Here is a 72,089-nt window from a genome sequence, read left to right as displayed (position 1 = left end):
TGATGAATGGGTCAAAGCTCGATTGGAACAGTTGAGCTTGATAGACGAGAAAATATTGGCAGCGGTGTGCCATGGTCAGCTGTATCAGAAGAGAATGGCAAGAACATATAATAAGAAGGTACGCCCCAGGAAGTTTGAAGTAGGGCAACAGGTATTGAAGAAGATCCTCCCACATCAGGTCGAGGCAAAAGGCAAGTTCGCCCCAAATTGGCAAGGGCCTTATATCGTGACCAGAGTATTGTCCAATGGAGCTTTGTGTTTAACGAATATCGAGGGAAGATGTGTTGACATGGCTATCAATTCGGATGCAGTCAAGAGATATTATGCGTAATTTCTTTTGATTATGGCAGTTGTTGGTTCGTTTGTTTGTACTTGGTACTTATTGGATAATGAAATGACGGAGGCAATTCTTTCTTCTATCCAAACACTTTTACCCTTGTTTTCCCCTTTTGAGCTTTAAGTTATTCTTTCATACCCCTCTTTTGGAATCACTAACGAAAAAGATATGAAAAGAGAAAGAAGAAGAAGAAGAAGAAGAAGAGAATATTTTAAGAGAAAATGAAAAAAAGAAAAAAAAAGAGAAGAAGAAAAAGAAAATAAAGAAGATAAAAACCACAAAACAGTGGGAACTACGTTTGACCTGATTCCTCAAAAAGGATACGTAGGCGCCTCACGGCTCGGTCATAGTGTGCATCATAGAGTACATAGTGTGCATAGTATACACAAGTACGCATGATAGGCACAGTGTGCGAACGCACATAATTCAACATAGAGTAAAAATAAAATCCCCCAAGCAAGAAAAACTGGGGCAGAGGTTATGTTTTACGGTTCCAACAAAGTTTTGATTCCAAAAGTTGTAGCGTATCACCCATCAAGTTATTTTATTTTGATAGCCTTTCTTTTAGCCCACACCGAAACCAACATCGACGTCCAAAAGACCTCCCGATCAATATCCAAGAGGCGCCAAGTCAGGCAAATAAAGCCGAGAGTAATACACTGATCCCCGGCAAAGAAGAGGAGCATAAAACGGGAAATGAATTGATCTCCAGAAGAGAGGGTCACATCGACAGCACTCCCATCCTCCGTTGAAAATATATAATAAAATGAGAGAGTCTTGGCGGTGAAAACCTTCGCAGGCACCACAAGGCGACGAAAAATGAGGGATATAAAACGAGAGAGTCTTATTGGTGAAAACCTTCACAGGCACCATAAGGCGCCGGGAGCTGAGAGAAAAGAGAGAGTCTCATTAGTGAAAACCCCTCGAAGGGCACTGTGAGGCGACGAGACAGATCAACAAAAGGGATCCGCGTTCGCAGAGAAATGGACGCCCATTTATTCCCAGCAAGTAAGGTCATCTGGCAAGTTGATTGATACAAATAGACTGGGTCGGGAATCTATGGTGCAATTCATGATCACAAGGACCAGTCCTGTTGTCCAGATAAGTTTTTCTCTTTTCCTTTTTTCCACCAAGTATTGGTTCAGAAAGATTTTCTTCTTTTTTCTATTTCTTTCGTTTTTCTTTCTAAGAATTCGTGTTGAAAGAGATTTTTCAAAGTTTACTACCAGTCCAAAGTGGTCAGACGCCACAAGAAAGGGAAATCAATCCAGTGCAAGATATCCCCAGGAAATGCACTTCTATGCCTCACAATTCCGGGGGAAGTGAACTCCTGAAGGGGGGTAATTTCGGGATTAAAAGCAGACTCCCACGGCATGTCCTAAAAAGAGAAGCAGAAAGGGGGTTAAATGGAAAAACCACCCCAGCAAGCGACGTCGTCCACCAACCAGTTATTGGTGCACAGAGCAAGGAAAAGAAAAGGGAGAAATCATCCCCCAACGGAAAGATCACCGTTGCCCCACCATGATTAAAACTAATTAAGTCTTTCTGTCTGCTGCAGGAAAATAAAGGTCGATAAAGGCAGAGGAACGCGATACCAGAAAGGTCACCAAAACAGGGGCAGAAAATTTTCTGCCATTGTCAAAAATTTTCTCGGAGGAACGGGAAAATAAAATCAAATCTGTCTTAGTTTAAATAGGCGCCCACCTGTATAACGAGAGGAATAATTTTCAGTCTTAGTTTAAATAGGCGCCCACCTGTATAACGAGAGGAATAATTTCCAGTCTTAGTTTAAATAGGCGCCCACCTGTATAACGAGAGGAATATTTTCATGTCTTAGTTTAAATAGGCGCCCACCTGTATAACGAGAGGAATAATTTTCATGTCTTAGTTTAAATAGGCGCCCACCTGTATAACGAGAGGAATAATTTTCATGTCTTAGTTTAAATAGGCGCCCACCTGTATAACGAGAGGAATAATTTTCAGTCTTAGTTTAAATAGGCGCCCACCTGTATAACGAGAGGAATAATTTTCATGTCTTAGTTTAAATAGGCGCCCACCTGTATAACGAGAGGAATATTTTTATGTTTTAGTTTAAATATTTCAGGTTTTGAGAGCAGTAACCCCACTGGAAGGTAGAAGGTTACAACATGAATATCCAGAGGAATAATTTTCAGTCTTAGTTTAAATAGGCGCCCACCTGTATAACGAGAGGAATAATTTTCAGTCTTAGTTTAAATAGGCGCCCACCTGTATAACGAGAGGAATAATTTTCAGTCTTAGTTTAAATAGGCGCCCACCTGTATAACGAGAGGAATAATTTTCATGTCTTAGTTTAAATAGGCGCCCACCTGTATAACGAGAGGAATATTTTTATGTTTTAGTTTAAATATTTCAGGTTTTGAGAGCAGTAACCCCACTGGAAGGTTTAAATAGGCGCCCACCTGTATAATGAGAGGAATATTTTTCAGTCTTAGTTTAAATAGGCGCCCACCTGTATAACGAGAGGAATAATTTTCATGTCTTAGTTTAAATAGGCGCCCACCTGTATAACGAGAGGAATAATTTTCAGTCGTAGTTTAAATAGGCGCCCACCTGTATAACGAGAGGAATAATTTTCAGTCTTAGTTTAAATAGGCGCCCACCTGTATAACGAGAGGAATAATTTTCATGTCTTAGTTAAATAGGCGCCCACCTGTATAACGAGAGGAATAATTTTCATGTCTTAGTTTAAATAGGCGCCCACCTGTATAACGAGAGGAATAATTTTCATGTCTTAGTTTAAATAGGCGCCCACCTGTATAACGAGAGGAATAATTTTCATGTCTTAGTTTAAATAGGCGCCCACCTGTATAACGAGAGGAATAATTTTCATGTCTTAGTTTAAATAGGCGCCCACCTGTATAACGAGAGGAATAATTTTCATGTCTTAGTTTAAATAGGCGCCCACCTGTATAACGAGAGGAATAATTTTCATGTCTTAGTTTAAATAGGCGCCCACCTGTATAACGAGAGGAATATTTTTATGTTTTAGTTTAAATATTTCAAGTTTTGAGAGCAGTAACCCCACCGGAAGGTAGAAGGTTACAACAGGAATATCCAGCAGGTAACAATAAAAATCCCCAGCGCCGAAAAGCAGAGGGCGGCAAACTCAGGCACACGAGTCAAAAGGACGCGTAAGGACGCATTTTGAAAGAAACAGCTTGTGAACATTGAGTCATGCCCAGCGTGGCAAATCTGATGAAGAGAGCCATACCGCCGAAGGAACCATTGAAAGGCTTGATGAAGAAGGCCATGTCCCCAGCGGATCAAGCAAAATGAAAACTGGTACTCAGAGGAGCAAAAGGCCCGTACCATCCCTCAAGTTCACAAAATAAAAACATCGGAGGAAAACGCAAGCCGACAAGGAAGAAATCAGGCGTCCACCTGGAGAACAAGGATAAAGAAAAGAAATAGAAATCAGGCACCCACCTGGAGAATAAGGGAATACAATTGAAGTATTGAAGCCAAAAGCCCGCTCATATGAGAAGGGAGCACACTTAGAATCAATAAAGCAGAGGAATACAACAGGAATCCCCCGCAGGAAACAATAGGAATCCCCAGCACCGGGAAGCAGAAGGCTATAGCTAAAATCACCAGCATTCAACCAAGTTATAAATAGCAGAAGCTCGCCTCAAGAAGGCGAGTCAACAGGCTGAGGTAGTCAACAAAAGCTGGACATAAAAAAGGTATCCAGGTATGCTCAAGGATATGTAGGCAGAACAAATATGGTCTGCTCAAGAACTAGCACCTACAACTAGCAAGTGGCAAGGTTCAAATCCAAAGTCTGTATGAAGCACCATTCAAGACTCAAGATCAAGTTTCAGAAGACTTAAAGATAGGAATCCTTGTAACTAGTAGCTGATAGGCTTAGTTAGTCTTTTTCAGTTTTCATTTTTGTTGTAATGACAGGACCGCGGACCGGAACCTCAACGGAACGGCACCTCGATCGGCTCTTCACCTCGGTACACTCTACCATCTCTCTCTCATTTTTCGAACTACACGTGGCCTGATTCCTGTATAACCAAGGATATGTAGGCAGCTCAGATACCAGGGCTCGGTCACATTCCCTCCCTTTCCTTAGTGTAGTCCGTCCAAGTAATGGTCGGGTCAAAAACATGTCTAGTCGTTCTTTGTCGGAAAACTCTTCGTGTTTCCAGTCAAAGAGGGCAGCTGTAGACACCGGATTTTTGACCCTCCCCGAGAATTTTCACATTTTTAGCATAAATATGTAATTTAGGTCTAATATAGCTATTTTAACTATTTTTACTTTATTTCGTTGCAAAAAGAAAAATTACAAAAAATATATATATAAATTTTAGTTTATGTATCTCTCATAAACTTGAAAAAATACAAAAATTGCACTTTATTTTTGTACTTTATATAATTTCGAAAATTACAAAAAAATATAGTTCTGTTAATGTTTTATTGTCATTTTAACTTTGAAAAATACAAAAAATATTACTTCATATTTTATCTTAATAATTAAAAAACGAAAATTACGAAAAAATAGTTTTATTAATATTTTGTAGCTATTTTAAATCTTGAAAAAATATTTAAAAAGATATAGTTTTGTTTAAATACTAGTCTTATTTTTTGGTAGTTATTTTGCTTACATAGGACTAGTTAAGCAACGTGTTCCTATTTCTCGGGTCCGGGCAAAAGAATAATATTCGGGTTCAAATCACCCGCTTTTAGGCCTAATTTCGGACCTAGCCCATAATAATCCGAGTCCACCACACATGAGGGGACACGCGTGGGGAACACGGACGAAACACGATACACGGGGAATACCACCACGCGCGGACGAAACACGATACACGGGGAACACCACCACGCGTGGGGCTCATTTGTCTTGGCAAAAACTATACAAATGCACGGACAAACAAGCCAATAGGGAGGGGACTTTGGAATTTTTTTGAGAAAAAAGGCTGCACTGTTCAACTTTCTTCTTCAGAAAGAAGAAGAAAACGAAAGCAAAGAAAAACCTAGCAACGAACAGCTCCCACCTCCATCGTCGTCACCACCCGCGCGACCACTCCTCCTCCTCCTAGCTCCATCCAACCAGTCCGGCGATCCTCCATTAAACCCGGCGATCACTGTTCATCTTCTTCCTCAAGAAAAGAAGAAGAACGAACGGAAACCACCCAAAACCACCCTCCACCCGACGGTCCAAACACCACCACCATCGTTCCACTTCAAAACCCTACTCCATAGTTGTTTCCTCCTCACATCCGAACGACCCCTTCCTGCTTCATCTTCCTCGTCGTAACCAACTCCACCCATCCCGTCCAGCTTCTCCGTCGTTACTGTCCCCGACCCACTGTCCAAACGCCATAACCATCGACAAAAACCACCTCCATCACAAACCAGGCGCACCCCCGTCGCAACGAGCTCCCTCCGTCGACCAGTAGCCTCACCATCTTCACCAAACGACCCCTCATTTCAGGTCAAGCAGCAGCAACTGCCGCTGCATTATCTAGCCACCCTCTCACGTCCAAACTCCAACCATCGCCACCACTTCACGTCCAAACACCACGTCCAAGCACTACCACCGAGCACCACCACCGGCAGTCTACCAGCTGCTGCTTCACGTTCTTCTCCATCAACAACCCACCAACCTCACGTCCAAGCACCATCACGGAACTCCGACGTTGCCAAATGACCCCCAGTCCAGCGACGCCTCCCACCATGAACCACTGCCCAAACGACCCCTCGCAAGCTTGCAACCAGTAGCCGCGTCGACCACAGCCCCAAACGACCCTCTATAGCTGTTTCCTCCTCATATCCAGACAATCCTTGGTTGTTGACAGTTGTGGGTCCGAGCTTTCTATTTCCATCAAGGTCGTCTTTAGTTCATCGAGGTCCGGTACGTCGAGGCGTTTGTCCGAGGTTCCGTTGTTGTTCAGTGAGATCCGGCTTGAGTTCCGTCGGGGGCGCTATTTGTCGTTCTAGGTTTGTCGAGGTTCGAAGGTTAGTGTTCTTCGTCCTTTGTTTCATTTCGTTCGATTCGCATATTATGGTTTAAGATGAATGTCAACAATGCAATTTTTGTCGTTTTTGTTAAAAATGTTCATCTTATGATTAGTTACTGCATATGCTTAAAGTAAATGTGAGAACATATTGTGAACTTAAGTTTTTGTACGAGAATGTCTACTTCTATGCATATATTTGTGTTTATTAAGGGAACAATTTGACATCCAGTGATTTGTTGCGAACATATGTGCTCGCATATATTATGTACTCTCGTTGTAATAGGTATGTGAACGTCTAAATGAAAAATCATGACTACTAGCGTTTAAACCTTATTTCTCATTTGTTAGTAATAGAAGTTGGGTTTAATAACAATAACAATACGTTAGCAAAGTTAGGAATAATAGGAACCCTATTAAAATTCTTAGAATTCGGGACAGGCCGCTTAGCGAATTTCACGGCCTTTCCCAAAATAACAATACGCTCGTTGCTTTAAGCGCATATTTAATAATGTTACCTTCTTAGCTCGGGTGCACATTTATGTGACCCAAATCCATGTCTCAACGGAGTCGAAATATGTTTCTAATCACGAGTACATTGATTGTGACGTGGTCTGAGATGCATTTCCATGACGTTGTAAATTCTTTTAAAAAAATAATAATAATAAGATGAGGCGAGCCTCGCCAAATAAAAGGGACAAATTGCGGGGCCCTCACAAAATATATGTATTAAATACTTAGATTCCGGGATGGGCCGTTTAGCAAATTTCACGGCCCTACCCCAAAATAATAATGCGCTAGTTGCTTTAGGCGCGACTTTAATAATGATATCTCCCTAAATTCGGGTGCACATTTATGTGACCCAAATCCAAATCTCAACCGAGTCGAGATATGTCAATAACCACGGGTGCATTGATGTAACGTGGTTCGAGATATGTTTTCACGACGTTGCAAGTCCTATAAAAATAACAGTGAATGATAAAAGCGGTTAAAAGATAAAATTGGCACATAAGTTCACATTTGTATAAAATCAGATAATCAAGCCGAATATAACAGTTGAGCGACCGTGCTAGAACCACGGAACTCGGGAATGCCTAACACCTTCTCCCGGGTTAACAGAATTCCTTATCTAGATTTCTGGTACGCAGACTGTAATATGGAGTCATTCTTTTCCTCGATTCGGGATTAAAATTGGTGACTTGGGACACCCTAAAATCTCCCAAGTGGCGACTCTGAAATAAATAAACCAATCCCGTTTCGATTGTCCTTTAATTGGAAAAAACTCCCTTGCACCCTAGCGGGTGCGGAAAAAGGAGGTGTGACAGTGTCCACTGTATTTGACTGGCGTTGAGGGTCCTGAAATATGAGGTCCATGCCGAGACTCCTTCAGGTAGGCGCACCTTATTAATTCTGGTGTAGAACTCCTCTATGCAAGTCTTTTCAGAAGATCCATGGATCAGGAACTGGGCTCGGTGACATAGGTGTTCGGTCATCCACATTTGCAATAACAAGTTACACCCTTCGAAAAAATTTCCTCCGGCTTTGCAGGCTGTGAGAGCTCGGAACATATCAGATACAATCATGGGCGCCAGCGTGTTATCCTTTTGAGTGAGCAAAGTACTGACGACCCCAACTATCTTTATGTCAATATTCCCGTCTTTTCTTGGGAACACTAAAAGCCCTAAGAAGGTTATCATGAAAGCAACCCGTCTATGTTCATCCCACTTTCGACGGTTACTTTTGCTGCACAACTTGTTTTCTGGCTTGTCAAATCCTCCTACGTGGCCGTATCTTTGGTATATGAAGCTCAGAGTGCAGAAACCTTTTGCCAAGTCAGGGTTATGGATTGTTCTGACTATCTTTAATGAGTTCAAAAACCGGTGCACCGCTACGGCTCTTGGAGCAACCAGGTATTTATGCCTCAACGGAACCTCAGCACTGCCGATGTATCCTGCTATTTCCTCTAAAGTCGGGGTGAGTTCAAAGTCCGAGAAGTGGAAGACATTGTGCGCAGGGTCCCAGTAAGGGACTAGTGCCCTTATAATATCCCCTCGAGGCTTGATACCCAACAAACTTGTGAGACCTTTCAGATGTCTATTGATTTTGTCATGCCCTTCTTTGCCTAAGTCATTCTACCATAGCCGCAACTGGAGGGGGATTTTATTCATGATTGAAAAAGGTTCAATTTGAGTCGTGCTCATTCTGCACATTTATTAATATGATTAAACAAAAGAAAATTTATTTGACTCAAAACGATTTGATCATTTTTCCTAAACAAAACTCAGATCTTCCGAACACGACCTTTCAGCACTTCAGGGACGAAGACTTTAAGGTTGTGCGAGTTAACCAATAAAAAAATGACAGAAGTGGTCGCTTTATACAAAGTTAGCCTTCCGGCGTTCCTTTTGGGAACATTCGGCTATTTTTGATAGCAACGGCATCATCCGACTCTATGACGAAACATTAAAATTTTGACATTTTTTTTGGCTATTTTTACAAAAATGGGAGGTTGGACCCGACGAGGGTTGCCTACGTATTTCACGCCCTGTGAGAATCAAACCGGCGTAGTTCGCCCATAAACTGAACTTTGTAAACAATATTCCTTTCTTTCCCAATAAATCAAATTCGAAATTTTTGCAGGGTTTTGACAACTACTTGGCCCTTGGTTTTTTTTTTTTAAAAAAAATAAGTAGTTAACTCCCTACACTGCCATATACTCCTTTTTTCTCTTTTTTCACAATTTGTTTTTTCAAAAATTCCTTATTTCAGAAGCCGGTCAACATGCAGATCTGAAGCAAATAAATGTGCAAAACAAACAAGATGCAGTAGGATGGTCTTTTTCATTTCAGGTTGCTTGTCCTAGACGGACCCAACTCCTGTGTTGAGTCCCCTAAGCCAAATGCAACATGATGCAAATAAACGTTCCTACTAGGTATGTGGCATGAAGTCAAGTTATTCTAGGTTCAGCCCGGGTATATATTCTAGACAGTGTACCCGAGCGGACAACTCGAGTTGAGGAAGGAGCTCCTTTCCGGGAACAAAAAGGCCAGCCGGCTTAGAAACTTTCCGAGCCTCTTTTATTTAGGGTATGACACTAATAGAATAGGGAGTCTCAACCAGTAAGCACATCCCCAGAGGTAAGAAGAGAAGGTTTTGGCACAGTTTATATGTACAGTTCAAATAATATCAAAGCAGTAAAAAGCATCATTTTGCACATTTTAGGCTAAAATATGTAATAAGATCAAATAATAAATAAAGCCAAATATAACAATTCATCTAGGCTTGAATTCTGAACCCTGAACCAGAGATTCTAGGTTCGGTCCCCAGCAGAGTCGCCAGTGCTGTCACACCTCCTTTTTCCAACCCCATAATAGTATAAGGGAGTTTTTCCAATTAAAGGACAATCGAAACAGGATTTGTTTATTTAATACAGAGTCGCCACTTGGGAAATCTGTGGTGTCCCAAGTCACCGGTTGAATCCCGAATCGAGGAAAAGGATAACTCTGTATTACAGTCCGCGCACCAGAAATCCGAGTAAGGAATTTTGTTAACCCGGGAGAAGGTGTTAGGCATTCCCGAATTCTGCGTTTCTATCACGGTCGCACGACTGTCATCTTTGGCGTAAATTATCTGATTTTAACAATTATGAGCCTATGTGCAAATTTTAACTTTGAACCGCGTTTATCAATTTTATTATTATTGTTATTATTTTACGGAGAATTGCAACGTTATGAAAACATATCTCGAACCATGTCACAGTCAATGTACCCGTAGTTATCGGCACATTTCGACTTCGTTGAGATTTGGATTTGGGTCACATAAATGTGCACCCAAATTTAAGAAAATAATTTATTAAAGACACGCCTAAAGTGACTAACGTATTGTTGTTTTGGGGAAAGGCCACGGAATTTTGCTAAACGACCCATCCCGAAGTCTAAGTATTCAATTAAACATTTATCGAGGGCCCCGTAATTTGTGTGTTTTATTGGTGAGGCTCATCTCATTTTTATTTTAAAGGTCAACCTATAATGACTATGTTTTCTATTTCGTTTGTCTTTATAGTAAATGAAGAAAAAGGTCCTACTTTATTTACCTACTTACGAGTTACTATAGTTGAGTTTCGAACATGATTCATTAAATCTAAAATGAACGTAGTAAGATCAATCTAATTGACAGTTATGGGCCCAGGTCCGACATATAAGGGCTAAAACCGGACCTGGGCCATACTACTTCAAATTGGACTTAGTTACAGGTTTCTATACATATTCATAATTTGCCAAACTAAAAATGGTGTCATTTTTGTTAACAAATTTCTACCAATTTAAAGTGATATTCTACTGGAATGAATGAACCTGAAAAAATCTGATTTTTTATCCTAGAACACTTAGATGCTGAAATTAACCAATTAAACTTGTTCTTACGAAATTAGATAAGCAATTTGTTAACTAAAATAATTTAAACTATTGAATAATCAACCTATGGCCTGATGTGTGTTTGGAATATGCTTTTAAATAAAATAGACTGAAATGACAAAACATTACTACTACATCATTAGTTTTTATTAACTAAAAAAAATATACAGAAAAAAGGAGGGGGGATTTTACAACTAAATTACTATAGAATAGGCATGTCTAGTTATACATAAATGAACACCTATATGACTCTAATAAAAGAAAGGTATTCTAATGTACATACAAACAAATAGACAACTATATTGAATTTAAAAACTTCAACTCCTCATTTCTTTGTATTCATGCTTCAAGTTTCAGCCTACAAGAACCAGGGTATCAAATTTATGTACATGGTATTTGGAAAGCAAAGAGAAGAAGAGGAAGATCAGCAGGACAACAGTAAACAATACAACAACAGCAACAGCGCAAGAATACACAAAACAGCTCCGTAACAAATAATGGTAGAAACTCAAGAGCCGGATTCAGATACCAAACAGAAAAACTTGAAAACCAAATAGAAACCCAGAAATTCAGACGAAACAATACTCCAAAACCAAAAAAAACCAGGAAAGCCAATCCAAAAATCAGAAGTATCAAACGCAAACCATGGAAGCAGTAACAGAATTTTGATTTTCAGCCGTAAAGAAGGCTTCACTTTAAGTTTTTAACTCTCAAAGAATCAATTCTTAGTTCTGAAAAATTAGTTCTTTCTTAATTTAAACTCTGAAAAATTTTCTTTTCTGTTCCAGAATCTTTTCCTCTAATTCTCTTCTTTTCTCTCAAACTTTTCTTCCTTTTCTTTTAGTTCCCTTTTTCCCTTTTTTTTCCAGAAATTTTTTCTCTCTGCAATTCTCACTCCCCTCCTTTAAAAGTCAGCCCCCAACCTCTTTTATACCAATCTGCCCCCTGTTCAAACATACTGCCCCAATTTTCTTTATTCAAATCAGATTTTATCCAACTAAAATCTGATTTTTCACTTTAAATCCCACTAAGGCAAATTTTTCCTTATTATCAACCCCTTATTCCCTTTTGTTCCCCATTAGTGTATTAATTAATACCCCACTAACAAAGCACTAACACTAAAATATAAACCTAACTGTTTCATTCCCAAATCACCCCTGAAACCACTGTGATTTACTATCCTAACCCAACTCTTTGTACTTTATCAGTTATAACCAATTTCCTAAGTCAAAATCAAACAGCAATTCAAACCTCATAGATTAGATCAAGTAGCAAACTATAACATCTATAATCAATCCATCCTACCAAATTTTAATAACTAAATGACTAAGGCTGAATTCTAACTGGAACCAACAGACTCAACTTGAACCAAAACCGTATTAACACCACACAGAACTTAACAGAACTATTAAAAACTGAACTTGAAACTGGATCAAAATCAATCACAAATGCAGAGATTCTAAGTCCAACCTAACAAAAATGCAGGATCAATGACAATGCCTTGAAGCTAAGTGTCTACAGATCAGAATACATAACACGACATTAAATCATTTGATGGATTTACTGGTTTACAAACAGGAATGGACTAATCGACGAAACTATTTATAACCTATGTTATTAATTGACAGAACATAAACTAACGGAGAATGGAGAAAATAACAGACAAAAAACGAATTACAATGAACCTAATTTAGGTAAATGAAGAATTGATCCAACTACTTAAACAAACATTGAATTATTTAATCCAACCAAAATCCAAAAAGAAACAGAATATATATATTGGATTAACTTAAACTAAAAACCCTAAAAAATGACTAATCACACAGACAAACAAACACATAGAAAAGAAAAAGGAAAAAGAAGAAGTTGAAAAGAACTCACTATTTTTCTTGGATTTCAACTATATGCCCTTTCGAACTTGAGTTCCAGTTAGTATTATACGTCTATTTCATCAGAAATAGACTTATAATACTAAACAGAAACCGTTCGACCCTGACAGCTTTGCAACAATCTCGAACTGTTGAGTCCAAGATCCACCATTTGATGAGTTTTACCCGGATTTGAGCCAATCTGGTTAGGATTAGCAACGAGGAGGTCAAGGTGATTATTGGGTGTGAGTTTGAGACTGATTGGGGTAGGTTTCAAGTTTGCTCGAATCTTCGATTGAAGATTCGAGAAGCTTCATCCTGATTCGAGCAAAACGGTTAAAGGATTCGTGAAGAGGGAGGTTAGGTGCTCTAGTGGTGTGAATTTCACGGCCATCAGAGCCGGCGCCGCCGGGTTTACGGTGAGGGGACGGGGTGGCGGCTATTAGGGTTCCTCATCTCTGAAAGAGACGAGGTTTGTGAGAGAATGAGAAAGGTGGGGCTTGGTTTGGGGGCGGGGTTCATTTGGACCCCTTTTATACGTACGTGGGGATTGGATCGAAGCCGTTCGATCTGATAAGATCAACGGCCTGGATTGATCAAGTAAGCGAAACGGTGTCGCTTCGTTTAACCTTGAGACCGGATCGGTCTTGGATGGAAATGGGTCAGGTATGGAAGAGTTGATCTGGACCGTTGATCACGTGAGATCAACGACTCAGATTGAGACGATGAAACGACGTCGTTTGAATTAGTTGTAGGTGGACTAGATCTGGGGCGGGTATAGGCTGATTTTTGGACGGGTTTGGGGTGTATTTTGTTTGGGCTTTGAAGCTTTTGGCCCAAATCCATGTTTTCTTCATTTTTGAACTCTTTTCCTTTTCCTTCTTTAATTTCTAATTTAAACACAATTCCTAATTAAATTGTAAAATCAAAAATGAAACTACATAAATTTTAATTAACACTTATAACAATTAACACACAAATTAAAACCTTAAAATAAAATCACACAATGACGAAAAATAGAATAGAATTCATATATATTATTTTTTGTGATTTTCCTTTTAGAGCCAAATGATGGCTTAATTAATTCCTAAATGCATAATTAAATCCTAAATATGCATGCAACAAGTATTTGTTTTATTTTTTAATTAATCACAACAAGGGTAAACATTTACGGACAAAATAATTACCAAAATGTCCTGCAAATTCTCAAAATTGTACACAGATGAAATTTGTTTTATTTTGATTTCTTTTGGAGTAGTTTTCATGAAGCAAAAATCACGTGCTCACAGTCATCGGGTGGTTATTCTGGAGCAGTTTTTGCTGGACAGATTGCTGATGAAAGAGCTTGCCTTGATTTAAACTTGTCACCACTGGCGAATGAAAAGCCACAAAATAATTTTTCGACTTTATATAATCAACAAGACGACTGGTAAACTTCAATTCCGTGGGTGTTTTAGCGATGCTTATTTTATGTTTTAATTGGATTTGTATTAACACTCATATTTTTCATAGGGGGTACCGTACGGATACCAATTTTACAAGTTATGACCCTGCCCCTAGTTGGAATATGTGTAGTTCTGGAGTATTGGACCACAGTGGTCCATCCGGGAGTCATCACCAACAAGAAAATATCCATCATGAAACATCAAGATAGTACGACTTGTAAGTAAAGTGATATAGCTATATCTAAAGTATTTATCTAGTTGGGTATATTATCATTTTGTTACTTTTGTGCAGTGAAAACGAGATTCTTGAAGCTCCTGACCTCACACAGTTGCCCATAGACGACGTATTTACTCGTGATTTAGCAGATGTACAGAGTCAGGAAGATGATAGTGATTATGACAACAATACGGATGAGTCTGGGGATGACACACCCTTCCATGATGAGGGTGATGATGAGGAGGAAGTGAATGTTGAACCTGAGTTGATGAGGGAGCATGTTCCTCCACCTCCCGCTAGACCAAGAGTGTACGAGTCCCACATGCCATTTCATGAGCGGAATATTCCCTACCTTGATAATTTTCCAAGCATGTCGAATGTGGATGCCCTCACAAGGGATGATGATGAATTTCGGTCAGCAATGTGGGATGAGTCTAGACCAGCTTTTCTGACAAAGGGCATGTATTTCCCTTATAAAGCTCGCTTAATTAGGGCTGTAAAAATCTAAAATATAAGAGAGTGTCGTGAGATGACGGTAAGTGAGTCAACTACGGAGAAATGCAAGGTTGTATGTCGTAGAGACTTTATGGGTTGTCACTGGATATAGCGTGCCACCAAGAAGAAATCAGGTTTGTGGAAAGTGGGTAAATTTATTAGCGAGCACAAATGTGAAATGGACACATACAATGAGAATCACTTCAACTTGGATGTGGACTTGATTTCTCTTGTCTTGATTCCATATTTGGAAGTGTCCATTAGGTTCAAGATTAAAGAGTGTATTACAGCCGTCCACCAGGAGTATGGTTGTACTATAACCAAAAGAAAGGCATATCTCGATCGCAAACGTGCCTTTGAACTTATTTATGGCGACTGGGATAAGTCGTTTTCAAATCTGCCCAGGTACATGGCCGCACTGCAATACTTTAATCCCGGGACTGTTGTTGAATGGAGGCGTGAGCGGAGTCCGGACAGACCCGAATATATTTTCAACTATGTGTTCTGGTCATTTAAACCAGCAATTGATGGTTTTGTGCATTGTCGTCCTGTTATTTCCATAGACGGTACTCATGTCTATGGAAAGTATGATATTAAGCTTTTGATTGCAGTTATAGTAGATGCCAACGAGCAAATATTTCCACTAGCTTTTGCCATATGTGCCAACGAAAGTGAAGAGACATGGACGCTTTTTTTGAACCACTTGAAGCAGCACATTGTCAAACAGCGTTCAGGTATTTGTCTAATATCTGATCGGCATGGTGGTATTTTAAGTTTTGTACGTCACTTTCCTGAATGACAGGAACCATATGCATACCACCGTTACTGTGTACGTCACCTGAAGGCCAATTTCCAGAAGAAATATCCTGACAAGGCATTGCATGACTTAATGTGGATGGCTGCAACTGAGCACCAGCAGTGCAAATTCACGAGGCGCATGGAAGCGATCCAGCAGTTAGAACCACGAGCCTATACTTGGTTGATGGGGCATGAGCTTCACATATGGACATTGCATGCTGATGGCAGAAGACGATGGGGAGCCCTCACTACAAACGTGTCGGAGTCATTCAACGGCTTGTTGAAGTCTGCCTGTGGACTGCCTGTCACTACCATGGTCCGCATGACATTCAAACAGAGTACGGAGAGGTTTATTGAAAGGCATGCAACTGCATCAGCATTGATGGACATGGGTGTTCAATTTATGCCAATATCCATGAGATGATTTGAAAGGTCCAGAAGGCGAGCACAATGGCATTCATTTCTTCAGTACGATCATGAACGGGGTGTTTTTGAAGTTAAGATTGCTATCCGCGGACACCGTGGGAATAATCTACAGACGGTGAATGAAAATAGAAGGTTATGTTCATGTGGGAAATGGACCATCTACCACATGTCGTGCGTACATGCGTTGAAATGCTTTCAACAAGTTAGATATGGGGCAACAAACTATATTGATAGGCAATACAGTGTTGTTGCATACGTAGACACGTATAGTGGGAAGTTGCAACCATTAGGTGCTGAGCATTATTGGCCGGCAGAACCTTTTAAGATGGTATGTAACAAGGACTATTTGCGCAAGCTGCAAGTGCAAAAGAGAACGCGTATACGGAACCAAATGGATGTTGGTGACACCGTTTATGCGCGTAAATGTGGCATATGCTCGCAAACAGGACACGACCGTCGTAAATGTCCTTCAGGTGGTGTGCGTGGCGGTGGTAATCCGGCTCCTGGTGCAAGTTCGTCGAATGTACCCAACTATCAAGGATACCCCTAGTCTTTTATTTTGGTATTGTTTTTTGTAATACGTGTTTGTACTTGTGTATGTTGCAATATATATCAAATAAAATTATGTTCCATAATTTGGAATGAGTGAAGAAAAAGCTGTTTAATTGTAGGAAAATGTAAATAAAACATTACTACAGCACAAACACAAACATAACAGGCCAACATAACAAAAATACATGAAATATGAAAAATACACTAAACACATACATGCCAATGTTTAGTCCTGGTTGCCATTTATTCTCCGCTCCAACCACTTAAATCGTTCTTCCATTCGTTCTTTTTCTTCTTCTACCTTTTTCAGTTTCGCCTTTACCTCCGCAAGTTCCCGTTTATATTTTTCTTTTCGTTCCTTTTGTGCTTCACAATTCCATTGTGCTTTCCATTTTTCTTCTCCCACCTCCTTCAGTTTCGCCCTCATTTCTACAATAATTCTATCGCTTTCTTTTTGTGTTTCCCGTTGGCATAAACACATATTATGAAGAAACTGCATTTGTTCTCTGTAGCATTCCTAATAATATGGTTCATCAACCCATTCCTCAAAATCACAAATAGGTTCGTCGGGAACCTTGTATAACTGGTTCATACAACACCAGTAGCGGCGTCCAACTTTACCACTATCCCAACAATTTTGCATCAATCATTCTTTTCCACGGTTGCACTTTGGTGGACGAAGAGGTTGAGCCATTTAATGAAATATTTGCTTTTAGTAAAAAAAACCTTACTTTTAATGAAATATTTGATTTTACTAATTTTTGAGCACACAAAATAACTACAATGATGCCGTTATTTATAGGCGAGACAAAATACATAAAGCGTGGTATAGTACTGCATTTTATGGAGTTGTCTTGTCGTTCTGAAAAAGATGAAAACCATGTGAAAAAAACTGGTTTATTGCAGAAAAATTTATTACATAAAGCGTGGTATAGTACTGTGTTTTATGGAGTTGTCTTGTCGTTCTGAAAAAGATGAAAACCATGTGAAAAAAGCTGGTTTTAGTTATCCTTTGTGCAGTGATGGTTTTAATTCTACTGTTTGTTTTTGTGTTACGTTTGCAATGTTTGTGTTTCTTGTGTACTGTTTAAGTAAAACTACTGTTCAAACGCAATTAAAATAAAAATGTTGTTAAAAAGATAATTATTATCATTATTTACATAATGCACTATTTACACAAACTAAAAACCTAAGTAAATCAGTGAGTCCCGCAGTTTGTGTGCTTCAGTGTTGCTGCTGGCCTGAGTCGCATCCCCTGTCTCCTGGGTACACTATCTGGATCATCATCATCAAGACGCCTCTTTATGTGAGGATGTGCAGCAGCATCGACACCACAGCTGGCAGGATCGGAAAAATAGGCCGTCAGGCCGTCAGCAACCTACAAAACAAGTACTAAACTTAGCATGTGACAAAGTATATTTGTATTGTACGTGTTAAGTCAAAAAATATCTTCCCACCGTGGTCTCGTCGGCCTCCTGAATATATGCATCCGTGGTGTCCTCATCAAAGCATGTAGTGGCCTCAAAGATGGGCTGGGACGAAGCCTTCATAAGAAAGTTAAAAATTAATTAATGGCAGTTCATTAAGGAAAAGAAAACAAATTGAAATTTTAAAGTAATACAAACATACCTGCGCCTGTGGTAGATCCGCATCAACCGCCGGGGATGAGGCATAACTCAACCTGCGCCCGCCATCCACGTCCTGGGTGGGCCGATCCTCAGTTGCGGTATATGGGCATGCAAAGTACTGGTATACATCCCCATCGAATGTACCTGTGATCGACAATGCTCCTGACGGGGTGACCTGCGATGCTGGCAGAGATAGCTGAAGGTTGTACGAAGGCATGCTGCTGGAAGGCTCATCTTCCCGAGGTATATAACTCGGCTGATCATCTCCAAGCGCCTCAACTCCAAAGTCCTCATCATGTCCTTCAACAGGTGGGTCGACAGGTGCCTCAACGCCCCCTTGCTGGGGACCACCTCCTCGCCGTCCCCCGCGATCCCCACGACCCTATGGGGCACCCCTACCTCGTGGGGAACCCCTCCCTCGTGCTCTACCCCTGCCTCGTGGGACACCCCTACCCCGATGGTAGTCCTTTAGCGTCGCATACTGAGCCTCGTGGTCCAACCTCGCGGCATCTCTCACCTGAAACAGGATCCGACGAGCCAATTGTGCCACCCGCCGGCCATAGTCAACGACTGCAGGGATGTCGGTATGCTGCTGCATCTCCTGTCCCAACTGGTAGAGGTGATGATGCCCAATAGCCTGTGAAATATTTAAAATATTAATTAAATAACGCTATATCACAATTATACGATATTAATAAGCCAAAAAACATACCAGTGCCTCGTGTCTCCCGGCGTATGGTCTGTAGCGCTCGCCAAGTACATGAATGGGGTTCCCGATAATCAGTCGGGTATGACGGCGGTACCATGACACATACATATGAATAGTGGCCTCCTGGGTAAATGTAGGTGCTGGAGAAATACGGTCAGTTCGTTGTTCCTCCCAAATAAGGACCTGATGCTCTAGCCATCCCATATATATATCATCCAGCCTGGCACTGTCATCCCGCTAATAGTGTATAGCCACCCATCTAGGCTCCCTCGGTATAGGCTGGGGACGGTGAAACTGGCGAAGCACATGCTCTGTGGCATGATACTCAACCATATAGAAGAAGATCATCGGGACGGAAGTGCTCCAAAGCAATCGATCGACTGAGCAATAAAAGGGCAGCTGAGCTACCAACTCGTCGATGTGTGGCGTCCAGATGAACTACCAAATAATAACATAAAAGTGAGTACGCGCAACACAACTCAAATTAAAACAAGTAAGTGTATGTACATATTTACCTATCCGTCCACTAGCATATCTAGCACATCTCTGATAAGGGGGAGATTATGATGAACATCAGTCCCTCGGTAGTTCCCACGCCGGAGAATCCACCTAGAAGCTAGAGGGAGAAACGGATAAGCCTCACCAGGCGCAAGTGGTGGTAGAGGTGGCTACAACGGCATGATCCGCTGTCAGGCCCAAACCTAAGATAAAAGGTTGATGTAAAATTTATGAGTCATTTCGACCATATAGAATTTGGAGAAATGAATAGAGTATTCGAAAATGTTGTTACGTGTAGGAGGGGCAGAAAACCACATATGTCCACCGCTGGGCCCATGCTCGCCTGACACATGTTTCTATACAGGTATGCGAGAACAACAACACCCCAACTGTACTGGGATAAACCATCCAGCTGTTGAAGATGATGGAGAAAGCGCAAACTCACTTTACTCCCCGAAGTGTTCGGGAACAAAACACACCCGAAAAGCAGGAGCAACGCCAACCGCGTGTACCTCTCAATATGGAGATCCTCCGTCTTGACGGTAATGTCTGGGTGCAAAAGCGCCATATGATCTCTGATGGCTGACAAAGCAACGCGACTGCCCCCAGTGTCACCCTGAGGTCTATAACCAGTAAAATGCATCATCATATCCAAAAATTGTGCACGCGTCATGGATCTAATGTACTGGGGCAGTGCTACGGCCCGTCCATCTACGCGCAGCCCGTACAAAACCTGAACATCCTCCAGCGTGATGGTGGCCTCTCCAGTGGGCAAGTGAAAAAGTGTGCGTCTCCGGTCGCCACCGCTCTACCAAGGCCGTGATGAGAGACCAATCAAGCTGCATCCGTCCAAGCTCAAAAATCGTATAGAAGCCCGTAGCCTGTAGGCGCGCGACTACGCGGGCATGGAAAGGATGCTCCCCGATGAACTCCCATAAATCGTCAGGTCTCCTGGGGCGGAGAGGCTGCATCGATAGCTGTACTGTATAATTATGTATGGGTTCCAGGCTCGATATTTGAGGCCAGATAGCACCGAGTTATCCTTAGTTATTATGCGTGTTAATTTCAACATTTTTAGAATTGTGTGCGTTAGCTTAATAAATTAAATAATTAATTATGTTTAAAATTGGGCTGAATAATTATGTATGGGTTCCAAGCTCGATATTTTGAGGCCCGGTGGCACCGAGTTATCCTTAATTATTATGCGTGTCAATTTTAACATTTTTAGAATTGTGTGTGTTAGCTTAATAAATTAAATAATTAATTATGTTTAAAATTGGACTGAATAATTATGTATGGGTTCCAAGCTCGATTTTTGAGGCCCGGTGGAACCGAGTTATCCTTAATTATTATGCGTGTCAATTTCAACATTTTTAGAATTTTGTATGTTAGATTAATAAATTAAATAATTAATTATGTTTAAAATTGGACTGAATAATTATGTATGGGTTCCAAGCTCGTTTTTTGAGGCCCGGTGGCACCGAGTTATCCTTAATTATTATGCGTGTTCATTTCAACATTTTTAGAATTTTGTGTGTTAGCTTAATAAATTAAATAATTAATTATGTTTAAAATTGGACTGAATAATTATGTATGGGTTCCAGGCTCGATATTTGAGGCCCGGTAGCACCGAGTTATCTTTAATTATTATGCGTATCAATTTCAACATTTTTAGATTGTGTGTGTTTGCTTAATAAATTAAATAATTAATTATGTTTAAAATTGGACTGAATAATTATGTATGGGTTCCAAACTCGATTTTTGAGGCCAGGTAGCACCGAGTTATCCTTAATTATTATGCGTGTCAATTTCAATATTTTTAGAATTTTCTTAGCTTAATAAATTAAATAATTAATTATGTTTAAAATTGGACTGAATAATTATGTATGGGTTCCAGGCTCGATATTTGAGTTAATTTTACAACATATATTAATTTGTTACTTTTGTAAGTTTATTGTTATAAATTAAATAATTAATTTTGTAAAGTGTAATTGGATAGAGTTTGCAGTTACTACATACTTAAACTGCATAGACTCTACGCTAAAAGGCTCTACATTTTACTACGCTAAAAGGCTCTATATTTTACAACACTAAAAGGCTCTATATTTTACTACACTAAAAGGCTCTATATTTTACTACGCTAAAAGGCTATTTATTTTACTACGCTAAAAGGTCACTATTACATATAAAAACAACTAACATAAAATACAAATATGAACAACAAACAAAATAAATAATATTAATTTTTTAACAATATAAATAATTTATCAAATTTTAACAATTTTTTGTACCAAAGCTAATAAATCAATCCGGGTATAAATAAGATACAAATTTAAACACAAACATAACACAAATTAACATGCAAACACATTAAACAATACAAATATGCATGTACTATACGAGTTTCGACATAAACAAAATCGAAATACCTCGATTTAAGTTTTTTGAATTTGATTGAAATCGAATTTTTGCACCCGAAAAAAGGAATCCAAAGCTTGTCTTGTATGTGGGACCTACACTCCTTGCTCTTTAGGTGACGGGTGGGGCCCAAACAGCTTTAATAAAATATAGTTGAGCCCAGATTTTAAGTAAAATGCAGTATAGTACTGCGAATTACAAAAAAAATTAAAGTAAAACGCAGTATAGTACTGCATTTTACTTTAACGGCTAAATTTCCGTTAAAGTAATTCGTAGCATAGTACTGCGTTTTACTCATTTATGTAATTTTTTTAAATAGTAGAAAAGTGTTTTTTGTCCAAAAAATCATCAAAAAAGTTTCGGACTCATTGAGAATTTACAGTTGAAGGAGATGGTGGAGATGAGGCAGCAGAGGGGGTGTTCTTGGAGGTAGCTGCAGTGGGGGAGGGGGGAGGGGAGTGGATCAGAGTAGAAAGTAGAATCCAGACAAATTTTTTAAAATTACTAGTAAAATTATTTTTTAAAAGGTGTGGGACAGCAAATTACATGTGTCAAATAATAAAAAAGCTAAGCCTCTGACATATTATCAAAGTCAATGCATTGAGGTACACACTCAATCCAAAGTGTTTATTAGTATTTAATTTGTTAAGTTGAAGTATTAAAATGAAAAATCCAAAAATATATATACCGACTTGACAAATGTATGCAAATTTAGGTGACCAGTCGACCATTTTTCCTTATATCATAACAATTGACGGTAGTTATAATCCCGTGATGCTGATCAATAGAGAAACATCACTTTAAAGTTCAAAGGTAAATAGTTATGAAATTGAATTTTCCAAATTTATGACAATTAACCTAGAATAGAATTATTAGTAGAATTATTTTAAACATTCTAGACCCTAACATAATTTAATATAAATTGGACAAAATACATAAAGATTCTATTAAACTTGTCCAGAAAATAGGTTTGAACACTTAAACTAAACGACTATTTTTTTACCCCTTAAACATATAGTGAGTAATTTTTTTTCCATCCTCCATGAGACCAGACCAGTTAAAGAGTAACGAGTGTGATCTACGCTCTTTCTGGTGATGCCGTATCATTAATGAGGTTTGCCATTTTAATGACCCGATCCATTACTAATAAACTCACGCGATTAAAATACCCGACCCACTTTGTTTAAATTTTTACCCTAGTTTTCTAACCCCGACCTCATTTAATTCTAAACACAACAAGAAATGGTCTGATGAACTCAAAACTCAGTGTAGATTTTTCCCCAAATCTCACCGGTTAAAGCGTAGATATTGAATATTGTTGGCTTCTCTTGTAGGTAATTTTTTTGTCGTCAATTTCTTGTCAAGCTTGACATGGTTGCAGCGCACTTCTTCATTTCAACCCAGGTTCATTATCTTCCATGCAAAGCCTAGCCAAATTAGTTGACCTCATTATGTGTAAAACAAAAAATAAGAGAAAATCCATCAAATAAGAAGACATTCGAACCACTCAAAACAAGTCCTAAAATCATATGCCAAAAGATTATAGAGAAGAATAAGGCTTTGATTCACATAAAAGGGTTTGATTTTGTTCGAAATTTCATATGTTAGGCTAGAAATTGTGACTAATTGAAAGAGAGGGAGATTTAGGGTTATTGAAAAAGAGAAAAATAATTGGATAGGATAATTCAATTTTACCGTTGGGGTTCTATTTATAAAGTAAATGTAATTTTAAAATAATTTTTCTTTTTTAATTCATTTTATCCGTTAAATTTAGTGTAAAACGTGCTCATAAATGATATAATTCCATGCGCCAGATCTGGTGTCATGGAGGGTGGAATAAAATTCACTCACAATATGTTTAAGAGGGTAAAAACCCCATTTAATTTAAGTGTTCAAACCTGTTTTCTAAACAAGTTTAACGGGGCCTTTATGAATTTTGCCTATAAATTGAGATGAATAGAGTACTTTTTGTTGGTTAGGGTTGAGCTGTCAAGAATTTTTCTCATGAGCTAACCAACCAGCCTGAGTATCTGCTGCTTTAAACAGTAGTCACATCAAATGGTTTTTTATGTCCCCTTTAAAATGACAATACTCCTTCACCTTAATTGAATTTTTGACTTTTTTCGTGTGGTCTGTAATATTTAATTTTTCAGATATAAAAAAACTTAACTTTTGTTTTCCAAAGTTGTCTTTGGAATAAAGAGTTTAGAAGTATTTATTATATCTTAATGAACAAAGTAAGACTAATATAGTTAATTTTATTGTGAATTAATGCTAAAATATGGATTCCATAATGTGTAAAAATAGCCAAAAAATCAATTAAACTGGACCAGAGGGAGTAATACTTTCATCTATTTTATCAGTCTCTAAAGTTTTTGTATTCTTTAAGAAAGATATTGTTTACCCATAAAACGGTACAGTTGAATATATATACGTGGTTTCTAGACAAGTAAATTAATTCGATCCTAAAATAATAAGATGATTGAAGAAATATATAATACTTAGCCTTAATGTAAAGATAAAATAGCAGAAATAGCGTTTTCGGGCGCAACAATAATAAGAACAAAAAAATAAGAAGATAAAGTTGTATAGAGCTTAGTATAGATTAGAGTATCAGTTTTGCCAGCAAAAATTGTGTCTTTTATAATGGTAACATAGCTCACTATTTATAGTTACACCTGGGGAATAATAACCTAGGATTAAGTCTCTCTTCAGTGCCAATTACGAAGGCCATTGAAGAGTGTGTAATGGCAGGCATAAATGACAAACTCTTTATAACGGGCAGTGCACTCAATGTTGTGGAATATTCTTCACTAATGCCACCAGGCGGAGGGTATTTATTGCATCTTTATGAGTGTCATTCCTTTCGGTACCAAACGAGATATTTGCCTTTCGTTCCACGTGTCATTCTTTTAAGCGGCCACCTGTCAAAGCATATTTTGCCTTATACAGATAGTCCCCCTGCTTTCCGGTGACAAAACTTTGTGTTACCGAAAAGTTGGTAGAAACATTCTTTTTGGCGGGAATTTCTCTGATCTCCTCTAAAAGGCCCCTGACAGTTGATTAGACGCACGTATCTCCATATTTAATGCCCCAAACATGCGTCATCTCATGATTTAACATAATTTTTACCGGATATCAAGGCAATTATGGCCACTAATTTAGTCGCTTATACCTTCACTTATACGCATCAACTTCCTTCATTGTATTTGATAATTCTCCAAACTCTCTTCATTCAACTTGTATTTTGTTCTTCAACCTTCTCTTAACTCTCTTCAAACAAGAAAGTTTTCCCTTATTGCATAACATACAATGGCCTCTTCTTCAAAAAAATACCATTTATTCAAAGAGCAAGAGCAAAGTCGAGGACGCTGCTCCTCCAACAATGTTTTCCATCATCCCTCGAAGTCTTGTTACAACAAAGGACGTCGAAGAGAAACATCCTTCTATTAGCTCTTGCACATGGGCCATTAGTAGATATCCTTATTCTATCCGTCCTTCCAGTATTCCTGTTGTGAAGGAATATTGTCGTTGCGAGGATTTAAACATTATCGCTCCTGACTTGGCGGAGCGGGTAACATTACCCAAGAAGGGTTTTATGTACTTCTATATGTATGTATCCCTTTACTTTGGGAGAATTTTCTCTGAGTAGAGAGCTTGACTGCATCATTGAGGAGTTTTTCCTCTGCTACCAAGTGTGTTTGGCACAGGCTAATCCCTCTGTGTGGAGGACGATTGCTTGCCTTCAGCGTCTGTGCCAAGAAATGGGAGAGGAGCTAACCTTAGCTCACGTGATAAACCTTTATTCCCCTAAAATCTTCTATGGGGGGGGTGATCAACTTCAGCAAGCGGGGCCACCATGAATTTCTATCAAGCATGGACGATGATAACGATCATGGGTGGATGAAGCGATTTGTTTCCGTTGTCACTAGTGACATATCCCGGCCTCGGTGCCTTCCTTTCCGGAATTGTGGAACTGCACTCATAAGTATACAATTTGCATCTACTCTTTCTAAAGATCCTTTTTCTCATCATTATTAACTTTTTTTCCTCTTCATGCCTCAGCGACTCGGTAAGGATGAGAAAAAGGATCTTTAGCAAGAGTACCGTGAGCTGAGTACCGGGCCCTTGCCGTCTTCGGTTGATGAGCAACCAACAACTAGTACTACGTTCGCAATAGGTGCTTCATCCTTTAACGCCATCAGCTTCATCTTCTTCTTCACCAGCTCTTCCACTAGCAATTTCTACATCATCTACATCGGTCGTACCTATTCAATAAGAGGATGTTCCTCTTCCCGAGTCCCTAGTTCATGGGAATTTGGGACAAAATTATGCTGCCCCCTCGGAAGATCCGCAAAGGAGGAGGAGCATTACTCTCTCAGTCTCCAATGAATGCAACTTGTTGTCCCGACCGATGGAACTTGCTAACTATCAGAAGCCTTTGTCTTCAGAAAAAGATTGGGAAAAGATATCGGCTCTCTCGAGAGAATTTTTGTTGAATAATGCCATGCATAAGCTTCAGCGGTATACTCTCTTTTTCATTTGTCATTTCTTTTATCTTAGTATTATTTTTGAATTTGCCTTTCTTATTTCATATGGCAATTTCCTTGCTTTCAAGGGTCTTTAGAGGTGATTCGGAAAAAGAAGGAATTTACCTCCGAGCGGGATCAACTTTTGGTTTAGCAGAATCAAGTTGTTATTCACTTTCGGAACTAGAAACCAAAACTGTTGAGGCTGCTATGTTGGAGGCTCATTTGCAGTAGATCGAGCAAGAAGTAGAGACCCTTAGGTAAGAGATCGCTCCACTGAGGGTTCAATTTGAAGAAGCTAAGGCCAAATGGGTCGAAGTTAATAATGTCATTATTACCGCATCCAATCCTGGAAACAACTTCTCTATACTCATAAGGTAGGGGTAAGGTCTGCATACATATTACTCTCCCCATACCCCACAGTGAGGGATAATATTGGATATGTTGTTGTTGTTGTTTGCCGTATCCGATCGTGAGCCTGTCTCCGCTGAAAGATTGATCAATTTAGAGGTAGCCTTAAATTCCAAGACTGAAGAACTCACTATCGCGGGGATGAAATATGCCCAGTTGGAGGAGAAGTATAAGAAGACTATCGAGCATAATAGGCTCTTTAGCTCAACTATCCGTGACCTTTATGTTAGCCTCCGGTCTGTTAGATCTGTTCGGGAAGACCTTTCTGCCAAAGTAACCCAACTCAAAGAAGAACTTAAGTGATGGGCGACTTCCGTCATTGTTGAGAAAACTTACGATATGTACAACATGATGAGAAAAACCTTGGAAGAGGACAAAACTGGTATCATTGACTTTGATGCTGAAATTACTAAGGCATGTGAGCTTGAGTTAACTGCTAAAAGTGGTCTCCTGATAGGGCCTGATGCTTCTGGTTCTTCTGGTTCTGGCTCCGAGTTCTCAGGAACTGAAGAGGAATCGAGAGATGATGTAGAACACTTCTCTTCCTCCGGGTTTTGAAGAGGCAGCAGTTTAGCTTTTCCTTTCTTTTCTCAACTTTTATACTTGTGCTATTTTGGCACGTTTATTGTAAGTAAAAACATCTTTTGTTCAAGTATTGCATGATTCTTTCTGCGTTCCTTCGTTTGAACATTCATGCAGGTTTTAACCTTTGCATTCTTTTTTGCCTAAGTATGTTGCACAAATTTCGTTGTTTGCGTCTGATTATGTAAGATCTTGAGGTGTATTTTCCTCCCAAAAGCATTTGGATTTCGGGAACAAATTCGTGCAAAATCAACCCTTTAATGTGAGGGTTTTTGTAAGTATTTGCACAAGTTCACTTTTTGCGTCTTTTTGTGTAAGGCTCCAGGTGTATTTTTCCCCGAAGGTATTTTGACTTCGGGCATAAGTTCCAACCCTTTAACGTGAGGGTTTTTATAAGTGAGGGACCTCTTATGTTTACGGTGCTCTTGAAGAGGATGTCTCTTGCTCATTACGACACTAATATTTGAAGTACTTGTTTAACTTTTAAATGATAAAGTCAATTCATCGTTCAAACAAGAAACAAGATAGAAATAAAAGGACTTCACTTTATTCCTTCCATTTTAAAAAAGTACATAAGCATTTGTTATGCTAAAAAAGAAATTGCCATTACTTGTGGCTAACTTGTACAACTTATTTTTACGGGGCTGCGCAATACCCGATCCCGATGATATAACTGTGCTTTCAATTTTCATTTCTCTTCGAAGTGGCATTCATTGTTGCGTACCCTCATATCATCCCAATAGTGTTCGAATGCAAAGAATGCGAATTGGAATACTGGAAGTCTTGCACCTTCGAAGATCCCACTAATGAATTGTTAGATAATCCTTAACTCAGTAACATACTTTGCTTCCCCTTAGGAATTTATACTATCAAGCGAAGGACTATCTAACAACTCTCTAGTGGTTTGTACTTGTGAACGGCTAGGTAACCTTTGTTAGATAGCAAACTTAACTTCCCGGTGGGAATTTTGCTATCGAGCCAAAGATTATCTAACTGTCCCGGAGTGGCTCTTTGCTTGTGTGCCTTGTTATAAAAGGTCTTATTGCTACTGTTGAAGCTTCTTCGTAGTATGCTTTTTATTGCTGCCTCGTTAAAAACCTTGCTAGAAAAACCCAATTGGGACAAAAACTGAACGAAGGGAAAAATAGTACAGCACATACTTTCAGTACATGCGATGCTCATCAGCAATAATATCTTCTAAGATGTGCCACGTTCCAGTTGCTGGGCAACTTTTCTCCAATTCATACGAACTTTTTTCGATGACAGTTGAAACCCGGTAGGGGCCTTACCATGTTGGACCTAGCTTCCCTACATTGAGCTCCAAGGTGTTTTGAGTTACTTTCTTTAAGACCAAGTCTCCTACTTTGTAATAATGAAAGTTGGCTCTTCGATTATAATATCGTTCCGTTCACTACTTCTGGGATGCCATTCTTATATGCTCCAAGCCCTTGTGCTCATCGAGTAGCTTCAAGCTGATTAACATTGCTTCATTGTTTGATTTTTCATCTGCTTGAAAATATCTCAAGGTGGGTTCCCCTACTTCTATCGGGATAAAGACTTTTACCCCATACAAAAAGGAAAAAGGAGTCTTTCCTGTGCTCGATTTGGCCGTTGTTCGGTATGCCCATAAAAATCTGGGTAATTCCTCGGGCCATTTACCTTTAGCCGCTTTCAACCTTTTCTTGAGGTTTTGTATAATCGCTTTGTTCGTTGACTCCGATTTTCCATTTGTGCTCGGATGGTAGGGTGAGGAAGTGATCCTCTTTATTTTCAAATCTTCAAGGATTTTTGTGACTTTTGAGCTGATAAATTGCGGTCCATTATTGCATGCTATCTCTTTTGGTATTTTGAACCTGCAAATTATATTTTCCCATAAGAAATCCACCACCTCACATTCACCGATCTTCTGATAAGGACCTGCTTCCACCCACTTAGAAAAATAGTCAGTCAAAATAAAAAAAACTTACCTTAACAAGGTCCGACGACAATGGTTCGACGATGTCCATCCCCCATTTCATGAACGGCCATAAAGATAGAACCGAATACAATGGTTCTACTAGTTGATGTACCAGTAGTGCATAGCGTTGGCACTTATCGCATTTTTGTATGAAGGATTTGGCGTCTTGTTCCATGCGGGGCTAATAATATCCTGCCCTTACCAGTTTTAGCACTAAAGAATCTGCGCCCTAATGGTTGCCGCATATCCCTTCATGGATTTCTCGCACGACATAGTTAGCTTCAGATGCCCCCACGTATCGGGCCAGCAGGCCTTGGAAAGATTTTCTGTACAACTTTCCTTTCTCGAGCTATATCGTGTTGCTTTGGCGCACAACACCCCGGACACTTTGGTGTCTTCGGGCAGCTTCCCGTGCTCGATATAATCGATGAATTCGTTCCTCCAGTCCCAAACCAAAGCCGTATTTACCTCATAGTGGCTATCTGTATCCATGATTGAATGCATCAGTTTCACTACCGTCTCGAACTATGATCCCTTCATTTCCATCGATAAGCCGAGGTTGGCCAATGAGTCTGCTTCTGCATTTTCTTCCCTCAAGATATGAGTAATCGACCACTCCCAAAATCGAGCCAACAGAGCTTGGACCTTTACCACGTATTGTTTCATGCACTTCTCTTTTGTTTCTAAGATCCCATAGACCTGATTTATCTCCAGCTATGAGTTGCATTTGATTTCTATGACTTCGAAATCCAGTTCTATGACCAGTTCGATCCCTACAATCAAAGCTTCATACTTTGCTTCATTGTTAGTTAAATGGACTGTTCTAATGACTTGCCTTAGGATTTCTCCCGAAGGTGTGATTAATACTATACCAAGCCCAAACCCTTTTACGTTGGAAGCTCCGTCCGTAAATAAGGTCCAAACTCTCGATATCGCTTCTGACACCATTGTTGTCTCTTTGGTTGCCAGAGGCAGCAATCCCGGACTGAAATCGGCCATAAAGTCAGCCAAGACTTGTGATTTAATTGCAATCATTGGTTTATATTCTATGTCGAACTCACTCATCTCGACGACCCATTTGAACAACCTACCCAAGAGTTCGAGTTTGTGAAGGATGTTCCGCAGGTAAATGTGGTCACACACATCATCGGGTGACATTGGAAGTAGGGGCTCAATTTCCGAGTGGTGACAACGAGAGCTAAGGCTAGCTTCTCCAAATGTGGGTAGTGAGTTTCTGCTCCCGTTAAAATTTTACTTACATAATAGATGGGAGATCGTCCTCACAGACTAAAATTGCGCTTACTACTACTTCCAAGACTGCAAGGTAGACCGACAGTGTTTTACCTTCCTGTGGTTATGATAGTAACGGAGGGCTTGGCAAATATTTTTTTCAAATCTTTCAAGGGTTGATGGCATTCCAGGGTCCATTCGAAGTTGTTTTAACTTTTTTAGCAGTGTGAAAAAACGGTGACATTTTTCTGATGACCGGGAAATAAACTGCTCAAAGCTGTCAATCTCCCCGTGAGCTTGTGGACTTCCTTCACGCTTGACAGTTGGTCCAAGATGTCTTCGATGGCCTTGATATTTTCAAGGTTAACCTCAACCCCCCTTTGTAATACCAGAAATCCTAGGAACTTGCCCGAGCTGACCGAGAACGCGCGTTTCTCGGGATTAAGCTTCATGTTATGCTTTCTTAGAATGTCAAAAGTCACTTGCATATGCTTAAGGTGATCTACGGCATTCGAAGACTTCATAAGCATATCGTCTATATAAACTTTCATAGTTTTCCTTATTTTTTTTCAAACATTTTGTTTACGAGCCGCTGATAAGTGGCCCCGGTGTTCTTCAACATGAAGGGCATCACATTATAGCAATATGTTCCAAAATTCGTTATGAAAGAAGTCTTTTCCTGATCCTCCCGATTTATCTTAATTTGGTTGAACCTGGAGTAAGCATCAAGGAACCTCATTAACTCGTGCCCGACTGTCGCATTGAACCGATATCAAGTAGACGAGTTACCTCTTCTTTGATGAATTTACTTCTAGCCTCCACAATAGGGTGTTTCTTTTGCCTTACCGGAGGTATGTTGGTAGCTAGACTTAATTTTTATACCGCTACCTCCGTCGGGATACCTATCATATCCGCATGCGACCATGCAAAACAATCGGCATTAGATTTAAGGAAATTAATAAATCCAGACTTGAGCTCGGGGTGCAGTCATGTCCCTAAGTGGAATTTCCTTTCTAAGAACTCTGCGAACAATGCAACTTGCTCAAGCTCTTCCGCTGTGGATTTTGTTGCATCCGTCTCTTCTGGAACCTGGAAATACCTCGACACTGATAAGATTCGAATGCTTCTACCCCCGGGCTAACTTTATCCGATTCAGGAGCGGATGTCGGTTCCTATAGTTGCTATGCCACGTGTTTCTTCCCTTTGCTACTGTAGATTGAAATTGCATTCATCTTTCTTACTGCCGGTTGATCTCCCCTTATCTGTTTAACTCCTAGAAACTTCAGAAATTGATGATATGTTGATGTTACTACTTTCATCTCGTGCAACCATGGTATTCTCAGAATAATATTATATCCCATATCACCATCTACCACTTCAAAAAAGAGTTGTTTTCATCACTCTTTCGGCATTCGTGGGCAACACAATCTCTCCTTTTGTTGTCACGCTCGAGAGGTTGAATCTGGCGAGGAGTTTTGTGGCCGGAATAATGCTTCCGGTGAGTTTAGCTTGCTCCAATACTCTCAATTGTATGATATTGTCCGAACTTCCTGGATCCACCAAAACACGTTTAATTTTAAAGTCTAGCTTATTTAAAGAAATTACCAGTGTGTAATTGTGCGGTAACAACAGTCTATCTTCGTCCACCTCCGTAAAGGTGATATTGTTTTCGGCGACCCCCCGGAGCCTTTTGCTATGGGTTAGTGATACTTTCGTCTTTTATGTTGCCAAGAAGGTGACCCCGTTGATCTCGTTCCTCTCCAAGATCATGTTGATCGTCTGGCGTGGGGATCTTCTCCTGCTTTTGAGGGTTGTCCTAGTTGTGGCCATAATTTCTTTTAGCCTGGTAGCTTAAGAACTCTCTAAGATGACCATTTTTCAATAACGTTTCCACCTCCTCGCGCAGATGCCGGCAGTCCCCAGTCTGGTGGTTGTTAATCTTGTGGTATTCATACCACAAGTTAGGATCACTCTGGCTGGGATCAGATCTCATCGGCTTCGAAAATCGCGCTTCTTTGATATTTCTCATAGCTGATTCTAACTCTACTACACTGAAATTGAAATTGTATTTTGAAAGCCTGGGGTAGGAAGGATCCTACATACCTGACGCTTCCTTGTCCTACAACAATCTATTATTCCAACAGCGACCAGACCTTCTGTCGGTAGAAAATATATCTACTGACCGGAAACCTCTACTGCAAACTTCGGTCCATTCGTAGGGCAAAACAGGCCTCTCAAAGACCGTCTGTCCGTGTCAGAGTCGTCTTTTGATCTTTATTTGTTCTTCTCTCGTCCCTTTGTCGATGACGGAAAACCAACCTGATCATCTTCGATCCTTATTTTTAACTTATACCTGTTGTGTACATCCGCCCAAGTAGTTTCTTGGAACAAAGAAAATTTTCCTTCAGTTTCCGGAAAGTGTCTGAACTTCTCGAATTCAGTCCCTTGGTGAATGCTTCAGCCGCCCATTCGTCTAGAATATCCGGGAGCAACATCCCCTCATTTTGGAATTGGGTAACGAACTCTCGTAGTAACTCGAATTCTCCTTGTATAATTCTGAATATGTCGGCCTCTCGGGCCTGCACCTTTCTGGACTCAGCATGAGCCTTAATAAAAGACTCCGCGAGCATCTCAAAGGAATTTATAAAATACTCGGGTAATAGTGAATACCACATCAAGGCTTCTCTCACGAGAGTTTCTCCAAACTTCTTCAGCAAAACAAATTCAATCTTATGAGGCACTAAATCATTCCCCTTCACCGTCGTTGTGTAGGTGGTAATATGATCCTAAGGGTCTGAAGTTCCATCATACTTGGGCACGTCGGGCATTTTAAACTGCTTCACAATTAATTCGGGTGCCACACTTGGTTTATATGGCAACTGAGTATACTTCTTTGAGTCCGATCCTTTCAACACTGGGGGTGCGCTCGGGATTTGGTCTATACGTGTGGTCACGTCTCTCATAAAGCGTAAGAGTTCATTCTTGAAGGGGTCATTTCGTTGTTGGGTCTGGATCCCGAGCTCCATCAGAGCCAACTTCGCCCCTCAGGGTATTGTTGTCGGTCCTCTGAGTTGTCTGATTTGTGGGAATGCTAGGAGGAACTGAATCTCGCCTATTCGCATTAATTGAAGCCCCTAATAATGTCTGTTTCAATTCCATCATAACTTTATCCCGCCGCGTAAGATGGCCCAAAATGATTGCTTGTTGCTCTTGTATGACCCTTACCGCATCAACACCATATTCCTCTTCAGCATCATCTGGAGTTGCCTCCCGAACATGTCGCGAGTATCGCATGTCGTGTAAGAACGTGGCATCATTCCCTTCATCGTGGGTGTCACTGATTGAATCCTCAAAATGAGGCTGATCCCCTTGAACCTCGGTATTGTGTGTGTTGTTAACACCATTATATGCCATTTCTTATGATTTTTTTAAGACAAAATAACTAAAACACTTTAGTAAAAAGGCAAGGATCAACTTAATTACACGGCTATCTAGGCCCCATGGTGGGCGCCAAACTGTTTATCCATAAAATGGTACAGTTGATTTTATACGTGATTTCTAGACAAGTAAATTAATTCGATCCCGAAATAATAAGATGATTAAAGAAATATGTAATACTTAGCCTTGATGTGAAGATGAAATAGCATAAATAGTGATTCTGAGCACAACAACAATAAGAACAAAAAATAAGAAAATAAAGTCGTATAGAGCTTAGTATAGATTATAGTATCAGTTTTGCCAGCAAAAATCGTGTCCTTTACAATGGTAATAAAGCTCACTATTTATAGTTACACCTAGGGAATAAGGACCTAGGATCAAGCCTCTCTTCAATGCCAATTATGAGGGCCATTGAAGAATGTGTAACGACATGCATAAATGTCAAATTCTTTATAACAGGAAGTGCACTCAATGTTGTGGAATATTCTTCATTAATGCCACCAGACGAAGGATATTTATTGCCTTTTTATGAGCACCATTCCTTCTGCTAGCAAATAGAATAATTGCCTTCGGTTCCACGTGTCATTCTTTTAAGCGGTTATCTGTCATAATATATTTTGCCCTATACAGATATTTAATAATTTAAATTATGAAGTATTTATGTTTGATATTGTTTGTCTCTCTTATAAATGTTTTAGTTGATTAATATTTTACTAATTGCATCAGTAAATGTGAAATTGAAAAAAATAAATTAAAATAAGAGTTACACTTTGTGGTTTTCTAAAACAAGATTTTGAGGTAAATTTAATTTTTTTTAGCCGAGGGTCTATCGAAAACAATCTCTAAGGCTGAGTACATCCTACCCTTCTTAAATATCATTTGTGGGACTACATTGGGCTATTGCTATTGTTATTGTTATTAAACTTAATATTCTCTTTATTCCGGTATGTTTGTCATAAACTCAATGTACATTTTGCCCAAAATCTTGCCGATTAAAGTGTAGATATTGAATATTGTTGGCTTCTCTTGTAGGTAATTTTTTTTGTCGTAAATTTCTTGTCGAGTTTGACGTGGTTGCAGCGCACTTCTTCATTCAACCCAGATTCATTAATTTCCATGCCATCCCTAGCCAAATTAGTTGACCTCATTATGTGCAAAACAAATAATTAGAGAAAACCCCTCAAATAAGAAGAAATTCGAACCACTCAAAATAAGCCCTAAAATTAGATGAACTAAAAGATTATAGAGAAGAATAAGACTTTGATTCACATAAAAGGATTTGATTTTGTTTGAAATTTCATCTGTTGTCCAGAAATTGTGACTAATTGAAAGAGAGGGAGATTTAGGGTTCTTGAAAAGGGAAAATAATTGGATTGGGTAATTCAATTTTTCCTTTGGGGTCTATTTATAAAGTAAATGTAATTTTAAAATAATTTTTTTCTTTTTTTAATTCATTTTATCCATTAAATTTAATGTAAAACACGCTCATAAATGATATGATTTCACGGGCCGGGTTTGCTGTCATGAGGGTGGAACAAAATTCACACAATGTGTTTAAGAGGGTAAAAAATTATCCGTTTAGTTTAATTGTTTAAATTTATTTTCTGAACAAGTTTAATGGGGTCTTTATATATTTTGCCTATAAATTTTGATGAATGGAGTACTTTTTGTTAGTTAGGATTGAGCTATCAAGCATTTTTCTCATGAGCTAACCAACCAACCTGAGTATCTGCTGCTTTAAACAGTAGTCATATTAAATGGTTTTTTGTGTGCCCTTAAAATGACAGTATCCTTCAGTTTAATTGATTTTTTGACTTTTTCTTGTGGTCTATAATATTTAATATTTTTAGATATCAAAAACAAATTAATTTTCTTTTTTTCAAGTTGCCTTTGGAGTAAAGAGTCTAGGAGTATTTGTTATATTTTTAATGAACAAATTAAGATTAATATAGTCAATTTTACTGTGAATTAATGCTAAAAGGTGGATTTTTTAACGTGTAAAAACAGACAAAAAATTAATTAAAGTGAAAAGGAGGGAGTGATACTCTCGTCTATATTACACTCTTTTAAAGGTTTTGTATTTTTTAAGAAAGATATTCAATAATGTTAATTTATGAAGTATTTATGTAAGATATTGTTTGTCTCTCATATAAACGCTTTAGACGATTAACATTTTACTAATTGCATCAGTGAATGTCAAAATTAGAAAAAAGAAATTAAAATAAGAGTTACACTTTTTTGTTTTCTAAAACAGGATTTTGAGATAAATCTAATTGTTTTTAGCCGATGATCTATCAGAAACAATCTTTAAGGCTGCATATATCTTATCCTCCTTAAACATCACTTGTGAAATTACACTGAACTATTGTTTTTGTTGTTGTTGTTAAACTTAATATTCTCTTTATTCCAGTATGTTTGTCATTATTTTTTTATTTAAAGAAATAATATATTTTTATATCTAAAAATACCTTAACTTTATATTTTCTATTTTATTTGTAAGGGGCATTTGCATCTATACCCGCTTTTTGTGTCACGTTTTAACTTGTGCCCGCTTTGCAAAAAAATTTGCAAACGTACCCGCTTTTTCGCATAACTTCAGCATACCGGACTGAAGTAGCAAAGACAATCACGCAAAACTTCAACATTCTAGTAGTCGGGTCTGAAGTTCAGCTCTAGAGCTGAAGTTTTTGTTTTGTAACTGTCGAACTTCAGCTCTAGAGCTAAAAATTTTGTTTGTAATTGGCGAATTTCAGTTCTAGAGGTGAAGTTTTTGTTTGTAAGCTTCAGCTCTAGAGCTGAAATTTTTGTTTGTAACTGGCTTTTTGTTTGTAAGCTTCTAGAGCTGAAGTTTTTGTTTTGTAACTGTCGAACTTTAGCTCTAGAGCTGAAGTTTTTGTTTGTAACTGGCGAACTTCAGCTCTAGAGCTGAAGTTTTTGTTTTGTAACTGTCGAACTTTAGCTCTAGAGCTGTAATTATTTGGAAGCTAGCTTTAGAATAGGATCTGCTCAAATAAGCTGGGGATCCATCCATCAAACAACTTGCTAGTTTGTTAAAATCTTTGGGGTAAAATCTCAGCACTGGGCTCAAAAAGTTTTATATGCTAACATACTCAATTTAGCTTTACAAGAAACAACATTCACCTTAATAATATTTATAAAAACAACCCAAAAAAAGAAGTAAATAAATGCAAATTAATCATCCCTGATTGCGAGAACAAATAATGAGCTTTGTAATACGATTAAAATGCAAAGATGTCGTCACTTAACAATGGTATCTTAATAGTTTCCACTCACAAAAGGAACTATGGAAAATAATTTCTTTTTTAATCATATAAAGGTACAAAAGAAAATTTTAACTTCTATGCACCAACAGTTTAAAAGAAATTTTACCTAGAAAATAATCTGCACCAACAGCAGCAGCAGAAGAAAGAAGAAGAAAACGAAGGAGGAGGAGAAAGGGGACTGAAGTTATTTAAAAAGTGAGTACAAGTTAAAAATTTTTTACAAAATAGATATAAGTTAAATGAAGATGACCAAATAAGGCGCTCCATGTAGTTTTTACTATTTGTAATAACTTGATTTTATAGCCCCGGTATATTGAGTCCGAGTGACGAGTACAAAAATGAAGTAAATAAAAATATACAAGTCAAGAACCAAAGATGTAAAAGAATACAAAACAAAAAGTACAGACATGAAGACAATTAGACAATGGTTTAAGCGGGAACAATGACCAGTAGTTCTAAAAAAATTTGTGTGGTCCGAGAATGCACGGCTGTCATTTGTCTCGATTTTTAATCATATTCCATTCGTTTCAATTTAAAAGAGATATTTTGACTAGATACAAAATTTAAAGAAAAACTAAAAAAAATTGAAATTTGTGATTTTAAAAGTTTAAGAGATACTCCCTCTATTCCAATTATGTGAACCTATTTCTTTTTTGGTCCGTTTCAAAAAGAATGACCATTTTTTAAATTTGGTAACAATTTAGCTTAAACTTATAATTCTATCCTTAATGAAAAGCTTTTATAACCACACAAATACTCTATGCCCCTTTTTTTGACTTGTTTAGGACCACAAATTCCAAAGTCTTCGTTTTTTCTTAAACTTCATGCACACTCAAATAGATTCACATAAATTGGAACGAAGGAAGTAAAAGTTTTGTGGGGCCATGACATTAGTGTCGTTATAAAAGCTTTTCTTAAAGGGTAAAATAGGTAAAATAAAGAGTTTAAAGTTGAATTATTTTTAATTGTAAAAATGTATCATTCTTTTTGACATGGACTAATAATGAAAATGTGTTGTCTAAATTGAAACAGAATACTCACTCCGTTTCAAATTAGATGAGTTACTTTCCTTTTTAGTCTGTTCCAAAATAAATGGCACATTTCCAAAATTTGAAAATAATTCAACCTTAAACTTTCATTTAACCCATTTTACCCTTAATGCGAAGCTTTTATAACTATACAAATGTAATTGCTCCGCTATCCTTAAATTTTTAATACCACAAGTTTCAATTTTTTTTTAATTCCGTGTCGAGTGAGAACGGAGGGAGTAGTATTTATCCCCATTAGCTGTGCATAGGGTTGTTCACGGTTTGACGAAAAACCGATCCAAACCGATTAAGTAAACCGATATTTTTCTTGATTTGGATTGGTTTTGGTTTTAAATTTTAAAAATCGCTAATATTTGGTTTGGTTTTGTTCAATTTTAAAAAACCGAAAAATAAACCGAACCAAAACAAAATTTAATAGTTATTTATATACAATATAATATCTTTTTGTAAATAATTTAAAATATTTTATGCATCTTAATTGTTATTTTAAATTTTGGTTTATTCTTATATATCTTAAAAGATTGCCTAAGTACAAAACAATAGGACTCGACCAATTTTCTTTTCATTAAAAGACTCTAATTCTCTAACTCTCCGCACATACTTTTGCATAACAGAAGAGTTAAAAAAAACCACCACAAGAGTAAAGAAAGCAAATTCAAATTGCAAGACAACAACAGCTAAAGCTTGGGAAAGCAAACTTTTAGTTTGTTTTTTGTTCATTCTTTTCATATAAACAGGTAAATAAACTTTCAATTTTGAAAGAAATATATAAAAAGGCATAAATTAAGCAAATTATTTTCAGATTGTTGTCTAACGTTGTTTTACTATTATTAATTTATCATTAACTTACTAAGAATCGAAAAAACCGAACTAAATCGAACTAAACCAACAACAATTAAACTGATGATTTGTATTTAATTTGATTTGATTTTGGTTTAAAATTTTAAAAACCGATTAAATTGGTTTGGTTTTGGTTTTAATTAAAAACCGACCAAACTGAACCGTCAGCCCCCCTAGCTAGCTGTGCACTTATACGTTTCCTACCACACAATTGTCGAATGATTAATACTAAAACGTTGAATCATTACAAACTCACTTTCAATACTACTGCATGTATTAAGGAACACAGTGGGCCTGAAATACTCTTCTTCTTTATTACCCACGTTCGAACACGCAACACTTCATACCAATGGCAGAAGCTTCCAATTTCCTGGCAACTCAAAGGTACTCCTTTCCATTCAATAACATTCACTCCTTTTTTTTGCTTGATTTTTTCCCTTCTCTATCAGCAATGGCGGATCGAATTTCTCTATTGTTAAGTTAGGGGTAAGTGCGTATATATTACTCCTAATTCCACTTGTGGGATTATACCGGTTTGTTATTGTTATCGGCACGCGCAATGATAGATTTGAACAGGTTCAACATAACTCACTATTGTCTAGCTAGGCCTCTACATATACCTTTGTGCATTGGGCGAAGCTACACTCCGGTATCACTTTGTCAGAAAATTATATTGCATATATAGATAAAATATTATGTTTTGAAAGTATATAACATACTATATTGAACATTCTTTGTCGGGAATTTTTTTTTACTTTTTCCAAATTTGAACATCCATGGAAAAATTTATGGCTTCACCACTATTTGTGTGAGTAAGATGGGCATTAATTTTATTTCGTATGGTTTCAAATTTGTTATCAGGATTGCAGTTGTGAGTGGAGCCAACAGAGGAATAGGACTAGAAATATGTAGACAGCTAGCTTCAAAGGGGATAGTGGTGATCTTAACAGCTAGAGATGAGAAGAAAGGAGCAGAAGCTATTGATATGCTAAAGGAGTGTGGCCTCTCAAATTATGTTATTTTTCATAAGCTTGATGTGACTGACCTTTCTAGTATTGCACAACTTAAAGATTTCATCAAGGCCAGATTTGGCAAGCTTGATATCTTGGTAATTTCCACTTCCAAGTTCCTCTTTGATTTTAGAAAATTGGTTTCACTTTTTATAAGAAAATGAACAAATGGATGTACCATTCTTTGTACCATCAGGTTAAGGTGAGCTGCAAGTACATGCACTTGTCTATACCATGTTTAATTTTGTAATATAGATGAAAGAAAAATATTTTATTATAAATGTCAGTTCTCACAAATCTCCACATATTAAAATAAGCTAGTAATATCCTTATTTATAATAGCATCAAACCTATTCCAATTAGAAACATGAAAACCTATTCTTATATAATTCTCACTATAAATCCTATTTAGACACAAATTAAATAAATTAAATCCTAAACAATTAAGGTTACTACTACAAGTTTGAATTAGTTTTCCAACGTTCTCCCATAATTCAAAGTTGTGTACATCTGACTATTTTGGTTGCGTCTTGAAGCAATTCTCTCCAACTTTTACTTGTGTTAAAGCACCAATTTTGTTGAAGCACCTGTTTTCAACTCTCGTTGACGCACTTTGTCACCAACATCCAAATTTTGTTGAAGCACATGTCTCCAACTCCCGTTGATACACTTTGTTACCAACAACCAATTTTGTTGAAGCGCCTGTCTTCAACTCCAGTTGATGCACTTTGTTGCCAACATCTAAATTTGTTGAAGCACTTATCTTCAATTCTGGTTGATGCACTTTGTCACCAACACATAACTTTGTTGAAGCACCTGTCTTCAACTCCTAAATTGTTGTTTCACTTGTAATTAGCTTTCAATTATTTTTTAACTTCTCTGCAACTTGTGGAAAAAAAATTCCTCCTCTTATGTAAAATTGCTTGCATCTCTTAAACATGCAATATTGTAATTTTTTTTAATCTACCTCTCTCAAACCTTTAGAGAAGATCTTTCTTCCTCTTATTCATATTTAGTGTCTCTTTGAACTTGAATTTTTTTTCTCAATCCTTTTCACCATAATTTTTCTCATGCATATATTATTGGCCCGTTCTTTGCCAACATATTCAATGGCTAGATGGGTGACACATATTGACGAGCGCCGCCCGTCGATAGCGAAAGCTACTTGATTCTCTCCCAAGATCATAGAAGCTTTGATACCAATTATGAAGGAAAAATATTTTATTATAAATTTTTAAAAGCTCTCGATAGTTCTCACAAATCTCCACACATTAAAATAAGCTAGTAATACCCCTATTTATAATAGTATCAAAACTATTCCAATTATAAACATAAAAACATATTCCTATATAATTCTGACTATAAATCATATTTAGACACGAATTAAATAAATTAAATTTTAAACAATTAAAGTTCCTACTACAAGTTTGAATTAGTTTTCTAACAATATAGAAGATAAAGTGAAAAACATGTTATATAATATATAGTGCTTCAAATTGAGATTTGCATTCTTAATCTCCAATTTTTTATGTTTGCTTAATTAACAGTTCATGATATGGCTTAACCTTTATGTAACATAATACTACATCATTTCTGAACAAACGTACCAGGTGAACAATGCAGCAGTTGTTGGAGTGCATATGGATAAAGATGTTACAATTAAAAGTCCAGAAGTAAGTGAATATATCAACATTAATTCTTTTTTTGCTTATAGATATACTCCATTGAGTACACATACTACTGATACCATACATACTAAAAAGCTATGTTGTGCGGATTCTCTAAAATATACTACTTTTAGAGGATTTGATACTCACTCGGCAATATTTTTAGAAAGTCCGAGCTACATAGCTAAAAAGTAATGAACTAATTAATTTCTCTTTCATCCACTCCACCAAACAAATAAAAAGTTTCTTCTACTGCAATTTTATGGTCCTGTGAATTTCTTCAGCGCATTCTTTTATCCATTTGAAATGATTAATCTTGTGTTGGTGATGCAGCAAGACCTATTCATTGAGAAGCTAAAGGTAGCAACTCAAACTTATGATGTAGCTGAAGAATGTCTAAAAACAAACTACTATGGGGCAAAACAGATGATTCAAGAATTATTACCTCTGCTTCAATTTTCTGATTCACCTCGTATTGTCAATGTCTCCTCCCTTGCTGGAAAGTTAGAGGTATTTCATCTAATTACACCAACTTTTCCTAGGTTAGAGGTATTTCATCAAATTACATACCAACATTTCTTAGGGGGGCAGATGTCTTAAGCAGTAGCAGAGGCAGGATTTTTGCTAAAGGGTTCAAAAAAAGAAAAGAAATTAAAAGAAATTATAGCTAGTGAAAATTGAACAAATGACCTCACAAAGATCTTGAAACTCTTTAACCACTGAGCTATGCTTTTGAATTGTCTCAAGTTAATTCAAAACATAATATATAGAGGTGAAAAATATATTTTGTCTTATATATACAGTGTAATTTTCGGCGAAGGGAGTGAACCCTTTCCGTCTCCCTAAATCCGCCCCCGGTAGGAATTGTGGTTTAATAGAGCTTAATCTAACAATCAATTTCGACAAGGTCTTGTATAGTTTATACAAGTAGTAGGTTTAAATCAAAATATACCTATTATATACATGAATCTTATAAACAACATCAATCACTAACTAAGAGGGGAATTGTTAGATTAGTTAGTATTTGATGGGAGTATTTGGGAAGAGGTTGTATTGTCCGTCGTTGAATAAACAAAGGAAGGAAGAAGTGTTTAAAAGCATTTCTTTGTCTTATATAGTTTGCTATGTTACGCGGACTCTCCAAAACAGTTGCCGCACCCGTGTCGGATCCAACACGCACCCATTTATATTTTCGGAGAGTCCGAGCACCATAGATAGTTTGAGTATTTTAAAGGATGTTTTGGAGGGAAATTGAAAATTTGACTATATTATTAATAGTCAAGATTGGGCTTTGGGCCTATTAAGTAGTCCAAAATTAATTTTTAGTCGCCTAATGTTTTATTAATTAATTTAAAATGTTTTTAAAATTAAATTTCAGAAAACGGTTTTAATAGTTTTCTTTTTTAAATTCAAAAAAGGGTGTTTATTATGAAAAAGATGATTCTGTTATTCCAACAGACTCCTAGAGGTATTATAAATACTCATATTATCTTCAAAACAAAATCATCTGAAAATTTTCATCTCTTTCTCTTCTACTTATTTTCTACAACTCACAAATATTATGTTCTTGTGGAAAGTTCGAGTTAATTGCCGAAATTCGAATTTCAGAGACTTTGTAAAATTCTCGAGGAATTCTGCTATTATCCCTGCAGCAACAAAGTGGGAAGTTTAATTCCTTATTGACAATGACTACACTATCGAAGCCAGATTATTTCATCCAATTATTTTTCTAACACAAATAATGTTTGTTTCAGCATATACGCAATGAATGGGCTGTAGGAGTGTTAAGTGATGCTGAGAATATAACAGAAGACAGAGTGGATGAGGTTTTGAATGCTTTTTTGCAAGATTTAAAGGAGGGTTTGATGGAAACTAAAAAGTGGTCTCTGATTTTTCCTGCATATACTCTATCAAAAGCAGCAATGAATGCTTACACAAGAATACTAGCCAAAAAATACCCAAGTTTTCTCATCAACTGTGTTTGTCCAGGCTATGTCAAAACTGATATGACTATCAATTGTGGCAAACTGAGTGTTGAAGAGGGTGCTGAAAGTCCTGTTTGGCTTGCTCTTTTACCTGAGGGAGGTCCATCAGGAAAATACTTCAATAGGAAAGAGGTGACACCTTTTTAATAAAATTGGGAATGTTATGAGTGACAAAGTTATATTCACTTATATCATACTGTAGATATTGTAATTCAAAGATTAGTAATTAGTGCATATGTTTTATTGTTGTGAATGTTTGGTTAATTCTGTATGTGATATAAAAGTTTTATAATTTACTCTTAATTCTAAAGTAAAAAGATAAAATCAAGGTTATTTTCGTTTTTTAGTTGTTTTATTCATGTAAAGCTAATCTTTGTATAAGTTCCAAGTTGGATATGGAATAATTACAGCTTCATAGGTCTGCAATGTTATTTTTTCAAAGAAATAAATGCTGTAAAAGGGTTGTGACTTGTGACGAGAGTACACGATTATCTAAACAAGGGGAACTGGACTACGCCGAAAACTAGCTAAAACAAATTGATTAAATAATTTGATAATTGAATTAATGTAAATTGTCAATTAAGTATACAAATTTCAGCTATACATAATATGAATAACTAAAGAAAATGAAAAAATCATTAGATTCCTACATTGTTAAATCGACGATTATGGAGATCAAAGATTCAATAACTACAACAAATTTAAAGAGAATGGCAAAAACGTGAAAGACAACCGAATCTTTTACTAGAAACTATCAATTTTATATAGAATTAGTGAATTTATTCGCGCTTCGCCCGGCAATTAAAAAAACCTAAATAGTCTCACTTTAATGAATATTTTAATTTTTAAATCCGAAAAGATAATATTTCAAGTTTCAAACTATTTTATCAGTCACACTTAGGTTTATATTTTGCTCTAATATCAATAAGGAGTTCCTTGAATTTGAGGGAAATATTGAAAAGTTCTTTACTTGTATAGTATTTAACTTTTTCCTTCCATTCGTGAGTTTACTTTAATGCTTTCATAAGTTTTTATTATTTAAAAAATCTAAAAAGAAGAGGTGTTACCTTGGCAGCTCTTGTGAACACCATACCGATTGGCCTGTCTATAATTGACAGTATATATAAGAATATTACTTCCAAGAAGAGTAAAGTAGCGAAAAATAAAACAACCCATAACCTTAAAATATTAAAAAACTTTCAAATGCACATCAGGGTTAATTAAGCTTGCTACCTCATTTTTAATATCAAATAAATAGCGCTCCCTAATTTATAATTCCATAATCTTAGCTTGCCAAATTTTTTGAGCAATACACATAAAAGCGATAATGTAAAGACATTGGACAACCATGTCTTTCACTCAATTCCTTCTGGAAAGAGAAAACTCTTGCATTATCCATTTATGACCAAATTTATGTGAAAATTGGACACTGCACAATCCTACCAATAAAATTACCAAAAAGGTATAATGAAATAAATTTAAACATATCATAAATTTAATTTGATATAAAAATGAACAAAAGTTACAAAGTTTAACTTTTGGGATTCTTAAAATAAATAAGGTAAAAGAAAAAGTATATATACGAAAAATAAAACAAAAAGATATTTTTAGGAAAGTGAAAGAAGAAGGAATTAATTAGAAATAAAAAAAGAAGAAGAAAGAAATAATGATAATACTATTTTTTTCCGTTAACCTCTGCTTCATTTTTCCTCCCAAGCCGGTCAACAACTTCTTCCTTCTCGAATCATTCCTTAAAGATATTTTTTCAATCAATACCCAGAATTATATTGATTGCAAATGTAATATTGTGTTTCATGAAATTCTACATCAACGATCTCTTAGCAACAAAAAGTAAAATGCTCGACACTAAAAATCATGAGATACATTCCTTAGTTCCTTGCAAACTCACTCGGGCACAAAATTTCATAACTTGGAGGGATCGAAATCCAGGGCTATAAAATTTTGTGGACCTTTTGAATTTGCACAACGTAATTATCGACTCATAAACATGCAAATGAAGAATATATATTGAAAATAATCGTGAGTCACCGTTATAATATGTTCAAAGTAAACATGAAACAAAAGCGAGTTATTACCAACATTAATTTTAGTGACGAAGATGGAGTAGAATCCTTATGGAGGCAATAAGATGATTGCTTGAGGATATTCTCTCCATTTAAGATCAGATACCCTGCCCCTTTAAAACTGAAGAAACTCAAAGGCCAAAGGTTTTATGAGTTTGGCAAAAGTTTGAAATGACACTATTCTCCTACTTTCCTCATTATTATGGAGATACGGTTACAACTTATAAGGCTAATTTTTTAATATAATAATTAGTTATTGTATTAAAATGAGAGAAAAAAACCCAAAAAAATAAGATATAAATGCATTCTCTGGCATGTGAAGCCTGTCACGTCAATTGTTTATTCTCCAGCATTATTATATATACAAATACAAAAGGCAAAGCACTCTTACATTGCTAGGTGTCATATTGCCAAGTGTATATTTTTAGGACAAAACTCCAACTTTAGTTGGAGTAGTTGATTTTTTTTTTTTTTAAAAAAAGTGATAGTTCCAAAATGTGAGTTGTAATAAAAATATGGGAATTTCAATTCCAAGCTGATGTAGGAGCATAAAAGTAATATGGTATTTGGTAAAGAAAACTAAATAACTAAATAAATAATTTTTTAAATTAAATAATATCAGCATGGTAATTCCCACATATGGTTCCAAAGTGATGCGAGAGTATAAAACTGTCACGATCCGGAATTTTCATCGTCTGAACCGTGATGACGCCTAATATTTCACTTGCTAAGCAAGCCAACGTTAGGACAATTTATTCATTTTTTACAATTGAATTGGATAACGAGAGATAACTGGAATACGTGAAATATTAATGCAGAAGATAAAACTGCCAAACGTCTATTACAATTCCCTGAACCTGGTGTCACAAGCGTACAAGCTTCTAAAGTAATACACATAAAGATTTGAAATAAGTACAAAGCTGTCTGAATGAAGTTATACAGCTAAAAAGAAAAGAGGATGGGGACTCCAGAAGCCGGGGACGCTAAACAGTCATACCTCAAGTCTCCGCCGATGTCCAATTCGGGCACGCTAATAACCGTCGCTGGGATCGACTCCAAAATTTGCACTGTGTACAGAGTGTAGTATCAGTACAACCAACCCCATGTACTGGTAAATTCCGAGTCTAACCTCGACGAAGTAGTGACGAGGCTAAGGCGGGCCACCTACACTATAACTTGTACATAATATATAATAATGACAGAATAATGAAAATACTGAACAGAATTTAAACATCCAACAGAATTGATAGCCATAGCCTCGAAAATACACCAGTAGCGTCCAGAATTATCAATCTTTACCAGTTCAAATAATAATATCGAGAAACAACGCAGCTTAGGAAATGGAAACATATAGGTTGTTGGGGCGCGCAACCCGATCCCACCAGACAACACGTAATCCTCCCTTATTCCACTGTAACAATATCAATAACAATAAATATTATATTGTGGCGCACAATCCGATCCCACCATGTATCAATATCAATAATTAACCCTTATTTCACCATTTCAATTTACCCGTATTCCATCTGTTGCAACGTGCAACACAATCCCAACGTATAAACATATTTACCCTTATTTTACTATATCAATCCTCCCTTATTACGCTGCGCGCAACTCGATCCCACCATATCAGTACTAAACACTTAATGCACACAGCCAAATCAACAATATAAATCACAAGGCCTTTACAATCAGTAAATACCAAACCGAACCAAAGGAAACCTTATAAAATATAGAATCTACACAAATAGTACTACACAGCAAGACCAATCCAGCAATTTACAATTAGAAAATACAAACAAAACAAATAAAGAAAATAACAAGGATTAGAGGAAACTATGAAAAGAGCTAACATGATTAACAAAGGAAGATATTGATTAACACGTAGCAGTTAAGCATGGAAAGCATTTAGAGCATATAACAATTAAGACAGGGAAGGAAACAATTAAGGAAAAATAGTAATTCAGGGAAAACAAATAATTTGGCGGCATATAAGCACTCGTCACCTTGCATATACGCCGCTCACATGAGAATCACATAGCAAATAGTCTGAGGGTTCCTAATTTCCTCAAGTCAAGGTTAGACACAACACTTACCTCGCTCTGAGGGTCATTCAAATCTCAACCACGGTTTTGCCTTTCAAACTAGCTTCCGAACCAACAATGTCGAGCAAATTACCAACCAAATGATTCAAAATGAGCCTTAGGAATCACCCAGGATAACAAAGTCTGATTTTAGGTTATTATTGAAAAAGTCAACAAAAGTCAACACCCTGACTCGCTTGGTCCAAAACCGAACTTCAGACCAAAACCCGATTACACATTCACGCCCGAGCCCGAATATACAATTATTTTTGGAATTTGACCTCAGTTTAAGGTTTAAATCCCCAAATTTAGAAATCCTTAGTTTTTACCCAAAAATTTCCAATTCGACCATGAAAACCTTAGATTTTAGGTTGAAATCTTGTAAAATGAAGAGAAAGATTCAAAGAAACTAGTTTAGAATCATTTGGCAAATCGCATCTTGTGTTTTAGGTTTTGAAAATTTGAAGAATGTGAGAATATCCCGTCTAAGTCTCTTTTCATCATCTGCAGATGTCGCATTTGCGACTTTGCGAAGCCCGCAAATGTGAAGGAACCATGCAAAGTCCTTCACACCTTTTCCGACTTCGCAAATGCGAACATGGACCTCTGCAATTGCGACTCTCGGATCGCATTTGCGATCACTACCCATCCCAGGTTTACTTCTCAAATGCGAAGAATTCTTCGATATTGCGAAGACTGTATGGCCCAGCTACTCCTCACAAATGCGAGAAATAACTCGTAAATACGGAACCTGCATAGGTCGCATATGCGATTCCTGATCTCGCATTTGGGAGATCAAAGGCCTACACCAACAACTGAAACACTAGCAATGTTCTAAGTCCCATTTTCACTCTGTAGCCTATTAGAAACTCATCCAAGCTCTCGGGGCTCAAAACCAAACATGCACACCAGTTTAAAAACATCATACGAACTTGCTTGCGTAACCAAATCGCCAAAATAAAACCTAGAACTACGAATTTAGCACCAAATCAAATGAAATTTTCAAGAAAGCTTTGAAACTTAATATCTCAACCGAACGCCCGAATCACGTCAAACCAATTGCGTTTTTTACCAAATTTTACCGACAAGTCATAAATGTGATATTCGACCTATACCGGGTTCCAGAACCAAAATACGGACCCAATATCCAAAAAGTCAAACCTTGGTCAAACGCTTCCATTTCAATAAGCCTTTAACTTTCAAATTTCAACAAAGTCCGATATCTCGGGCTAGAGACTTTCGATTTTGATTCCGGACATACGCCCAATTCCCAAATCACGATACGAACCCATCGAGATCGTCAAATCATGAATACGATTCTGTTTACCAAAAATATTAACTGAAGTCAACTCAAAGGAAGTTTTTTTGGCAAAATTTCTTATTTTCATCAACTTTTAACATAAAAGCTTTCTGAAAACATGCCCAAACTGTGCACGCAAATCAAGGAGGGTAAAAAATGAGATTTTAAGGCTTAAAAGCGCATAATTGAGTTCTAAAACACAAGATGACCGTTAAGGTTATCACATTCTCCACCTTTAAAATAAGCATTCATCCTCGAACGGACATAGAAAAGTACCTGAGCTGGGAAAAAGGTGGGGATATATACTACGCATGTCCGACTTGGACTTTCAAGTAGCTTCCTCAACGGGTTAACCTCTCCACTGCACTCGAACTAAAGGATAACTCTTCGATCTCAACTGGCGAACCTGCCGGTCTAGAATAGCTACTGGCTCCTCCTCATAGGTCAAATCCTTGTCCAACTGGACAGTGCTGAAGTTCAACATGTGGGATATATTGCCGCGATACTTCCAAGCAAGTCTGTAAGCCACCTCTCCCACTCGCTCAAGAATCTCAAAAGGCCTGATGTACCTAGGGCTCAACTTTTTCCTTCTTTTCAAACCTCATTACACCCTTCATGGGTGACACACGGAGCAATACTCTCTGTCCGACCATGAATGCAACATCACGTACCTTCCGATCAATACCGTTTATAATATAATGTCTCATAGGGAGCCATCTGGATGCTCAACTGATAGTTGTTTTGTAGGTGAACTATGCAAGTGGCAAGAACTGATCCCATGAGCCTCTAAAGTCAATAACACAAGCGCGGAGCATATCCTCCAATATCTGAATAGTGCGCTCGGACTGCTCGTCCGTATGAGGATGAAATGATGTGCTCAGCTCAACCTGCGTACCCAAGTCACACTGCACTTCCCTCCAGAAATACAATGTAAATTGTGTACCTCGATCAGAAACGATAAACATGGGCACGCCGTGAAGACGAGCGATCTCGCAGATAAAAATCGCTACCAATCGCTCTGAAGAATAGGTAACTGCCACGGGGATGAAATGCGCTGACTTGGTCAGTCTATCCACAATAATCCAAACTGCATCGAACTTCCTCTGAGTCTGTAGGAGTCCAACAACAAAATCTTTAATGATACGCTCCTACTTCCACTCAGGAATCTCTATCTTCTGAAGCAAACCACCAGGTTTCTAATGTTCATACTTTACATGATGACAATTTAGACACTGAGCCATATATGACACTATATCTTTGTTCATTATCCTCCACCAATAATGCTGTCGCAAGTCCTGATACATCTTGATGGCGCCTGGATGAATAGAATACCGGGAACTATGGGCATCCTCTAGAATCAACTCACAAAGTCCATCTACATTAGGCACGCAAACACGACCTTGCATCATCAAAATTTCATTATCTCCAACCGTAACCCGCTTGGCATCACCGTGCCGCACTATATCCCTAAGGACAAACAAATGAGGGTCATCATACTGCCGCTCCTTGATGCGGTCAAACAATGAAGACCGAGTGACCGTACAAGCTAAAACATGTATGGTCTCAGAAATATCCAACCTCACGAACTGATTGGCCAAGGCCTGAACATCTAATGCAAGCGGTCTCTCACCGAGTGTAATGTACGCAACACTGCCCATACTCACCGATTCTTACTCAAAGCATCGGTCATCACATTAGCCTTCCCGGGATGATACAAGATGGTGATATCATAGTCTTTAAATAGCTATAACCACCTTCTCTTCCTCAAATTGAGCTCCTTTTGCTTTAACAAATACTGCAAACTCCGATGATCCGTGAACACCTCACACGAAACGCCATAAAGATAGTGCCTCCAAATCTTCAACGCGTGAACAATGGTTATCAGCTCTAAGTCATGAGCAAGGTAATGCTTCTCGTGAACCTTCAGCTGCCGTAAATCATATGCAATTACCTTGTCACCCTGCATCAATACCGCACGAAGTCCAATACGAGATGCATCATAATATACTGTATAATGGCCTGAACCTGTGGGCAACACCAACACCAGCGTCGTAGTCAAAGCAGTCTTGAGCTTCTGAAAGCTCGCCTCACACTCGTCTAACCATTTGAATAAGGCACCCTTCTAGGTCAACTTGGTCAACGAGGCTGCTATAAATGAAAATTCCTTCACGAACCGACGGTAATAACCTCCCAATCCTAAGAAACTCTGGATCTCTATTGGCTATGTGGGTATAGGCTAGTTTTTGACTGCCTCAATCTTCTTAGGATCCACTTGAATATCCTCTGCTGATACAATGTGCCCCAAGAACGCGATTGAGCTTAACCAAAACTCGCATGTTGAAAACTTATCATATAACTGGCTGTCTCTCAAGGTCTGAAGAATGATCCGAAGGTGTTGCTCATGCTCCTCTCTGATGTGGGAGAATATCAAGATATCATCAATAAACACAATTACAAAGGAATCCAGATAAGGCTTGAACACCCGGTTCATCAAATTCATGAATGTTGTTGGGGCATTTATCGGCTCAAATGACATCACTAGAAACTCATAATGCCCATACCAAGTCCAAAAAGCTATCTTAAGGACATCAGATGCCCTAATCCTTGATTGATGGTAGCCAGACCTCAAATCGATCTTTGAAAACACCTTGGCACCCTGAAGCTGATCAAATAAGTCATCAGTCCTTGGCAATGGATACTTGTTCTTGATGGTGACTTTGTTTAACTGCCGATAATCTATGCACATCCTTATCGACCCATCCTTTTTCTTCACAAACAACACAAGTACACCCCAGGGTGAAATACTAGGTCTAATGAAGCCCTTATCAAGCAAGTCTTACAATTTCTCCTTTAATTCTTTCAACTCTGGCGGGGCCATACAGTATGGCGGAATAGAAATGGGTTGAGTGCCCGGAGCCAAATCAATAAAGAAGTCGATATCTCTGTCAGGTGGCATCCCCGGCAGGTTTGCATGAAATACCTCTGGAAACTCACAAACAACTGGCTCAGAATCCATAGAAGGAACCTCCGCACTAGAATCACAGACATAAGCCAAATAAGCTAAACACCCTTTCTCGACCATATGCTGAGTCTTCACGTACGAGATAAACCTGCTAGTAGAATAGCCTGGAGTCCTCTACTCCAATCGAGTCGACCCCTGCAAGGCTAAGGTCACTGTCTTAGCATGACAGTCCAATATAATATGATAAGGTGACAACCAATCCATCCCCAAAATGACATCAAAATAGACCATATCGAGAAGTAGGAGAAATACACGAGTCTCAAGACTCCCAATGGTAAATACACACGAACAATAAACGCGATCTACAATAATAGCATCTCCTACAGGGGTGGACATATACACAGGAGCACTCAAAGAATCACAAGGCACAACCAAATATGAAGCAAAATAGGATGACATGTAGGAATAAGTAGAACTCGGATCAAATATAACTGAGACATCTCTAGTATAAACTAAAACCGTACCTATGATAACCACATCAGATGACTCAGTCTCAAGCCTGGCTGGAAAAGCTAGCATAGGGGCTGGGCCCCACCACTCTAAACCATATCTCTAGGACGACCTCATGCTGGCTAGCCTCCAACTCTAGCGGTCTGGCCTCCACCTCTAACAGCCTGACTTCCACCTCTAGCGGCCTGACCTTTACCTCTAGCTCCCTGACCTCTAGCTAGCTAAGCGGGCGGTGATGCAACCAATGCCAGAATCATGGCACGAGAACTCTTTTGTGGTGTACCACCCAATAATCTCATACAGTCCTCCTTATATGCCCAAAACCACCACACTCAAAATATCCATCTTGGTGTTGTGGCTACTGAAACTGAGACTGACCCAAACGGGTCAGATAACCACGATAATAACTCTGAATAAAAAGTGCACAGGTAGGAGTTGGCAGTGCATTGTAGGCCCAGAATGAGGCACATAAAGGCCACGTCTCCCTGAAACACTATAGGATCTGAAGTGTTGGCTGATATGGCCTGGGATGATGGCCTCTACCAAAAGTACCCCTGCCTCCAGACGAGGCACCACTGAATCCACCAGAATGTCGAGGTCTCTTGTCAGTTTCCTGACCACTCCCCTGAGCTAGTACCATCTCGACTCGCTTGGCAACATTGGTTGCCGCCTGAAAAGAAATCTCACTCCCAGTCTCCTTAGCCATCTGCAATCTAATAGGCTGAGCAAGTCCCTCAATAAACCTCTTCACTCTCTCTCTCTCTCTTGGTAGGAAGAAGAAGAATAGCATGACGGGCCAGATCCACAAATCGAGTCTCGTATTGAGTACAATTATAGAACCCTATTGCATATGCTTGAACTGCCTCTGATAGTCCTCTCTCTAAGTGATAGGAATGAACTTCTCAAGAAATAGCTGATAGAACTGGTCCTAAGTGAAATCAGGCGACCCAGCTGGTCTAGTCAACATATAATCCCTCCACCATTTCTTGGCGGAACCCGACAAATAAAATGCAGCAAAGTCGACCCTATTGGTCTCCACAATCCCCATGTTCCATAACACCTTATGACAACTGTCCATATAGTCCTGGAGATCCTCTAAAGTTGCACCACTGAAGTGAACTAGGAAAAGTTTGATAAACCTATCCAATCTCCACAAAGCCTTAGAAGACAAAGCCGATCCATCACTGGTCTGTGCCGCAATGCCCGACTGAACTACCCCAACGGGTTGAGCAGTTGGAGTCTGAAACTAGGGAGCCATCTACTCTGGAGTTTGAGTAGCGAGAGTCTGTGCTCCTCCCCTAGCCTAAGAGACGGCTGGTGCTACAAGAAATGTACCAGTCTGGGCTACACTCTCCATCAGGCCCACCAAACGGACCAAACCATCCTGTAGTACCGGGGTGGCAATGAACCCCTCTGGGGACTAACGTGGTCTTGCTGGAACGGTCTGGGCTGGAGCATCTTCATCAAACTCTACCTAAGGCTCGACCATTGGTGCTGCTACTCGAGCTCTAGGCTGAGTCCTGCCCCTGCCTCGGCCTCATCCTCTGCCCCTCGTAGGAGCTGCTGCTGGGGGATTTGGATGCTGCTTAGCTGAAGATGCGGTACACGTTCTCGCCATCTGCTAGAAAACAGAATAGAAGGGTTCAATCAGAAATGATAGAAAAAATCGCATGACAAATAAGAGTAGAAGTGAAATTGTTCCTAACTTCATAGCCCCTGGGAGATAAGTATAGACGTCTCCGTATCGATCCTCCAGACTCTACTAAGTTTGCTCATGACTCGTGAGACCTATGTAACCTAGCGCTCTGATACCAACTTGTCACGACCCGGAATTTCCACCGTCGAGACCGTGATGGCACCTATCATTTAATTTGCTAGGCAAGCCAATGTTAGAATAATTTATCCATTTTTTATAATTGAATTAAATAATGGGAGATAACTGGAATAACTGAAATATCAATGCGGAAGATAAAACTGCCAAACGTCTATTACAATTCCCTGAACCTGGTGTCACAAGCGCACGAGCTTCTAAAGTAATACACATAAAGATTTAAAATAAGTACAAAGCTGTTTGAATAAAGTTATACAGCTAAAAAAGAGAGGATGGGGACTCCAAGAGCTATGGGCACTGAACAGTCGTACCTCAAGCCTTCGCCGATGTCCAATCCGGGCACGCTAATAACCGCCGCTAGGATCAACTCCAAAATCTGCACAGTGTGCAGAGTATAGTATCAGTACAACCGACCCCATGTACTGGTAAATGCCGAGCCTAACCTCGACGAAGTAGTGACGAGGCTAAGGTTGGTCACCTACACTATAACCTGTACGCAGTATATAATAATGACATAATAATGGAAATATTGAACAAAATTTAAACAGCTAACAGAAATTGATAACCACATCCTTGAAAATACACTAGTGTCGTCTAGAATTACCAATCTTTACCAGTTCAAATAATAATACCAAGAAACAACTTAGCTAAGGAAATGGAAACATATAGGTTGTTGCGGCGCGCAACCCGATCCCACCAGACAACACGTAATCCTTCCTTATTCCATCGTAACAATATCAATAACAGTAAATATTATATATATTTGTTGTGGTGCGCAACCCGATCCCACCATGTATTAATATCAATAATTCACCCTTATTTCATCATGTCAATCCACCCTTATTCCACCTGTTGCGGCGTGCAATCGGATCCCACTGTATAAACATATTCACCCTTATTCCACCATATCAATCCTCCCTTATTACGCCTGATGTGGCATGTAGCCTGATCCCATAATATATCAGTACCAAACACTTAATTCACATAGTCAAATCAACAATCTAAATCACAAGGCCTTTGCAATCAGTAAATACCAAACCAAACCAAAAGAAACCTTGTACAATATAGAATCTACACAAATAATACTACACAACAAGACCAACCCAACAATTTACAATTAGAAGGTGAAAAGAAGCCAAATTAAGCAAATAGCATGGATTAGGGGAAACTATGAAAAGAGTTAACATGATCAACAGAAGAAGATATTGATTAACACGTAGCAGTTACACATGAAAAATATTTAGAGCATATAACAGTTAAGACAGGGAAGGAAGCAGTTAAGGAAAAACAGTAATTCAGGAAAAAAACAGATAATTTGGCGGTGTATAAGCACTCATCACCTCGCATATACGCTGCTCACATGAGAATCACATAGCAAATAATATGAGTGTTCCTAATTCCCTCAAGTCAAGGTTAGACATAATACTTACCTCGCTTCAAGGATCACTCAAAGCTCAACCACGACTTTGCCTTTCAAACTAACCTCCGAACTAACAATATCTAGCAAATTACCAACCAAACGATTCAAAATGAGCCTTAGGAATCACCCACGATAACAAAATTCGATTTAGGTCATTATTGGAAAAGTCAACAAAAGTCAACACCCGGGCCCGCTTGGTCCACACCCGAAATTCGGACCAAAACTCGATTAACCATTCACCCTGAGCCCGGATATACAATTAGTTTTAGAATCCGACATCAATTTGAGATCTAAATCCCCAAATTTCGAAATCCCTAGTTTCTACCCAAAAATCCTCAATTCCACCATAAAAATCTTAGATTTTAGGTTGAAATCTTGTAAAATAAAGTGAAAAATTGAAAGAAACTAGTTTAAAATCACTTACCTATGATTTGGGGAAGAGAAGGTCCTTGGAAAATCGCCTCTTGTGTTTTAGGTTTTGAAAATTTGAAGAATGGGAGAAAATCTCGTCTAAGCCTCTTTTCATCAGCTACAGATGTCACATTTGCGACTTGGGCTTCGCAATGCGAAGTCCTTCACACCTCATCTGCCTTCGCAAATGCGAACATGAACCTCCGCAATTGCGACTCTAGGATAGCATTTGCGATCTGTGTCCTTCCTAGATTTACTTCGCAAATGCGAAGAATTCTTTGCAATTGCGAAGACTGTATGGCCCAGCTACTCCTCGCAAATGCGGAACCTGCAAAGGTCGTATATGCGATTCCTGATCTCGCATTTGCGAGATTAGAGGCCTACACCAGTAATGTTCTAAGTCTCATTTTCATTCCGTAGCCTATCCGAAACTCACCCGAGCCCTCGGGGCTCCAAACCAAACATGCATACTAGTCTAAAAACATCATACAAACTTGCTCGCGCGACCAAATCGCCAAAACAACACCTAGAACTATGAATTTAGCACCAAATCAAATGAAATTTTCAAGAAAGCTTTGAAACTTCTAATTTCTCAACCGGACGCCCGAATCACGTCAAACCAATTCCGTTTTTATCAAATTTTATAGACAAGTCATACATATGATATTGGACCTATACCGGGTTTCAAAACTAAAATACGGAACCGATATCCAAAAAGTCAAACCTTGGTCAAACACTTCCATTTCAATAAGCCTTTAACTTTTAAATTTCAACGAAGTCTGATATCTCGGGCTAGGGATTTCCGATTTTGATTTCGGGCATACGCTCAAGTGCCAAATCACGATACAGACCTATCGGGATCGTCAAATCACGAATCCAGGTCTATTTATTAAAAATGTTGACCGAAGTCAACTCAAAGGAAGTGTTTTGGGCAAAATTTCTTATTTTCATCAACTTTTGACATAAAAGCTTTTTGAAAACACGCCCAGACTGCGCACACAAATCGAGGTGGGTAAGGAAAATGAGATTTTAAGGCTTAAAAGCGCAGAATTGAATTCTAAAACACAAGATGACATTTCGGGTCATCACATTCTCCTCCTTTAAAACAATCGTTCGTCCTCGAACGGACATAGAAAAGTACCTTAGCTGGGAAAAAGGCGGGAATATCTATATATATAGTAAATAAATTTACTTAAGAAATTAAATATTTAATGACTTTGAAAATTTAAAAAATTTCAAGTAACAAAATAAGATCTTAAATAAAATATTTGTATTATAGAGTTATTGTGAGAGTATTAATAACACTCACAAATATTATTAATAAATTTTAATAATATTCAGGTAGTATTCATTACTTAGTATTTTTATATTTTCATGATCTTAAATATAACATCTATATTATAGAGGTAATGTGAGAGTATTTCTTAGCAATACTAAAACATATTTTTAGATTTGTCCTAAAAATACCAAGTGACTTTTCTCAATACTATTTTAATAAAGCGTCACGTGAAAATATAATGTGAGAGTATTTTAATAATACTGAAAAATATATTAACAAATTTAAATAATACATGAATATTTTTTTAGCAAAACGTCACACGAAAATAATACTAAAAAAATGTAAACTAATAAAACATGACGTCACATGAAATATAAAAATATTAAATAATGAATAATGCAATAATGAAAAGCAATAATAAACAAAAAACATAGAATATTGAGACTTATTTAAATTTGAGATAAGAAAGTGCCTTTCCAATAATGATTAGAAAAGTCATATAATAGATAATACCACATAACCAGAATTTAATAAAATTAAAACCAAAAATATTGAACAATAAAAGAATTTCAAATAACGAGTAAATAAGTTTACTCACAAAAAAAAACAAAAAAATATATTTTAAAAATATAGAGATAAAATTTATTTGAATTCAAGATGAGAAAGTCTCTTTTGAATTATGATGAGAAAATTCATAAAATAGATTATATAAAATAACTAAAATCATAATAGATAAAGGCAAACCGGGGAGATACTAGCAAAACTAAATGAGTTGGTTGGTTTTTCTGTAGATGAAGAAATATAATTTTTTGAGATTAAATGTTCTTCTTCTCTAACAATAATTTTATAGAGACAACTCAATAAAATTTATTTATTTATTTTTTACTTTATTCTTTTGAATGCGGTCACTAAATTTAGTATGCAATATATAACTACAACAACAACAACAACGACCCAGTATAATCTCACAAGTGGGGTTTGGGGAGGGTAATATGTACGCAGACCTTACTCCTACACCGAAGGGTAGAGATGCTGTTTCCAGGAGACCCTCGGCTAAAAAAAATGCAATATATAACTATTTTTGTTAATTCTTTTGCTTATTTTATATTGAAACATATGTATACTAATAAATATTTAACAACTCATCCCAAATGAGATGAAATAGATATTGTAATCAAATGGTAAGATACTTCTATCGTATTTCATCTTAAAAGATCAAAATATAAAAAGAAAAGCTAAAATTAATGTGAAAGAATTCAGTTTGCAACATCTTATTCATAACTTATACCAGAAGGATGTAATCTCTTTACCCTTGCAGTAAAAAATTCCTTTTTCATTAGATTTATGTTTCTTAGTGATCTATTGGCTATCAAAACGAATAGAAAAAAGGACTATTTACAATTTAAATAGAAAAAATTAATTTACACATATTTTTAATATTTTAGTAATTGATTTTCTGAAAAAAATATTATACCTAAAAGAATATTTGTAACAATATAAAGTAGAGAAAATAAATTTTATACAGCGAAATTGAAAAAAAAAAGGCAAAAGAAAACCATAAACCCTAGTAACCTAGACGCACCAGAGGTTCATTTTTCTCCAGTTCTCAGCCAAAACGAAGCATCAACCCATTGACAATATCAGATCCTCATTTCGCAGTTCATCTTTCTACTATTCGTTATAGCTGTAAGTATAAAGTCTTCACACTTGGCGCACCAGTCTATCAATTTTGAAAATTAATAGTCTTTCAAGAAAAGATCCAAATTTTATACCCATTGAGCTAAACGATTCAATCTTAAAATATGCTTTGCATTAAGTTTGCGTTTTTTTTTTTCAAATATGGGTTTTAGTTATATTAATGGGTACTGCGAATTGGCGATTTTTTTGTACTTTTTGAGATAAAAGGTTAAATCTTTTATATTTGCTCTGGATTAACTTTGTTGTTGTTGATTTTTTGTTGATTCTCTGGGCTTAGTCATACTAATGTGTACTGTAAATTGGTGAAAACTTGTTATTTTTCTAACTCCAGTTGCTAACTGATTCATTTACATGAAAATTCTGTAATGCGAGTTTTGGTACATTGTATAGTTCATTGCATTGATAGAAATTGTAAGGATCTTGAGAAGCATAACACTCTGTAAAGCTACTAGTGGGGAAGCAAGAGGTATAAGCTAAGGTAATTCACTAGTGGGACTACACTTCTTTAATCAGGAGTGACTTGTTTTTGTAGTTTTTTGAATTAGGGATGTCTTAGTGAACAACGAGGTGCTTTCTGTGGCTTCTTTCCAAAGGCGGATCTAGAATTTCTAAAACATGAGCGCACAACTGAAAAAAAAGTATTAAGTGAGAATTGATCTTTGTTCTTTTGGGTAAATAACTGAGTATTTTACCAAGTGCACCATTCAGCCTTTGTAGAGCGTGGGTGCCTTTAGATACTATTAGACTAATTCTAGAAAATACATACATAAAATATCTAGTTTGGCGAAGAGACTATAGGTTCATGTGTCCCATAAATTACCCTATAAATCCGCCCCTGCGTCTTTCCATGTCTAAATGGTCGTATTTAACTCCTAATGCCGGAATTTAAAAGAGGCCTTTTTTGAATGTAGATAGTTTCTGAAGGTTGCATACTTCTTTAAAGTGTTTAGTATTCTGAATCCTGATCGAAGCTTGCAATTGCTTTTCCGGCAAAATAATGGGCACAGCACTTCATCCTGTTGCAGTTCAAATTAATTCTCGATGAAAATTTGAGTGCACATCCTTATTTTCTCCGTTTAATTAACTAATTGCAACCAGATCACTGGGTGTAGCATTAGTTTCTTGACATGAGGCACTCATGGTGCAATTTGCAATGATCTTTCTCTGAAATTGTGAAAATAAGGGTAGACCTGGTGCTGAAAAAAAATAAATTAATGTGCATTTTGTGATGAGAGTTCTGAAGGAAAATAGACAATGGAGGAATACCCTATTGCAAGGATCCTCCACTCCAACCATAAGATTGAGGGTTCAAATCACCAAAAGAGCAAAGTAAAAAAAGGCCCCCTGTTGGCTCGTCGATAAGGGGGTTATGGGGGTTGGGCCGGGAGGTGGGGGTTACCATATTCAAAAAACTAAAAAGAGGGAAAGGAAACTTCAAGTTATCAATGCCTTTGATGCTTGAATTTTTCTTCCCCTGATCCCTGGCTGTCTGTCCCACATGTAGACTTGCTGGCTTAGTACTTCACATAATTTGATTATTAATTGCATTAAATCTAATTACCAAATAAAAAATTACACTAAATCTATTTGAATATAGTTTACACCTATTGGCACAATTGGTGTTTTAATTTGTACTGCTTGTGTTATGGCTGTTTTAATTTGTACTGCTTGTGTTATGGCTATTTGTGGATGGTATTGTACTTAACTTTCTCCTTCGTATCGCAGAATCTTCTCCAGTGATGGCTGCATCTTCTTCTTCTCGGTTGGTTCGTGGTAAGGGGCTTTACTTGCTGTGACTGCTAAGATGAAGCAGTATGCTATACATTTGTATGAGATGGAACTTATCTCTCTCTTTCTCAATGATGTGACAAATATGTTAAAATGCCAGTGATGTCTCTCTCTCTCTCTCTCTCCCCCTCCCTTTCTCTCTTTTCCTTTCCTCGGCGGAAGATGTAGTTTCAGGCAGATAAACCAAATGAAAACCACCGAGGAAAACACATAGGAGTACGTTTTAGGGGTTGCAGGCCGAGATACTCCTTTGTCTGTGTTTGATCTGTAGAGAGGTAGTTTACATTATTTCTCATTGGGGATGGTCTAATGAACTCAATTAGGTTTTTCATGGACGTATTCTAGTTACTATCCACACAATGAAGTCATGTTAAATTTTTTGCATGGAGGAGATCATAAAGAGGAAGTAAACGTTTGTCTGTAGTGATATAATGTATTGGTTGCTTGTCAGCCCTCTTTTTCCTTTTTCTTTCTCTGATAATTTTTCCATCAAAAAGTAGAATGTTTATTTATTATATTTGTCACTCTTACCAGCTAATCTGTCCATTCAGTGGAGTTTGATATCAAACTACTCGAGCACTGAATGTCATTTACGGTCTTTAGTCTTTACTGCATAGCAGGTAGAACTTAATATATAACGTAAAGGGAGGGTTTTTACCCATTTACAGGATAAAGTCCTCTTGTGTCAAGAAAACTTCTGTTGAATCAATTTTATCCCAAATTGAATATCTTCATTGTCCAAAATGATGTCTATGCGAGACTCATGTTTTTACTTGATACAACTTCTCTTTCTTGTTTCTTTTCAATATTCTTAAAAGAAATAGATTAGCTTGTGGCCTCAACTTAGTCCTATAATTGCATTGACACGACACATTTATACGTATCAACTTATTTAATCATTTTTAAGTCAAACATGATAATTAATTTGGAAGAAGGAAGTAATATGATTTTTATCAGCCATATAGTCATAAAGATTTCTGCGGGAAGACAACCTTGCGAAATGTTGTTCAAAATTTGATGGTTTTATGTGCATTAGAAAGTTCATTAGTAACTGCAACAGGATATTATGCTATCTGTATCAGCTCATTGCATTCACTGCTTTCTTGTGCTATAATCCACATTGCATTATCTGCCGCTCCTTATTTCCTTGTCTGTATGTGTGATCTGTGCTTTAAACATGTTTGATGAGCTGCAGTAGTGGGTCGTTCATTGTTCAGTGGCCTCTGTAACAATCCTGATGGTTTAGTAAGATCAACACACGAGATGAAGTGCAGTCATTTGTTACAGGTTAGTCTGCTCTGCTATTTCAATCACTCCCCCCCTCCCCCCCCCCCAAACCTGATTCTTTTTCCAGTACATTTGCAATGTGCATCAGCCATGGATCATGAAATATGGATGTTGCGTGCATTTTGTTAATGCATGCGTATAATGTAATAGTGCAAGCCACAGAATTTATTCTTCACATTAAGATAAACCCTTCTTACTAGTCAAAATTATGAAATGCTTATTTTCATTAGAGAAAACGCCTTAACAACATCACTTGGCTAAAAGTTTATATTAAAATGGTCTTGAATCTTATGAGGTAACTCTGCTAATATTGAGTATGATTTGAATCGTCTCATGTTACAATTATGATACTAAAGTTCTTTACTTGTTTTTGGTCCTTCAGCAACAAAGGACCTTCATACAGATGAGGACGAATCTGAAAGTGGTAGACAATTCAGGTGCAAAGAGAGTGATGTGCATCCAAGCACTGAAGGGCAAGAAAGGAGCAAGATTAGGAGACACAATAGTTTGCTCAGTGAAGGAAGCTCAGCCAGGTGGGAAAGTGAAGAAAGGAGATGTTCATTATGGTGTTGTCGTTCGTGCTGCTATGCCAAGGGGTCGCTGTGATGGGAGCGAAGTAAAGTTTGATGACAATGCCGTGGTACTTATCAACAAGCATGGTGAACCGATTGGAACCAGAGTTTTTGGTCCAGTGCCCCATGAGTTGAGGAAAAAGAAGCATGTCAAGATTCTTAGTCTTGCAGAGCATATCGCCTAGGGTCAGAACCGCTTGCTTCTCAGGGTAGTTCTACCGGTGATTATTCTGTCGCTTGGAAGCTGAGTGTCGCGTTTACTGTATTGTGGGAACCTACCTTCTTGTTCACAAGCTGCAAAAGATGCTTCTTTTATAATCATAAACATTTTGACTTGTACATATAAATGTTGGCGCGCAAGGCACTGTGCTCTCTTTCCCTTTCCTCAGTTTTGGTCTGGAGTATGATTTACATCCAGTGCTCAAGGCACAGAATCCATTAACTGACTTGAATTAATACTAGTATGGTTTCATCCTGTTGGAACTTAAATTAATACTAGTATGGTTTCAGAGTATCGATATGTTATAAAGCTATAAATACTTTCAGATATAATTAACTTCCGAAGCATTCGTTCATTTGTTTATATCTTCATTTTAATCTGCATCGCGATGGACTTGTTGTTGTACGGATTGTGATATTGAAATTAAGAAGGAACTTTAAGAGTGACATTGAAAGTGTGATTGTGAAATTCTCATGTTATCTTATTTAAAATGACACCATCTTTAAGGGAGTCTCGCATTGAAAGTAGAATTTGAAAAGTAAATTTTAAATACTTGTCTATCAATTTCTTATCACAAAGTACTTTAATGATCATTTTCTTATTATAAAATACTTGAATATATACTCTTTATTTTTTAGTTCTTGGTTGACACTTAATTTACAAAGGAACATATCTGCTCTAAAAAGGTCGAATATCTTTTCTGAAAATTTCAACATATGTTAACTGTTAATGGGATGCTTGACAGCATCTCACATAAGTATTTTGTGCTGCCTCAAAAGTCAAGTAGTCATTTTTTCTTTAAAATGTGATAATATCACACCTCAAGGCTTTTTCTATATTTTTTTTGGGTTTGCTTTGCTATCAAATCAAATTTCTAACAGTACATAAGTGGACAAGATGGGTTGATCTGATGGTAAGCAACCCGATGCCGGGGTCTATTTGGAAACTAGAGGCGGAGCAAACTGTAGCTTTCTTCAAATCACATCAAACGCTATTCTAAATGGCAGAAGAAATCAGAGGCCAAGCCACAAAGTACTGAATTTCTCTTGTAACATTGTAATTATTTTATATGCTCATACGCTGTATCTATAATTAATTGTTGGTGCAGGTATGCAGTAGTTACGGGGGCAAACAAAGGGATCGGATTTGAAATATGCAGGCAGCTCGCTTCTCAGGGAGTAGTTGTGGTTTTGACTGCTAGAAATGAGACGAGAGGGGTTGAAGCTGTGGAGAAGCTCAAAGGGTTAATCGGTTTGGCTAAAGAAAATGTGGTGTTTCAGCAGCTTGATGTTATGGATCCTTCCACTATTGCTTCTTTGGCTGAATTCATTAAGATCCAATTTGGCAGGATTGATATCTTGGTAAGAAGCATCACAAAAGCAATGTTCTGCTCTTTGATTGATTTTCTTGTTTAATTGCTGTGGGTATTTTGCATTTTCAGGTGAACAATGCAGGAATTGGTGGAGTCACTGCTGATGCTGATGCCCTTAGACCTAAACAAGAGTCCACTGGGGTGAGCTCCTTAGACCTAAACAAGGTCGCCGGAGCATTACACAATCCAAATGACAATCTAGAGAAAGTGAATGTGCCATAAGGACATGTAAAGGTGGTCTTCTCTTGGTCCTCCGGGGTAATTAGAATTTGATTGTACCCCGAGTAACCATCTAGAAAATAATAGAAAGCCCGGCCTGCAAGACAATTAAGCATTTGGTCAAGGAATGGCAATGGGAAATGATCTTTTCTAGTCACCTTGTTCAGCTTCTGGTAATCCATACAAACTCTCCACCCAGTGACCGTTCTAGTGGGAATGAGCTCATTGTTGTCATTGGTCACCACGGTCATACCACCCTTCTTCGGCACACATTGCACCGGAGAGGTCCACGAACTGTCAGAGATAGGATAAACTACCCCTGCATCTAGCCACTTGATAACCTCTTTCTTCACCACCTCTTGCATCGCCTCATTTAGTCTTCTTTGATGCTCCAAAGAAGGCTTTGCATCCTCCTCCAAGATGATTTTGTGCATGCAAAATGCGGGGCTTATTCCCCGAATATCAGCTAGAGTCCATCTGATTGCCCTTTTCCGCTTTTGAAGAACCGCCAAGGTGGTCTCAACCTGCATGTTAGTAAGGCAAGAAGAAAGAATAACAGGTAAAGTAGAATTTGAACCCAAGAATTCATACCTGAGGTGTGGAGGAAGTGGCTTCAACTCCAACACCGGTGGCTCTTCAATCGATGGTTTTATTGGTGGAGTTTTGCGGTTTTCAAGATCCAAAGATAGCCTCCTAGGCTCATATGAATATGAACCCATACCATGCAATGCATTCACGCACTCCACTCTACTAGCATCATCATTGACATCCATATTAAGAAGCACGGCCTCAAGGGGATCTTCAACATGGATCATGGAACTTGTGTCATCCACTATCACAGCTGTGACAATGTCCACATATGAACACACCTCCGTGTTATTAGGTTGTCTCATTGATTTGCAAACATGGAGTACCACCTTCTCATCCCCCACTCGGAAAGTCAACTCACCCGCTTCAACATCAACCAATGCCTTCCCCGTAGCTAGGAAAGGCCGACCAAGAATAATCGGCACTTCAAAGTCCACCTCACAATCCAATATGACAAAGTCAGCCGGCAGTATAAACTTATCCACCCGGACAAGTACATCATCGATTATTCCCAAAGGTCGCTTCATCGATCGATCCGCCATTTGAAGTCTCATTGAAGTGGGTCGAGGTTGTCCAATTCCCAAAGTCTTGAAGACCGAGTACGACATCAAATTTATGCTAGCCCCCAAGTCACAAAGGGCCTTGGCAAAATCCGCACTTCCGATAGTACAAGGGATAGTAAAAGCTCCGGGATCCTCAAGCTTGGGTGCCATTGAATGCACTATGACACTCACTTGATGAGTCATTTTAATTGTTTCACACTACATCGACCTCTTCTTTGTTACCAAATCTTTCATGAACTTAGCGTACCCCGGCATTTGCTCAAGCGCCTCCACCAAAGGCACATGGATTGTGAGACTCTTCATCATGTCAATGAACTTTTTGAATTGATTCACTCTTTTGCTTTGCTAACCATTGAGGAGAAAATACAAGAGGTTATTGAACAATATCTAAGGGACAATAAAGAAAATACCCTCCAAGCCAAGGGCTGGCCTTCTCTCATGTCAGCCTACATACTCTCTAAAGCAGCGATGAATACTTACTCGAGGGTCATGGCAAAGAAGTATCCGTCTATACAGATCAATTGCATCTGCCCTGGTTTTGTGAAAACAGATATGACTTACAACAGTGGGATATTGTCTATTGAACAAGGCGCGGAGAGTCCTGTAATGCTAGCTCTGCAGCCTGATGCCGGCCCTTCTGGCTTCTTCTTTGTAAGGAAAAAAGTTTCATCTTCATTGTAAAACGATATATGACACAATTGTTAAGTTTGACAAATATTTTTGTCCCACATCGGTGGGAAAAGAAGAGTTGAGGGGATTTTCCTCCTATAAAAGAAGGCTTAATGTTTAGGATTTAAACACACCTCTCATTTGCCTTCTTATCTTCTTAAGGCATTTGTATCTTTTCTCTTTAGTATTATTTCACTTGTATTTTTGGAGTGGAATAAAATATTGGTTGTGTCCGAGGAGTAGGCAAAGTTGGCCGAATCTCGTAAATTCTGGTGTTCCTTTTATTATTGCTTTATTGTCTTATTTATTATTTGGTGGCTGTCATAATTTTCGGTATAGTAGTTGTGACTTATTCACACTATATACATTTGGCTTCCGCAACAACAATAACATGTCCTTGAGCATATTCTATGCTGGAGATTTTAAAGTGTAATTGCAAGTGAGGAAAATTCGAGCTAATTCTGTCAGTTATATTCGCAGAGTTGTTGAAGGGGAGTCTTGGCGTAATTGGTAAAGTTGTTGTCATGTGTCTACGAGGTCACGGGTTCGAGCCGTGGAAACAGCCTCTTGCAAAAATGCAGGGCTGTATCCAATAGACCCTTATGGTTCGGCCCTTCCCCGAACTCCGTGCATAGCGGGAGCTTAGTGCACTAGACTGCCCATTATATTCGCGCAGTTGCAAATTTTCAGGATTATTTTTCGTATAAACCAATTTTACATAAATGATAACAAGAATAACCATATAATAAATGATAAACATAAAGTGGATAGCAAACTTAAAGACAATAGTGCTAGTCCGGTTTTTGTTTCAACATTGGCTGTCTTACATTTTGATTTCCCGATAACAATTGAGAGATTGTAACTTGTTCTACAAGAATTAAGAAAAGACCTTTATATTTTTTTTTTAATTATGTATGATTAAAAATCATATAAACATTTTGACTTGTACATATAAATGTTGGCGCTCAAGGCATAGTGCTATCTCCTTTCCCTTTCCCCAGATTTGGTTTGGAGTATGATCTGTAACTATATTAAATTTAAGATTATTTAGCAACGTTTTCTGTTGGTCCATAAACCAGAAAGTTTTGAAGCTATAAATGCTTTCAGATATAAACAACTTCCGAAGCTATACATTCACTCAATAGTTTATGACTTAATTATGTAAATCTACTTATAGTTGGTATTTGGTTGCATCATGATTGAATTGTTATATAGTTTGTAACATTAAAAAGAAAATAAAAACGAACTTTAAGAGTGACATTAGAAGTACGATTGAAATGTACTATTTTAAATGATTTCTTTAGTGTCCATGGTGAAAGTAGAATCTAAAAACTAACATTTAAATACTTTTCTATCATTTTCCTTCTAGAAAAGTACTTCAATTGAAAGACTCCTTACCTAAATTTTATTTTTGTTATTATTTGACAGTTAATCTACAAAGGGACATATCTGTTGTGGTAAGCTAGAATTTGTTTTGAAAAATTACAATTTCAATCTAAATTAACTGTTATATATAAATTCTACAAATCATATGTTTGTTATATCGCATAAAAGCATTGCAATCTACAGAGCGGATCTAGAATTTCTAGTATATGGGTACTAGAGCTACTAAAAAAAGAAGAAGAAAATATATTAGGTGGGAATTGATCCCTATCTCTCTTGGTGAATAACTCAACTTTCAACCAAGTATATCATTCAACCTTATTGGAGCAAGGGTGCCAAAAGTTACTAGCATACTAGTTTTAAAAAATATGTACGTAAAATATTTAATTTTGCGGAAAAATTATGAGTTCACGTGCCTCATAATGCCTATAAAAATCCGCCCCTGGCAATCTACCTCAATTCGGAGGGGTCACTTATTTAAGAAAAATGTGATCGCACTTACTTTAAGCCTTTCTCGGTTTTCCTATATTCCTTTTTCTTCCCTCCCTTGCCAAATTTGTAAGAGGACTTACTTTTGTCCCGTAGGTATGCTCTGAAGTCATAGATATATACACGTGGATAGCCGCTTTGCCATATTTTTCCATGCACTACTGCTGAAAAGCCATGTAATCTCACTAGAGCACAAGCATATAAGCTAAAGGAAAATAAGGTCAAAATATCCCTTATACGCTTATACTTGTCCCACCTTTTCTCTTACACGATTCGGAAAAAAGTTAAATATATCTCTGCACTATTAAAAATTAATTAAATATATCCTTCATTATATTATTCGATCGTTACAAACCCTACTATTATTCTGTAAAACATGCCTTTATTTTTAACGGAGGGCCACTTAGTTCCTTATTAAAAGACACATGCCCAATTAAAATATTCGGTCCTTTAATTTTTACCCATAAACCCGGCCTGAAATCCTTTGATTAATTTCATCTTTGTTAGCACCAAAGTCATCAGAAGCTTCCTCAAGCTCAGCCACAGCTGAACTCTAAAAGCGGAGACTATTCTTGAGCTCTCTCTCGAACCAAACGTTGGAAAGCTCAGTCAATTTCTGGTACTTACAAATTTCACGGAGCGCCACTGTCCCTGGCCTGAATCTGTGAGGCTTCTTCACTCCTCCGGTTGCCGGAGCTGACTTTCTGACTGCTTTTCTGGCTAATTGCTTTCTCTGAGATTTCCCTCTGGTGGATTTTCGGGCAATTTGTTTTGTACGAGCCATTTAGGAATTAGGAGTTAAGGGATTTGGTTGAGAGAGTAATTGGATTTGTGAAGGATTTTGAGTTTGGAATGTGATGCCGCCTTAATATCCACCTCTACCTTCGGAGAGATATTTAAGCATAATCATTAACTAATCACCAAGAATTTTTAATGTTTGGGTTTAGAATCTTGAATTTCCTGTTAGTATTAGCAATAACATATGTTTACCGTGAAAATGGTAATAACAATTAAATTCGTTGTTGGGATTCTAAAAATACGCGATCTATTTTTATGCTAGTTGTTAGAGCAGTTGATGCTATATATGAAGTTTAACGGCAAAATACGAACTAAAGCAGAGTTATAATCAAACCGAGGGGCTAGCTATTCGAGCCTCGGGCTAGCCGATGAAGGGCCTCGAGGTCGACGCCTGGGCTCGGGCTCGAGCTATCGAGGATAGCCGGGAAGGGGCTAACAGTCAGGATATAATTGGAAGGGGCTCGAGCGAGTAAGTTAGAGAGAAAAGACAGAGAGTTGTTATTGATCTTATGTAGAGTAGTTGGAGCAACAGCAGCCCCTTATAAAGAGATGAGGATCCCCTTTATATAAGAGGGGGATCCTCTCATAGTACAAAATATATTAATTGTAAAGGCATGAAGATGGGACGGCTAGACGCGACGCCTCGATACAGGCTCTGGGTAGGCCGATTTCGTCAGACTTAACCGTGTGCCTTGGGAATTCCCTATTTTACTCTAGCCTCGATCTATATCCTTTTTAAGTCGGACCTCGGCAAGCTCCGAGGGAGGGAACTCGGTCACAGCTTCGCGTCCTCGGGGTCTCGAGATGCTCTCCTAAAGTGACTTGATAGCAAGAAATTAAACCCTCTGATTTCGCTGCATACAGATAGTCTCTGCGTTTCTCAGAACGAAGCAATGGGAAACGAGTATGATACCAGATTCCTCGGGCTTCCCGTGATGACGTCATATCGATGACGCAACCTGTGGGGTAAGTTTTTACGATAACCGGGACATCCCATGGACTTGTCTTTTCGACACCATTCAATGCGTTGTCGATTCCCGTTCTTCAAGCGGCAATACCGCCGTCGATTCGGCTCTTCAGAAACACATTAATTATACTTGTCGGTCAGTCTTCCAAAGAGATTGATGGCCGTGTCATTATCCCCTATAAATGGGGGCGTTCTGGCGTCATTTTTCTATCCAAGTGTCTTCATTTGTTCATTTATCCCTTTCCCCTTGCCATCTTCCTTTATTGTTGATCACCATGTTTGGATTTTATGGCCTTAAGGTTGTTTGGCAGCGTTTCTATAGGCCGTGTTGTGGCCTTTTGCCTGAGCTTCCCTTTGTCGATCGAGATTATACCGTCTTATCGTCACTGTCGTTGTTGTTGCGATTCTTATTGCTGTCCTTATTGGCTCGAGATGACGACACATGGGGAATCGACTTTCTCCTTTTTTAGAAAGTTATTCGGACTATGCATCGCTGCTCAGTCTCCTACCTTGGCCTGGTGTGGCACTTCATCCCTTGGATTTTTTCTTTCCTAAGGGATAAATGACACAATCGGTCATTGAGGTTGGGGCCCACCAAATCTTCAACCTTTGGCTTCGGCACGTTATGTCTCTTTTTTCTGCCTCTTCTGCATCCCCTCCTTTTCCTCTTCTTCATCTTCTCCCTCGACGAGCTTATTCTGTGGTATCGAGCTGGGAACCTAGAAGATGTGGAGATCGAAGGAGTTACCTTCGAGGACGCGAGCTCGAGGACGCGGCGCTCGGAGATGCTGCTACCGGAGATGAACCTTCGAGGATGGACTAGGTTCTTAGGTTTTCATTATGGGTGTATACCTCTTTGTTTCTTTGTTTCTGTGTAAGGACCCCTCACGGGCTTTTGTATTTGTATGTAAGGACCCATCGACGGCCATTGTAAGCCAATGTTTATGAAATAGAGATACATCTTCTTCACTTCTACTTTTGTTTTTTGCCATATTCTTGTATATTCTTTTGCATTTGCGGGGATTTTGAATGTATGCCTTTGTTGACGATCGTCGATATTCTTTCTGGTCTTTGGTCGACAGAAATGGCTCCTTTCAAAGCCTACCGTGGTTCCTCGGACCAAGCCTGAAGTGATCTGATAGACTTGGATCGTCGGGACCCTCAAACCGCATGAAGATGGCATATCGAACCTTGAAATCTTCGAGGGTGGTCTCTGAGTGAAGGTCAACTTCGGGCACCTGGAGATTTACTTTGAACTTGATGTAGACAACCTTTTAAGGCGTTGTAGGCAGGTCTCTGAGTGAAAGTCTTCTTCGGGTACTTGGGGATTTACTTTGAACTTGATGTAAACAACCCTTTAAGGCGTTGTAGGCAGGTCTCTGAGGAGGGGTTACTCATATTTAGGCGACTTCTTGAGCTCGAGCCCCTATAGACGGAGCTCGAAGTGCTTGTTTTTCTCCTTGAGAGGAAACTTCGAGGTCGGGTACCACCTTAGAACCCGTACCGAAGCCGTCGGCCTCCCGAGTCCTAACCTGGGTAGGCGGATCGTTGTTATTTCCCCACATCTATATGGGGTTGCTCCCGCTTCTTGGAAGATCCCATTATTTTAGATAGTTATCCTTCCGCTTTGGCATCGAGTCCTTCATTACCTTAAGCGCAAAAGTGTTCGTGTAGGTTCCCGCTTCAGTTTGCTAGTTCCCGCTTTAAATAGCCATGACTGCTACTTCAGGGTCTGTCCGGCAGAGAGGGGAGAGTTCCACTCCTAGTGCTCAGGATCCACGGGAGTTTACTCTGAAGACTAT

General features: G+C 38.1%; 3 protein-coding genes across 5 annotated transcripts; all 3 read left to right on the top strand.

Annotated features, from left to right (window-relative positions):
* Positions 1–39,368: 39,368 nt before the first annotated feature.
* Positions 39,369–44,046, top strand: LOC107783838 (short-chain dehydrogenase/reductase 1-like). Of its 2 annotated transcripts, none has more exons than XM_016604862.2 (5): positions 39,369–39,515; positions 39,993–40,239; positions 41,752–41,814; positions 42,142–42,318; positions 43,563–44,046. In XM_016604862.2, exons 1-5 carry the CDS (start codon positions 39,481–39,483, stop codon positions 43,938–43,940), a joined length of 900 nt encoding a protein of 299 aa, XP_016460348.1. In that variant the 5' UTR covers positions 39,369–39,480; the 3' UTR covers positions 43,941–44,046. The 2 variants fall into 2 exon arrangements, with proteins under 2 accessions (XP_016460348.1, XP_075073988.1); XM_075217887.1 differs by having other exon boundaries at positions 39,487–39,617.
* Positions 44,047–59,197: 15,151 nt separating this feature from the next.
* On the top strand, positions 59,198–63,407 carry LOC107783837 (large ribosomal subunit protein uL14mz). 2 transcript variants are annotated; one of them, XM_075217885.1, is made up of 4 exons: positions 59,198–59,360; positions 61,098–61,145; positions 62,356–62,447; positions 62,830–63,407. In XM_075217885.1, exons 2-4 carry the CDS (start codon positions 61,112–61,114, stop codon positions 63,202–63,204), a joined length of 501 nt encoding a protein of 166 aa, XP_075073986.1. In that variant the 5' UTR covers positions 59,198–59,360; positions 61,098–61,111; the 3' UTR covers positions 63,205–63,407. The 2 variants fall into 2 exon arrangements, with proteins under 2 accessions (XP_075073986.1, XP_075073987.1); XM_075217886.1 differs by having other exon boundaries at positions 59,221–59,360; positions 62,359–62,447.
* Positions 63,408–64,239: 832 nt separating this feature from the next.
* On the top strand, positions 64,240–66,662 carry LOC107783835 ((+)-neomenthol dehydrogenase-like). The gene is made up of 4 exons (XM_075218715.1): positions 64,240–64,271; positions 64,348–64,600; positions 64,681–64,818; positions 66,339–66,662. The coding sequence occupies exons 1-4, from the start codon at positions 64,240–64,242 to the stop codon at positions 66,660–66,662; spliced, it is 747 nt and encodes a 248-aa protein (XP_075074816.1).
* Positions 66,663–72,089: the final 5,427 nt, after the last annotated feature.

Source organism: Nicotiana tabacum, chromosome 7 (assembly GCF_000715075.1).
Source record: "Nicotiana tabacum cultivar K326 chromosome 7, ASM71507v2, whole genome shotgun sequence".
Lineage (NCBI taxonomy): Eukaryota > Viridiplantae > Streptophyta > Magnoliopsida > Solanales > Solanaceae > Nicotiana > Nicotiana tabacum.
The sequence above is the reverse complement of the archived record's forward strand: the minus strand, read 5'-3'. Positions and strand labels throughout refer to the sequence as shown.

Bases quoted from the DNA above. Each gene is read 5' to 3' on its own strand.
- LOC107783838 (XM_016604862.2), top strand. From the start codon at position 39,481: ATGGCAGAAGCTTCCAATTTCCTGGCAACTCAAAG. The intron at 41,815-42,141 runs GTAAGTGAATAT...TTGGTGATGCAG, and splicing joins TTACAATTAAAAGTCCAGAA to CAAGACCTATTCATTGAGAA. The intron at 42,319-43,562 runs GTATTTCATCTA...TGTTTGTTTCAG, and splicing joins CCCTTGCTGGAAAGTTAGAG to CATATACGCAATGAATGGGC.
- LOC107783837 (XM_075217885.1), top strand. From the start codon at position 61,112: ATGGCTGCATCTTCTTCTTCTCGGTTGGTTCGTG. The intron at 61,146-62,355 runs GTAAGGGGCTTT...GATGAGCTGCAG, and splicing joins TTCTTCTCGGTTGGTTCGTG to TAGTGGGTCGTTCATTGTTC. The intron at 62,448-62,829 runs GTTAGTCTGCTC...TTGGTCCTTCAG, and splicing joins AGTGCAGTCATTTGTTACAG to CAACAAAGGACCTTCATACA.
- LOC107783835 (XM_075218715.1), top strand. From the start codon at position 64,240: ATGGCAGAAGAAATCAGAGGCCAAGCCACAAA. The intron at 64,272-64,347 runs GTACTGAATTTC...TTGTTGGTGCAG, and splicing joins ATCAGAGGCCAAGCCACAAA to GTATGCAGTAGTTACGGGGG. The intron at 64,819-66,338 runs GTGAATGTGCCA...CTAACCATTGAG, and splicing joins CAAATGACAATCTAGAGAAA to GAGAAAATACAAGAGGTTAT.